The following is a 72,089-nucleotide window of genomic DNA, read 5'->3' as shown; positions in this document are numbered from 1 at the left end:
CTTATATCTATCTATCTATCTATACATGTTTATTTTATTTTTGTAAAATTAATATTAGCCAATAGGAGCACATTTCAATTTCTTACAAACACTTGTTATTACATATGTTTACCAGAGGGGGAGCCCTTCAAATTTTTACACACACTTGTTCTTTCATATGTTGACCAGAGGTGGAGCACTTAAAATATTTTCACACACTTGTTTTTTCATATGTTGACTAGAGCACTTTTAAAACAGACATACAGTCAATTTGAAAAATCCCTCCTTTTTGGGAGCACCCTAATTTTGATTGATTTCATCACCAGGGGTGAAAATGAGACATTCCCTATACAATGCAAGGGTTTTTCATATTGGGACCATGATTTTGGTCCTAACTTGTTCACTCGTCCTCAAGAAAGAACGGTACTTTTTCTTGTTTGATGTCTCAAGAAGGGCATGGATACAAGAACACACACACACACACGCACACACGCACACACACACACACACACACACACACACACACACACACACACACACACACACACACACACACACACACACACACACACACACACACACACACACACACACACACACACACACACACACAGCCTACAGTCGATAAGGATCCCGATGTGTCTGACAGTGAAGTCGACTGCTGAGTGTGAGGGAATTAGGGGGATTAGGGGGTTATAGAGTAGCGTGATAGCCTCCGGGATGACGAAGGGATTAGCCCGATTATCTCTCCTTCTCTCTTTTAGGCGGGCAGGCCTCGTCTGGAGCTGCCAGATGTGGCATCTGCAGACGGGAGGAAACAACCGAAGGAACATTGGGGGAGGAGGGAGATGACAGAATGCTGGAGTATGAAATGATGAAGAAAGGGTGGATGGAATGAGTCAGGGGTGTTTTTTTTTTTTCTTCATTACGAAAAGGGAAGATCAGGGAGAAAACTGGGAGGAAATTGTGTGGGAAGCGATAAGCAAGGTAATAATAGCGAAGAAAAGGGATGAGACTGAGGCAGAACTCCCTCCTTCCCTCCAGTACACATTGACTCCTTGCTCACCTTAATATGGGATTTCATTAAGATGGTGCTTAGAGAAGCTTTACATTTTCATTTGCACACATCTCCTCCTTACTACGGGCTTTGTATCATGTGTCATCTGCTGCTTGGACCAATCAAGTCTTATTCTGGGCCACGTTGTTAAGTAAATATGTACCGTATTTTTTTATTGACAATTTTAATCCTTTGATTTTTCTCCAAAATCGACAAAACACTTTCTAACCCGGTGCGTATAATGTACGGATGCATTCTGTTGCGCTTACTGCCCTCGAGGCAATTTTATTTGATACAGGGTGTCATGCAGGGGTGTCCAAAGTGCGGCCCGGGGGCCGTTTGGGGCCCGCAGCTAATTGTTTACCGGCCTGCCACACAATCTGCAAAAATTGCAGAATTGACAGTATTGCAAAAATAAAAATAAAAACATTTTAAAAAAAGGCATTTTTTTCCCTTTTGTCTTTATTTTCTTTTCTTTCCATTGCTCCAAAAATAAAAGAACAAAAAATCTGTTATAATGAATTATTACTTAAAAATTATCACTTAAAATGTTTTATGGGGAAAAAATATTGTTATATGTTGTGTGGTTGCCATATAAAAACATCACATTTTGACAAAAGAGCATATAAACAAACAAAATAATAGTTCAAACTTAAATCGACAGATAAAATGTTAAAAGTAAAAAAAAATAATAATAATAAAAATGCATCACTTTATGAGTGGGAACCTTTCGGATCTCAAATATATTTAGTAGGATTTTATTTAACTTTTCACTGTGATTACTCAAAAATATTAAATAATTAAAATCAATGGGGTACTGCATTATTGATCTTTGAGGACTTTAATTGCTAAATAAAGGAACTCTCCCGAAGGAATCAATAAAGTACTATATATCTATCTAAATACTACATATTTCAGTTTGACTAAAAAATACATAAAAATGAAACCTTATTTGTTTTACTTTATATCAACCACAGGGTGATATAGAGATTTACTGTAAGCATTAAATAAAAAATAATAATTTGACTTATTTTTAACATTTTAGTGACTGAGACCCCTCTATGCTCCCCAGGAGCCCTAAGGATAAAAAAAAAATCCATGTATTTTGTTATGGTTTGAAAATGAAAAATATCAAAATGGCCCCCGCAATGCTTAAATTTTTCCGTGTGTGGCCCTCTGTGGAAAAAGTTTGGATGCCCCTGGTGTAATGATAAGTGTTAGCAGTAGATGGCAGTAACACATAAGTGATACGTGTGGACTGCAGGTTTACGCCCCCTGTTCAATAAATGACGCTAGGAAGTACCCGTAAGAAAGCACCACCAAATATTTGATGTTTCATTGAGAATATAGAACATAACTCATCGTCCTCCAAAATCTGTCATTGTGTATTAGCACTACTTTGGTAGGCTACGGAGCCGCATCACTTAATGGAATGGGGAGGATTACAGCTACCATAGTCAGACGTACTGTGCTCAAATGTGTGCTTCATTCACTAATGATGTTACAAAAAAGATCAACTAGAATAATACATAATGTTGGATAAAGAGAACATACAAACACTTTATTTATTGAATCACAAATATTGTAATTCAACGATTTGGTGCATTGTACAAAGCAAACTGTAACCTGCTACCCAAGAATGTACAACAATTCTTCTCAACAAAAGTGGAGAAATATAACCTTAGAGGAACATCTAATGTAAAAAATTTGTATGTTCCTACAACACTTAAAACTTTTAGTATATTAGTATGTGGAATTAAATTAAGGAATGAATTAAGCAAAGAAATCAAACGAAGCACCAATATGATTCAGTTTAAGAGACTGTTCAAACTACAAGTGTTCACAATGTACACAGAACAAGAATTTTGATGAACATCTTTTTTTTTGTATTTTTATTTTTTAACTTTATTTGTTAAGATAAAGATTATTTATGTATCTAATATGTGTTTACTTACTAATTCAGATCATTTTTTATTTATTCATTTGTTCACTGTTATGTTACAGAGAACAAGGAAATAGGATACAATTGCTCTTAGAGATGTCCGATATTCCGATATTGTCCGACTCTTAATTACCGATACCGATATCAACCAATACCGATTTACACTGTCGTTGACTTAAATGATTTTATTGTGATGCCCCGCTGGATGCATTAAACAATGCAACAAGGTTTTCCAAAATAAATCAACTCAAGTTATGGGAGAAAAAAACATGGCACTCCCATATTTATTATTTAATTCACAAAGTGCAATATTATTTTTTTAACAACCCTCAAAACAGCAGCTTGGAATTTGGGACAAGCTGTCCCTGACAGAGCATGAGGAGGTTGAGGTGGGCGGGAATGGGGGTAGCAGGTTGAGGTGGGGGGGTAGAGGGTAGAGGGGGTTTATATTGTAGCGTTCCGGAAGAGTTAGTGCTGCATGGGGTTCCGGGTATTTGTTCTGTTGTGTTTATGTTGTGTTACGGTGCAGATGTTCTCCCAAAATGTGTTTGTCATTCTTGTTTGGTGTGGGTTCACAGTGTGGCGCATATTTGTAACAGTGTTAAAGTTGTGTATACGGCCATGTCACGCCAAATTTCTTCTCCCCTACAAACCCCCCCCCCCCCCCCCCCCCCCCCCATTTACTTCCGTGGTCATGATTAGTACAGACGTTTTGTTAACGCTATATTATAAAAATATAACGCTATATTATAAAATATAACGCTATATTATAAAAATACAGACGATTTGTTAGCGATATATTATAAAAAAAAAATAAAAAACAATTTACAAACACGAGCTATGGGATGACGCATTTACTTCCGGGGTCACGTTTCCTCTTATGTCATCCCATAGCTTGTGTTTGTAAATTGTTTTTTTTTTTTTTAATAATATAGCGTTAACAAAACGTCTGTATTTTTATAATATAGTGTTATATTTTTTATTATATAGCGTTAAAAAAACGTCTGTATCAATCATGACCCCGGAAATGTGTTTGTCATTCTTGTTTGGTGTGGGTTCACAGTGTTGCGCATATTTGTAACAGTGTTAAAGTTGTTTATACGGCCATGTCACGCCAAATTTCTTCCCCCCTACAAAGCCCCCCCCCCCCCCCCATTTACTTCCGTGGTCATGATTAATACAGACGTTTTGTTAACGCTATATTATAAAAATATAACGCTATATTAGAAAAATACAGACGTTTTGTTAACGCTATATTATAAAAAAAATTTTAAAACAATTTACAAACACAAGCTATGGGATGACGCATTTACTTCTGGGGTCACGTTTCCTCTTATGTCATCCCATAGCTTGTGTTTGTAAATTGTTTTTTAAATTTTTTTATAATATAGCATTAACAAAATGTCTGTATTTTTATAATATAGTGTTATATTTTTATTATATAGCGTTAACAAAACGTCTGTATTAATCATGACCCCGGAAGTAAATGGGGGGGGGGGGGGAGGAGGTTTTTGTAGGGAGAAGAAATTTGGCGTGACAGCCACCCTCAGTGTGACCTGTATGGCTGTTGACCAAGTATGTTTGCATACTTGGTCAACTGGGGCAGCAAGCAAAGGCAGTACCTTTAAGGTTTATTGGCGCTCAGTACTTCTCCCTACGTCCGTGTACACAGCAGCGTTTTAAAAAGTCACAAATTTGACCTTTTTTTAAAACCGATACCGATAATTTTTAAACCGATACCGATAATTTCCGATATTACATTTTAAAACATTTATCGGCCGATAATTTCGGCTGGCCTATATTATCGGACATCTCTAATTGCTATGGTATTAAACAGGGTAGGATTAAATAAGCTAAGGTTCTTCCTACTCCTTTTCGGACATGCTGTAATGAAACAACTGGAAATAATAAACTGGAACTGAACTGAACATAAGGGTATTATTATGATGATGAAACTCCTTCTTTTTCTCTATTCTCTTGTTGTAGGGCTTTCATCACCCGCCGTTGCTATTTCTAATATAAAGTAGCGAACAGTTCTAATTTATATCTGTAAGTAGATTTGCCACGTAAGTGCTAAAAACTACCAGTACAGCATGGCTGATGGCTAGAAGATGCTGTCTAAGTGAAGGCACTTACTGTAAATAAGACCCGCATCATAAAGAGACAGTCAAAAAGTGTTTTAAAGAAGGTCTGTAGAACAAAATCTTGTTGACCAAAGAAACCAACATTACATGTTGTGTACACCACAAGGAAGTCTTTTATCCATCCATCCATCCATCTTCTTCCGCTTATCCGAGGTCGGGTCGCGGGGGCAACAGCCTAAGCAGGGAAACCCAGACTTCCCTCTCCCCAGCCACTTCGTCTAGCTCTTCCCGGGAGATCCCGAGGCATTCCCAGGCCAGCCGGGAGACATAGTCTTCCCAACGTGTCCTGGGTCTTCCCCGTGGCCTCCTACCGGTTGGGCGTGCCCTAAACACCTCCCAAGGGAGGCGTTCGGGTGGCATCCTGACCAGATGCCCGAACCACCTCATCTGGCTCCTCTCGATGTGAAGGAGCAGCGGCTTTACTTTGAGTCCCTCCCGGATGGCAGAGCTTCTCACCCTATCTCTAAGGGAGAGCCCCGCCACACGGCGGAGGAAACTCATTTCGGCTGCTTGTACCCGGGATCTTATCCTTTCGGTCATGACCCAAAGCTCATGACCATAGGTGAGGATGGGAACGTAGATCGACCGGTAAATTGAGAGCTTCGCCTTCCGGCTCAGCTCCTTCTTCACCACAATGGATCGGTACAACGTCCGCATTACTGAAGACGCCGCACAGATCCGCCTGTCGATCTCACGATCCACTCTTCCCTCAATCGTGAACAAGACTCCTAGGTACTTGAACTCCTCCACTTGGGGCAGGGTCTCCTCCCCAACCCGGAGATGGCATTCCACCCTTTTCCGGGGGAGAACCATGGACTCGGACTTGGAGGTGCTGATTCTCATTCCGGTCGCTTCACACTCGGCTGCGAACCGATCCAGTGAGAGCTGAAGATCCCGGTCAGATGAAGCCATCAGGACCACATCATCTGCAAAAAGCAGAGACCTAATCCTGCGGTCACCAAACCCAAACCCCTCAACGCCTTGACTGCGCCTAGAAATTCTGTCCATAAAAGTTAAGTCTTTTAAATGTCGAAAAAAAAAATCCTATTCCGACCCCTTCAATGTGCCTTATAAACCGATACACCCTTTGAATGAAAATAGTAGTGCGCCTTATAATAGAGCGGCGTGGGTCAGATGGTAGAGCGGCCGTGCCAGCAATTTAAGGGTCCCTGGTTCAATTCCAGCTTCCGCTATTCTAATCATAGCAATTGTGTCTTGGGCAAGACACTCCCCCGCCTTGCTCCTAGTGGTACCTACAAGGGAGTCCTGCAAATGTGCAGGACTTACACTTAGATTTTCTTTTATTTTCATTAAAATTTAAACTTTACAGTACAGATAAGAACGGAATTTCGTTGCATTAACTCGTTGTAGTACAGGATAAAAGAGCAATAAGGTGCAGGTATAAATGAATAGATTAGTGTACGGATAAATATATTGCACTTTTGCATATGCATCTATGTTTATGGATGTATGTAATATTGTCTTTATATTCCAACAAGTTAATCTGTTTTGGGGGAGAATTGAGAGGATTATTATGATGCGTTCAATAGTCTTATGGCCTGAGAGAAGAAACTGTTAGAACCTGAAGGTTCGGCTCCAAATACTGCGGAACCTCTTTCAAGCAGTGAAAACAGTCCTTAATGTGGTTGGGAGGAGTCTCTACAGATTTTCTCAGCTCTGGTCAGGCAGTGGCTCTTTACGATTTCCCGGATAGGAGGAAGAGGAGTCCTGAGGATCTTTTCCGCAGTCCTCACCACTTTCTGCAGAGACTTCCAGTCTGAGGCACTGCAGTCTCCAGTCCAGACAGAGATGCAATTGGTCAGTAGGCTCCTGTCAGCTTCAAACACTGATGATTTCTATTAATCAGACAAGAAACAAGGAACCATGCAGAGACAGAGTTCAATTTAGCTCATGAGGAGAACGCATGGAGCTGCACACTTGGTCACAGTCTCGCCTTACGCTCTATGGTAAAGCTCCCGCGTCCCTCTATTTATTCAGGAGTTCCACAGTCAACATCAGTGAGGCTGCCTCTAAAAGGAGTGGTCGCATATATTATGCAAAGCAGGTCCAGTACGCACAATACGTGACGGAAAGTTGCTGAGGGCCTTGTGATTTCATTGTTTCTGCTTTGTCTGCGTGCTGTCATCTTATTTCCGTAGAGGTCCTTATAGTCCTTGGCTGTTAGCGGGCTAAAACAAAGATGACATCTGTGGCTGAGGCCACCTCTCAGACAAGAAGTTTTGTCGTTACACAAATATAAAAAATGCAGCTTGAGCACAATAACTAATAACTATAGCAACAGACTTTAAGCATACTAAAGTTTGTGTGATAATATATATATACAAACCCCGTTTCCACAATAGTTGGGAAATTGTGTTAGATGTAAATATAAACGTAATACAATGATTTGCATATCATTTTCAACCCATATTCAGTTGAATATGCTACAAAGACAACATATTTGAGTTCAAACTGACAAACTTTGTTTTTTTTTTTGCAAATAATCATTAACTTTAGAATTTGATACCAGCAACACGTGACAAAAAAGTTGGGAAAAGTGGCAATAAATACTGATAAAGCTAAAGAAGGCTCATCAAACACTTATATTGAAAATCCCACAGGTGTGCAGGCTTATTGGGACAAATGGATGCCATGATTGGGTATGAAAGCAGCTACCATGAAATGCTAAGTAATTCCCAAACAAGGATTGGGCGAGGGTCACCACTTTCTAAGCAAATTGTCGAACAAATTTGGAACAACATTTCTCAATGAGCTATTGCAAGGAATTTAGGGATTTTACCATCTACGGTCAGTAAAATCATCAAAAGGTTCCGAGAATCTGGAGAAATCTTGCATGTAAGCGATGCTATTACAGACATTTCATTCCTCAGGCGGTACTGCATCAAAAACCGACATCAGTGTGTAAAGGATATCAACACATGGGCTCAGGAACACTTCATAAAACCAGTGTCAGTAATTCCAGTTGGTCGCTACATCTGTAAGTGCAAGTTAAAACTCTACTATGCAAAGCCAAACCCATTCATCAACAACACCCTGAAACGCTGCCGGCTTGGCTGGGCCCGAGCTCACCCAAGATGGACTGATGCAAAGTGGAAAGGTGTTCTGTGGTCTGACAAGTCCACATTGCAAATTATATTTGGAAACAGAGGAAGTGGTGTCCTCCAGAACGAAGAGGAAAATAACCATTCGGATTGTTATAGGCGCAAAGTTCAAAAGCCAGCATCTGTGATGGTATGGGGGTGTATTAGTGCCCAAGGCATGGGTAACTTACACATCTGTGAAGGCACCATTAATGCTGAATGGTCCATACAGGTTTTGGAGCAACATATGTTGTCATCCAAGCAACGTTATCATGGACGCCCCTGCTTATTTCAGCAATACAATGCCAAGCCACTTGTTACAACAGCGTGGCTTCGTAGTACAAGAGTGCGGGTACTTTCCTGGCCCGCCTGCAGTCCAGACCTGAAGGGAAGCGTAAAACACGACAGCGGAGACCCTAGACTAATGAACGACTGAAGCTGTACATAAAACAAGAATGGGAAAAAATTCCGCTTTCAAAGCTTCAACAATTAGTTTCCTCAGTTCCCAAACGTTTATTGAGTGTTGTTAAAAGAAAAGGTGATGTAACACAGTGGTGAACATGCCCTTTCCCAACTACTTTGGCACATGTTGCAGCCATGAAATTCTAAGTTAATTATTATTTGCAAAAAAAAAAATAAAGTTTATGAGTTTGAAAATCAAATATCTTGTCTTTGTAGCGCATTCAACTCAATAAGGGTTGAAAAAAAGGATTTGCAAATCATTGTATTCCGTTTATATTTACATCTAACACAATTTCCTAACTCATATGGAAACGGGGTTTTTACATATATATATATATATATATATATATATATGTGTGTGTGTGATTATTTAACAGCTCTCTATAGTGCCTCTGTAGAATGTGGTGACCCACCTATTCTAGCAATGCATTTTGAAAAAAGAGATTCTGAATCTCAATTTGACTTTCCTGGGTAAATAATGATAAAAAAAAAAAGAAAAAAAAGAAAAACTCCGGTGCACCCTATGGTCTGAAAAATTTGCTATGAAACATTTACAGTTTGTTCACTGCAACCATCATGAAGTGCCAATACAGGTCAGGCTTAATAAAATATATTGTTGTTTGTTTTGTTTTAGTGCCTGTGTCAGCACTACTTCCTCCTTGTTTTTTCTTTTGTCCACTTTCTTTGTGCTTCCTCTGCCACACCACTCTCTGTTTGGTGGTTACAGTACACAATTCAACATCGCCGACCCCCCACTTCTGAACAATCAGAACCAAGTAAGCCGGTGGCTGGGAGGCTGTCACATTAGGCTTTACTTGTATATATTTAAAAAAAAAACAATTATTTAAAAAATTAAAAGGGGTTTAGAGATGTTTTGGTGATCCTTTATAGCAGGGGTCTCAAACATACCAATTGCGGCCCGCGAGGCGTTATTTTGCGGCCCGCACCTTAGTATGAAAATGTAATGTTGGTGCGGCCCGCAAGTTTTAAATGAATGCCACCTTACATCGTCATATTTGTATACCCTCGATTTTACCGGGAGACCCCCAATTTTCAGTGCCCCTAAGGAGTAATCATTCTCCCAAATTTCACTCAAATGGCGATAGTAAGGGGTCACCGTGGAGGCGCTGTCTTTAACGTCCTCTACAACCTGTACAAACAGCGTGCCGGCCCATTTACATGATGTATTTGACTTCTGTAGACGCAGTAAGAGACTGCAAGACGTAGTTGGTCAACAGCCATACAGGTTACACTGAGTGTGGCCGTATAAACAACTTTAACACTGTTACAAATATGTGCCACACGGTCAACCCACACCAAGCAAGAATGACAAACACATTTTGGGAGAATATCCGCACCGTAAAACAACATAAACACAACAGAACAAATACCCAGAATCCCATTTAGCCCTAACTCTTCCGGGACGCTACAATTTACATCCCCGCCCCCTATTGTAGCCCGGAAGAGTCGTGGCCCCCAGGTAAATTGAGTTTGAGACCCCTGCTTTATAGAATAGAATAAATAGAATAGAAAGTACTTTATTGATCCCTGGGGGAAATTGAGCAACACAGTTCACTAACAAGAAATAATAATAATAATAATAATACATGAATGATATAAATATATTCTACATATATTCTACATTTAAGTGCAGTCAAAAAGAAACATATGCATTATACAGTCTGATGGCTGTCAGTATGAAGGACCTCCTGTGTCGTTCCGTTTTACATTTTGGGAGTCTGAGTTTTCCACTGAATGTGCTCATTCTCTCCGCAAGGTCCGAGTGTAATGGCTAAGAGTTTTGCTAGACTTCTCCTGTCTGACACCACCGCCAGAGCTGGACTCTCTGTGTCATAGAGGAGAACCCGCCCTTATGTTTGTAATAAACTAAACCAAACCAGTCAAAACAAAAGTCTATAAGAACCCTTAAAAACTGTAACTTGTGTCTTCTTTCTATCTCTGCATTTTGTCACAGGCTGCACTGCAGACAACCTGACTATTTTAAGCCCCGTTGTTTTTCGTCGTGTCCCAGTCACACAACCCGAGCGGTGGCTTACACACCCTAAATATGTATGCCGACAAGGAAACTCAACCGTTACATCTCATACTAAAGCCACAAACACCAAACCCACAAGTAGAAGTCTTACTAAACCCAGAGCTCTCCTGCCGAGTGCACTTAAAACCATTTACTCTTTCAACACAGTCCTAGCAGCACAGCTTAACGTCTACACTTTGCACCTTCTCAACTTTTTATAATACTTTTCATGAAGGTGTTAAATGAAGTATCGTTTTTTTTTTCTTCCCCCCCCCCACCCCTGCTGTTTTAAAGAGATTGTTTAATTCCGGATGTCTGATGCAAGAACTCTGAACACCGCAAGCAGTTGTGGGTTACTGTCTACTAAAGTGGCTCACATCTACACAGGATGCAGCGACTGAGCTGCTTGACAGTTCTGTTGTGGTGAAGCACATAGATTGTTTCCATACAAGTAGTGCATGTGTGTGTGTGTGTGTGTGTGTGTGTGTGTGTGTGCATGAGCGAGACTGTGTGTAAACAAGATTTGGTTCTGGCCTCAAACCACGGCCAATGCAGTGTTGCTGTGAGCATCGCAAGCTGCGTACATGCATTTGTTTCCATGGGTTATTGGGTTAAGGTGGGTTGTCATGGCAACCCGGAGGCATTACATCCGACGAGTCCTTTCCTGTTCGTTCTCAATAGAAGAATAAACACAATGGAAACTGGACTAATCCCGACTACCGGCTAAAGTAAATCAGATTAAGATAATCTATGAATGGGAAATACTTTCCCAATGAAAACTTGAATAACAAAAACTGCGTTACTAGTGTCGTGAAACGTTTGCGTAATTTTTTTGGGGGGGAAAAAAGAAACTCATCCACACTGTGTCAGATCAATAACTAGTCATGTTCAAGGGGATGATAATCAACTACCGTATTTTTCGGATTATAAATCGCTCCGGAGTATACGTCCCACCGGCCGAAAATGCATAATAAAGAAGGAAAAAAAACATATATACAAACCCCGTTTCCATATGAGTTGGGAAATTGTGTGAGATGTAAATATAAACGGAATACAATGATTTGCAAATCATTTTCAACCCATATTCAGTTGAATATGCTACAAAGACAACATATTTGATGTTCAAACTGATAAACATTTCTTTTTTTGCAAATAATCATTAACTTTATAATTTGATGCCAGCAATATGTGACAAACAAGTTGGGAAAGGTGGCAATAAATACTGATAAAGTTGAGGAATGCTCATCAAACACTTATTTGGAACATCCCACAGGTGTGCAGGCTGATTGGGAACAGGTGGGTGCCATGATTGGGTATAAAATCAGCTTCCATGAAATGCTAAGTAATTCACAAACAAGGATGGGGCGAGGGTCACCAATTTGTAATCAAATTGTTGAACAATTTTAGAACAACATTTCTGGACGAGCTATTGCAAGGAATTTAGGGATTTTACCATCTACGGTCCATAAAATCATCAAAAGGTTCAGAGAATCTGGAGAAATCACTGCACGTAAGCGATGATACTACGGACCTTTGATCCCTCAGGCGGTACAGCATCAAAAACCGACATCAGTGTGTAAAGGATATCACCACATGGGCTCAGGAACACTTAGTAAAACCACTGTCAGTAACTTCAGTTGGTCGCTACATCCGTAAGTGCAACCTAAAACTCTACTATGTAAAGCGAAAGCCATTTATCAACAACACAAAGGAACACCGCCGGCTTCACTGGGCCCGAGCTCATCTAAGATGGACTGATGCAAAGTGGAAAAGTGTTCTATGGTCTGACGAGTCCACATTGGTGAATTGTAGATATAAATATACTCCTCCCCTCTTAACCACGCCCCCCACCCCAACCACGCCCCAAACTACGCCTCCACCCCACCCTCGGCCACAACCCCCACACCTCGAAACCGGAGGTCTCAAGGTTGGCAAGTATTTTCTTCATGACCTGAAATTAAATGATCCAGACAAACAGTAAGTCATCATAGTACGTCACATCTCATGCTCGCCTTCACAGTTAGCTGTTCTTTACAGCCGCTTCCGTTTGTCCAGAATTACCCATAGGAATGCGATACAAGCTAATAATATCTCTTCCCCCTTGATTGTGGTTGTTAACAATCAACGTCATCGGCATTAGTAGTATCACTACTTGAATGATCCGCGACAATGACCATGTAACAAACAACATTTTCTAATATGGCCAACAGCAACGCAGTGTGGGGAATGTAGAAAAAATCCAAACTCCTCTATTAGTATTGTGGCAGCGACACACGAAGAACGTGGGTGCGTTACTAACAATGCACTCAAGTATGTCATGGTCCGTTGCCCGGATCATGTTCTGTTTAGTTTTGGACTGTTCCTGTCTTGAGCACCCCTGGGTGCAGACTGGTTTCACCTGCCTCTGATTAGTGTTTGGCACACTCAACTGGTGCCGGGCACAAATCAGAGGGCTACTGTTTGCCACACTCAGTCCGGCTTCCTTATTTCTGCAACATGTTACATTGTTTTTTTATTCTAGTTCAGGTGCTAATCTTCGCCAGAGCTCCCATGCTATCGGCACGCTTTTCTGTATGTTTGTGTTTTGCATGATTTATTGACAAAAAATAATTTTCTTACCTAGAATAGAATAAAAAAATAGAATAGAATGGACTTTATTGTCATTATATTAGCATATATCGGGATTAAGGACTCCAACTTAAGGTGCGGTAGTGGGAACAAATATGGGGTAAAAATAAATAAGACAAGAATTAATAAAGGAAAAACTAACAATTGAAATGAACAGATGTGGAGAGGCGGAGCCGACGGTCAGACAGAGAGGCAGGGCATGCTGGAGCCCGATCCAAGATGGCGAGCGAGGGGCGAGGTGGGGCATGCCGGGAGCGAAGCCATAAACGAGATCAGGTGTGTGGATCGCGCACCTGTACACGATTAATGTATCTCCTCTCGCTGTATAAAAGGGGAGGAGGAGGAGAGAACGGGGCTGGTGATGGTGCGGAGCGAGAGCAACACAAACAATGAAGGAGCGAGACAATACAAGCAGCAGCGCGTGCAACCTGGAAGAGAGCAAGAGAAAGAGAGGCAGACGCAGACAACGGGGGAAGGCTAATAAGCAACACGCAAAATACTTTGCTAATTGTGAAATAAAGAAGTCTACACCTGCACAAAGGCATGTCTTTCCTTTGTGGTCCCTGGAACCCGCAAGACGACGGCTTGAGACCGTCACATTTGGCGCCCAACCTGGCTGGACCACCGGTGACGGGGGAGGACGATCCGCTGTGGGCTCTCGTAAGCGCACTGGCCTGCCTCGCAGCAAGCAGCCGACAACAATGCCGGCTCCTGCAGGTGCTCGCGGACAAGGTAAGGGGGACAGCGAGGGGCCCCTCAAAGAAAAAGAAGTTGAAGAAAATGATACAGAAGAAGATGAAGTTGAAGAAAGTGATACAGAAGAAGAAGTTCTAGAAAATGATACAGAAGAAGAAGAAGTTGAAGAGAATGATACAGAAGAAGAAGTTGAAGAAAATGATACAGAAGAAGAAAAAAATAAAGAAAATGATACTGAAGAAGAAGTTGTAGAAAATGATACAGAAGAAGAAGAAGTTGAAGAAAATGATTCAGAAAAAGAAGTTGAAGAAAATGATACAGAAGAAGTGCAAGAAAATGATACAGAAGTCGAAAAATTTCAATAAAATGATACAGAAGTTCAAGAAGTTCAAGAAAAAGACAAAGACGAAGAAAAAGACAAACTGGAAGAAGACAAAGACGAAATGGAGGAAGACAAAGATGAACTGGAAGAAGACAAAGACGAATTGGAAGAAGACAAAGACAAATTGGAAAAAGACAAAAACGAATTGGAAGAAGACAAAGACAAATTGGAAGAAGACAAAGACGAAATGGAAGAAGACAAAGACGTAATGGAAGAAAATGAAGAGGAAGAAAAAGAAGAACGAGGGAAAAATGAAGAGAATACCGGGGGCACAGGTGTCATTTCCCACCCCTTCAAGAAAAGGAGGGTGGAGTATACTCAGCCCGGCGGAAGGCCCGCTTGATTCTGGCAAAGGAGGACTGTGGGGAGGCGGAGCCGACAGTCCGACAGAGAGGCAGGGCACGCTGGAGCCCGACCCAAGATGGCGGCGGGGATGGCGAGCGAGCGGCGAGGCGGGCATGCCGCGAGCGAAGCCACAAACGAGATCAGGTGTGTTGATGGCGCACCTGTACACGATTAACGTATCTCCCCTCGCTGTATAAAAGGGGAGAAGGAGGAGAGAACTGGGCTGGTGATGGTGCGGAGCGAGAGCAACACAAACAACGAAGGAACGAGACAATACAAGCAGCAGCGCGTGCAACCTGGAAGAGAGCAAGAGCAAGAGGCAGACGCAGACAACGGGGGAAGGCTGATAAGCAACATGCCAAAGACTTTGCTTATTGTAAAATAAAGTATTCTACACCTGCTCAAAGGCATGTCTTTCCTTGGTGGTCCCTGGAACCCGCAAGATGGCGGCTTGAGACGGTCACAACCGACTACTATACTATAAAAATAATAACCAATCCTGTACGATATACAAAACACTATAGAAACACAAATTACTGTACAATATACAGAACAAAACAAGAGTACCGGAGTGATAAATGAAAATCAGTGTCAGACGTATTGCACAGTAGTGTATTAGGGATTAGGGTAGGATATTGCTTCGTTGGGTCTTCCGTCTGCATCCCGGGAGAACGACCCATCCATAAACATGCGACCCACCCAAAGTTAAATGTTTAAAAACATTCCTGGATGACTTTCTGACAATAAAAATATTTTTTTATTTTGCATGCGGATAATATTTTGTGATTATTCCAAATTGTGATACATTTGATTTAAGAAAAATAATAGTAATTTGACACCTCAAGATACACACACGTGCAAATAGGTTAAATGTCCCAGTTGCTCGACTGTGACCGACAGCACACTCAAATAAAGATGTTACAGTGGAAACTGTGCATGCTCAGACACACACACTGGGGTGGTGTAAGTATACATGATGTGCAAGATGACACATATCAAAATAGAATACTGGAGGTGTTGTTGTACGGGTGTTTATGTCTCTAGCTACATGCTTATTCTCCAAATGCTGCCTACACACTCCTAGCTAGCACTATCCATTTGTTTTATTGTGTTTATTTTTCAGGAGTTAAATGGAGTTTTAAAACACAAACATATTGTCATGATAATAGTGGGAACATATTCACCATTAATTATTTGCTTATTAACATGCAAATTAGTAACATATTGGCTATTAATTAAGTACTTTTAATGCCTTATTCTGCATGGCATTATTATACAACCATCCCTGACCCTAACCCCAACCTCAACCCTAACCAAATAACTCTAAATTAAGTCTTTGTTACCTAGAATATGTTCCCCATACTAAAGTGTTACCTTTGTAAATGTGTTAGCATTAGAGGTGGGAATTTTCAGTCACCTCACGATTCGATTACGATTCGGGAGCTATAATTCAATTATAAATTGATTATTGATGCATCTCTATCTCTTTTAAATTGATGCAGTATTACATTTATTTTCGTTTCGAAAAAAAGGTGTTTATCACTTGCAACATTTAAAAAAAACTTTGCATTTGTAATAAGAAATTCCCATCACATTTATTAAATTCATGAAAATATATGCAAAACTGGAACATACAGTATGTGCCCCATAATAAAAGAGACGGTTAGATATCTCGGTGAGGTGACTGACTCACTGCAGTCAGCCAAATTTTAGAACTGTCTGCATAATTTACAATACATAAATCGATTATCGACGTTAACTAATCGATTGTATAACCGTCCATGTCCAAGTTGCGATGCATCTAAAAAATCGATGATTTCCCCCACTTCCAGTTAGTGTATACACTAATGTTAAGGACACTAGCTTGATTGCATTACGATAACACGTCTAAATATGCATGAAAATCCTCCAACAGACATCACACATGGGACAGTTTAGGAAGTATAAATTGTTTTAGTTATATAGTAAAACTTACAAACCTTTCGAGCATAAGCGCTATAGACGAAGAAAACAGGATATACTTCCAGTTCAAAGCATGAAATGGGAAAAACATGTTCAAGCCGCAGCACCTGCAGTGAGCGAATTCATCCAAAAGATGGTGCCATAAATGTGTCTTGTGAAAAACTTTCAGACGGTAAACTCTCTAATAACTTAAAGTTCCTTGGGTGTATAAAATAAACTCACTACACCGGTATGTTTTAAGAATAGAATGGACTTTATTGTCATTATATTTGCGTATAACAAGATTAAAGACTCCAACTTAAGGTGCGGTAGTGGGAACAAATATGGGGTAAAATAAATAACACAAGAGGTAAAAGGAAAAAAACTAACAATTGAAATAAACAGACCACTATCCAATAAAAATAATAAGCAATCCTGTACAATGTACAAAACACTATAGAAACACAAAATACTGTGTAATATACAGAACAAGACAAGAGTATCATAGTAATAAATAACAATCAGTGTCGGACATATTGCACTCGAAGGGTAGTATTGCACAGTAGGGTATTAGGACAGGATATTGTATAGAGGTGGATAATATTATTATAAGTTGGAGTTCAACATGGTGACAGCTCTGGGAAAGAAGCTGTTTCTGAGCCTGTTTGTTCTGGCTCTGATGCACCTGTAGCGCCTGCCTGATGGTAGCAGGTCGAACAGGTGGAAGCCAGGGTGTGTGCTGTCTTTGGTGATGTTTTTTGCTTTCTTGAGGCAACGGGAGTTGTGTAAATCCTTCAGGGAGGGCAGGGGACAGCCGATGATTTTTTGTGCAAACTTTATGACCCTCTGAATCGCCTGTTTGCCGGCTTCAGTGCAGCTGGCGTACCGCACTGTTATGCAGTACGTCAGCAGGCTCTCGACAGCCGAGCGATAGAACGCTTTCATGGCGAGTTTACTAACAGTAATAATGGGCGGTTTAGCTCGGTTGGTAGAGCAGCCGTGCCAGCAACTTGAGGGTTTCAGGTTCGATATTCGCTTCCGCCATCCTTGTCACTGTCGTTGTGTCCTTGGGCAAGACACTTTACCCACCTGCTCCCAGTGCCACCCACACTGGTTCAAATGTAAACATTAGATTTTGGGTTTCACTATGTAAAGCGCTTTGAGTCACTAGAGAAAAAGCGCTATATAAATATAATTCCCTTCACTTCACTTTACGTTACTTTATAGTAGAAATGGCAACAGCGGAGGATGAATGTCACATAAGAAGATAGACAAAAATAAAAAACTTATCGACTACGGTGTCAACACAGGCTACAAAGGCGGACACGCACAAATATTCAGGATTTATGCAGATCCCAAATACAGATTAGCAGGTACCAGAAAGTAAAAAAAGTTGCTTTTGCATAGAATGATAACATTTCTTACCTTCAACATAATCATACTTGTATGTTGAAGCACAGTACAATACATCAAGCGATGCGGCTTCATAGTTTACCAAAGTCGTACTAAAACATTTTGATATATTTTTGAGCGCCGTCTGTAATGTTCTAAATTTTCAAAGGAACAATTTTGGTGTTGTTTACTTGAGTCATATTGCAGTCCCCATGTATCTCTTGTGTGTGACTGCCATCTACTGGTCACGCTTATCATTTCACCATGTATTAAAAAATGAAATTGCTTTGAGGTCGGTAAGAACAACCACAATTATTCCGTACATCAGGCGCACCGCTTTATAAGGCGCACTGTCGAGTTTTGAGAAAATGAAAGGATTTAAAATGCGCCTTATAGTCCGAAAAATACGGTATATAGTGTGTCGTATTTTGAGGACAACAATTAATGTGTTCCATTTTGGAATAAGGCTGTAACATAACAAAGTGTGGAAAACGTAAAGCACTGTGAATTATATCCGGATGCACTGCAAATGAAGCCGTACTGCACCAAATGTTCTGGATCCAAAAAATCGGATTATGAATATTTGTATCTTTAAGTTCTATTTCTAATGGCTAATTTTCCCCTTCTCCTGGGGGGACAGCGTGGCGCGTTTGGGAGAGTGGCCGTGCCAGCAACCTGAGGGTGCCTGGTTCGATCCCCACCTTCTACCAACCTAGCCACGTCCGTTGTGTCCTTGAGCAGGACACTTCACCCTAGCTGCTGATGGGTCACGGTTAGGGCCTTGCATGGCAGCTCCCGCCATCAGTGTGTGAATGGGTGAATGTGGAAATAGTGTCAAAGCGCTATGAGTACCTTGAAGGTACAAAAGCGCTATACAATTTTAACCTGTTATGATCGGCCGCCCGGATCATGTATTATTTTGGTTTTTGAGTCGTTTTGTGTTTTTTGATTGTTTTGGACCCTCCAGTTCCGAGTTGTGCACTTCCTTGTTTTATTATTGTTACCATGGTTTCGTATTTGTTCCACCTGCTCTTGCTTTTGAAGCGCACCTGGGTTTCATTGATTGCCTTAGTATTTAAGCCTGCCTTCTATCTCAGTTCTTTCTTGATTCGTTGTTTGCTCCTTGCAACAATCACGTTGGTATATCTTCGATGTAAATACTTGTGCTAAGTTACGTCTTAGCTTCTTGTGGGCTCGGCACGTCATTTTTGGACTTGGACTCCATTGCTACGTTTAGCGTTAGCTTCCTGTGCATAGGCACACACTTTCTTTTGTCTGTTTTTCTACCAGTGTTCTTTTATTTTTGTATTAAACCAAGCTCCTACCTGCAATTCCTGCCTGTCTGGTCCATGTGCATCTCGGGGTGACAAAACGCGCAACAACAATGCGTTTCCTACATAACAATAACCCATCTACCATGCTTAAAAAGTTCCAAGCGCATTTGTTATTTAATTTCAACCGAAATAACTGCCATGCATGCTCCAAGAGGCCTAAACGATCTTGACATCTGCTGTCTGCGGATAGATGTCGCGTACGGCGTGCTATATTTGTGCAGATGCACTTGTGTGTCCGTGTGCAGCGAGAGAGCAAATTGAGCACCACATCTAAACCATGTGACATTAAAACACAAAATTGTAGCGTGGACAAGACCACCCATAAACATTTTGGCTTCCAGCTGACTGAATTCGATGCTGTCTTCAACACTTACCACAGTGCTTTGAGAAGCCGCACGAGGAGCATATGTGCTCCCTCTGGTTCTGTCAAGAGTCTGCTGTGGACATTCTCATCCACTTCAGACAAAAAAAAGTTGCATTTTTAAATGAAAGGGTGTGCATTTCGATGCCACAATTGTACGTCTACGTTTTTATTTTGTGTGTTAATGACAAAGTAAGGAAAGTGAGCTGTCTTCTTCTTTGCCACAAAAAAAACATCAACATGCTTATAGTCGGATTAATTCCCTTCATCCTCTTATACAATATAACCATCATACCCAATAATGATTTATGAAAAATATGGAACCCAAAACCATCAGTTTTTGTATTTCGCACTTGTACTGTACATCCAAACATTGCGCCAACAAACTAGTCTGTTTGCCCATGTATCATTCCGGGGAATCAAGTGTCCAAAAAAATACCGTATTTTTCGGATTATAAATCGCTCCGGAGTATACGTTGCACCTGCCGAAAATGCATAATAAAGAAGGAAAAAAAAATATATACGTTGCACTGGAGTGTAAGTCGCATTTTTGGGTGGAAATTTTTTCGATAAAATCCAACACCAAGAATAAACATTTGGATAGGGTAGGATAGGATAGAATAGATCTTTATTGTCATTGCACAAGTACAACGAAATTTCCTTTTTGGCACAGTCCCGCTAAGAGTGAGAAAAGGGTGACATTGGGAGAGGGGGGAGTGACAAAAAATATCAGTCCAAGGCTAGACCCTCAGTAGGGGTCCAGACTGAGTCCAAGGAAAAAAAAAACTCACACAGCATGGCACACAATAAACATGGTACATATATCACACCAACTTGCAACAGAGGAAGGGGTGGGTTTGAGGAGACATCACTGCCGCTATATAGCGCTGCTCAGGCATCCACAGCCCCAGAGGAATTAAGCAGTGGTGAAGGCGTTGATTTGAGGCTGGGGGTCGTGTGTGCATATATACCCAATTAACTTGGGAGAGATGATGAAATGTTTTTATATGAACTGAGTCCGATCTCAAAGTTCGACCACTGGTGTTGTTGACAAAAAGGAAGGTCAAAAGCGTCCATCTTAGGGGAGTCCTCGGGAGAGTTTCTTCAGAACAGCCTGTTCCTAATTGTGTCAAGACCATTTGAGAGAGTCAAATCGTAGATTAAGAAGTTGTTTTTCTTCAAAAAGACAAAATAGTGACTCATCTTCTCTGTTTGTCCATGCTGGATTTCTTCAATTCCAATTCAAATTATTCCTTCTCCGCAAGCTTTTCCAAGATGAGATCAATTTTGCGATTCAACACGGAAATCGCCCCAGTCTGTGTTCCCACAGTCCGACCCAATCCTTCCATTGCGTTGAACAGCCGTTGGGCCCCTTGAGTGGCTGCCATTTGAAAGGCAATTTAAAATAAATAACAAATAGTGAAAAACAGGCTGAATAAGTGTACGTTATATGACGCATAAATAACCAACTGAGAAGGTGCCTGGTATGTTAACGTAACATATTATGGTAAGAGTCATTTAAATAACTATAACATATAGAACATGCTATACGTTTACCAAACAATCTGTCACTCCTAATCGCTAAATCCCATGAAATCTTATTCGTCTAGTTTCTTACTTTAACTAGCTAAATACAAAGGGTTGGAATTGGGGGTTAAATCACCATAAATGATTCCCGGGCGCGCCACCGCTGCTGCCCACTGCTCCCCTCACCTCCCAGGGGGTAAAAAAGGGGATGGTTCAAATGCAGTGGACAAATTTCACCACACCAAGTGTGTGTGTCACAATCATTGGTACTTTAATACAAAACAGTGTACATACCATGTTCACAATATTCATAAACCTTATTTCTATTAACAGAATGGATTAAATTGCTACAATATATATTGTTGAATAACAGGCAAGCAGCAGTAACAATGTTTGTGACACCATTATTGATTTTAATGACTGTGGCCACGGTGATTGTTGTGCGGCTTGGACTCTTTTTATGAGTCGCCATAAAATAACAGTCAGGGTATGGCCTGGATGATTTCCATGTATTCCAATCAGAATTTATTGCCCCATTACCAATGCTTTCCACTGGTTACTCTTGCTACATTAGCAATTATTTTCACATGGGTTACCATCATAACCCCAATAATCTGGTGATTTAAAGCCTTGGCAAGGAGCTAGGAAAGGGTGTTTTTTTTTTTTTTTTTTTCTACCACAGAGCAAAGCCGTCCTCTTTTAGACTGCTTTTAGATGAGCTTCACAAGAACAAATTACTTCTGGGTTTGGCCAAAGGAAAAAAAAAAATGGAGCAGCCACCAAACCAGCAAAAAATGTGGGTGGATGAAACAATTTGAGTTGCAGCAGCATGTGCAGAGGCCGAGAAAACAATTCTCAGGACTGTCTTTTGTGTGTCCACTCAGCGTAGGTGTGTGTCTTCTGTGTGTTTATGGAGATGGATGACTTCACGTGGTGGTAGGAGGGCTCAAAGACGAGCATCCATCAGCACATTATTGCTTTACTTGCAGCTAACAATGGGTAGAAGAAACGGTTTGGATGAACAATTGGCGAGATGATACGTTGGAGGTAAACAAGGGGGATGCCTCAACCTCCTAAAGCCCAAGCTGTTTGTTTACATGCTTTTTTTTTTTAATTTCTCTTTGCTATTAGGGCTTATCGGACCCTAATTAGAATAAAGTCACACCGCAGTGAGGTTATTTTTTGTCTTCTGAATTGCATGTTTTATTTTGAAAAGCAACTCCTCTTAGGTAACTACACTTAAGTAAAACAGAATCCATCCTATTTGGGTCCCATATCAACCTTAAGAAAGTCAGTGACTTCACTATAAAAGTGGGTGACATTGTTATCACCAGGAAGTATGAGATCACCTACCTAGGTTCCATTCTAGAGCCTAATCTTTCCTGTGATAAAATGGCAACCAAGGTAATCAAAAAGGTCAACCAAAGAATGAGATTCCTCGACAGAATCTCCTCTCTGGTCAACAAAAGCACCTTGAAGATTCTAGCGGGAACTCTCATTCGACCCTTTTTCGATTACGCTTGCACCTCCTGGTACCCCAGCACCTCCAAAACCCTCAAATCTAGAATCCAAATATCCCAGAACAAGCTAGCTCGATTACCTTTAGACCTCCACCCCAGATCACACCTCAATCCAACCCACTTCTTCAAAGTGGGTTGGCTCAGGGTGGAGGTTACAGAGTAAAACAACTTGCACTGAGCCTGGTCTATAAAATCCGCTACACCTGCCTGATACCGAAGTACATGTCAAACTCATTACTTAACATAAATGACCGCCATAACCACAACACCAGGGGGAGCTCCACAAAACACGTTAAACCCAGATTCCGAGATTACAAAGGTCTTAACTCATTCTCTTAATATGTCACATCAATGTGGAATGCACTCCCAACAGGTGTAAAAGTAAGTTCAATCTCTATATTCCTTCAAAACCGCTCTAAAACAATACCTCCAGGCAACTTCATCCCTTTACTAATACCCTCCTCCATTCACATCCCATCTCCCCAGATTATAAACAACCTAATGTAAATAATCAAATGTACTTCTAATGTATTTACTTGCTCTTATGCTATCTGAACTCACTATATTCTCTGCTGGCTGTACATATCCTACCAAGTAAGACCTACACTGTTTCAATGTCCATTTCTCTGATGATGCAATTGTTGATGACTGAAGTACTGATATCAACCAAAGCTCCTCTTCCCACCCCCCGGATTGTAAATAATGTAAATAATTCAATGTATATACTATGATGATTAACCTGTGTGAAGACTGTATAATGCTGATAGTATATATTTGTACCATGAATTGATTAACGTGGACCTCGACTTAAACAAGTTGAAAAACGTATTCGGGTGTTACCATTTAGTGGTGAATTGTACGGAATATGTACTGAACTGTGCAATCTACTAATAAAAGTATCAATCAATCTGTCAAAATTGTTTCAGATTATTTGCTTTCTTCTGGTGTCATCAGTCTGACGTCATTCCTGACCCTTGATTGTTTCCACCTGTTTCCCATTACCCTCATGTGTCATATAAACCCACGCCTCCCCTTGTCCTGTGCCAGATTGTCTCATGTTTTCGTGCCTGTCTCGCTGCCATGTCTATGTCCATGCCTTGTCTTGTCCCACGCTTATTTTCCTGGATCCTGAATTCCCACGCTGCTGTTTTGAGTTTGACTTTTTCTCCTCCTCAGTAGAGTTAATTTTGTTATTTATTTTTTTTTAACCGAAGTGGTGAGTAATTATTTTTTCCTACTAATATTTCTTTCCTCAATTTTTTTTTCGTGATTTTTTGTTTACCATTATTAGATTAAGATTCAGTGTAGAAATTTGCATAGTCTTTGTTTTCTTCCTCCTGTTGGAGCGTTTTATGTTAATAAGTTTCATAGCAGATACGGCGCAAATTATAGTTTGTCTTTGTTTTTGTATTTTCCTCCTTTTAGGAGTGATTCTCGGTTATTCCCTTTTTTACAACCTTTTTTCGACGACTGTTTTTGTTATTTGTAGATATTGTATTACTCTGACTCTAGAGGTGAAAGAGCTGTCAAAATAAAAGCCCTACTAAGTTTCCCTACTTTGCATCTGAGTTCATTCCTTTGTCCAAGCCTGACAAATAAAAACAAAAAATTATCTTTTCATAGGATGTACTTAGTCCATAGGTACACAAACGTGTACTTCATGTGTAGTGACTGGCTAATTATTATTTTTACACTTTTATTTCCAAATTCCATTGTATGTTATACTCTTCTGACACCACCAGATAGCAGTATAAGTGTCCATATGTCAGCATAAGAACCCAATTCAGTAGTGTACACAATTTCGGAATTAAGAGCTAATAGGTGCTGTCCACGCATGTGGCCACTAACACCTTTAGAGGTTAAAGCTTAAAAGCCCCCTCTAATACTGACAACATTGGCACTCTTTTTATAATTCTGGACTTAAAACTTGTGTCTACATCTAAAAGTTCCCCATAAATAGACACGGTAGTTAATATGAGCTTGTTTTCTAACAAGTGCTATTTAGATCTTTTCGCTCCAAAATGTAGACATGAGCCTGCTGACGTCACCCACAGAAGAATGGAGGGACTTTCATGCAGTATATGGTTGTACTGTATTTTTCGGACTATGAGGCACACTTAAAATCCTTTCATTTTCTCAAAAGTCGACAGTGCGCCTTATAACCCAGTGCGCCTAATACACAGCATAATTCTCGTTGTGCTTACCGACCTCAAAGCTATTTTATTTGGTACATGGTGTAACAAGTGTGGCTAGTAGATTGCAGTCACACACAAGAGCTATTCCAGTAAACGATAGCAAAACTTTAAATGTTCCATTGAGAATATCGAACATTGCACACGGCGCTCAAAAATCTGTCAAAATGTTTTAGTATGCCTTCGGTAAACTATGAAGCTGCACCGCCGAATGGATTTATCGGCGCATTAGACATACTAGGAATGTTATGCCGCATGTATAAGGTCCGCAAAATGGCACCGATGACGTTTTGTTTCGCAATATCATGCAAAACCAACTTTTCTTACCTTGTGGTACCTGTTGATCTGTATTTAGGATCTGCATAAGTACAGAAAATGTGCGCGCATCCGCCATTGCAGTCCGTGCTTTCAACGTAGTCGATAAACTTCTTTTTTTCCCCTATCTTCTTGTTATGGGACATTCATCTTCCGCTGTTGCCATTTCTAATGTAAAGTAGTGTAAAGTTCTTATTTATATCTGTCAGTAGACTAGCTATCAAAGCGCTAAAGACTGTTGTTGGTTTACATAATTCACCCACGGAACTTTAGTGTTTTGAAGAATTTGTAAAAGGGAGAACAGTTGAGTCAAAAACTACGGATTGATATTCAGTAACGTATTTTCCGGATTATAAGCAGCTACTTTTTCCCCCTATGCTTTGCACCCTGTGGCTTGAATACGGTGCGGCTGATTTAAGGATTTTCCTTCATGTCACGTGGGGGGGGGGGTTCGCAGCTTACTGCGGGGTTTGTTCTCCCGGGATGCAGACGGAACACTCCAGACATTTATTTGTCGAAAGTCAAACAAGTAACAAAAACTGAAAACAAGTCAAAGGAAAAATGTGCCGATCGCACTCGAAGCTAAGGCTAACCCTTAGCATAGGCAAGAAGACAAGGAATACTTACGTAACTATAGCATAAGCAAACAATGAAGCCAGGCCGTTTGACCGGCAGCCTTAAATAATGCCTCTGATTAGTTCTCGGGAAACAGGTGAGCGTCCCGAACACCAATCAGAGGCAGGTGAAAATAAAAAGTAACCATGGTAGCTAAAACAAACTCAAGGGTGCACAAAACAGGAACTAAGGGGGTCCAAAACTAACAGAATATAACAAAAACATGATCCGGGGCCACAGATCATGACAGTCCACAGCATTTCCTTTTATCTAGTGCCTTTAACCAGAAGAATAAGTGCCTTTCCGTCGACTAGTCGGCCATAACTGTTTTATTTGTATGGATTTTTCATTCCTCACTTAAAGCCATATTTGTATTTTTTACAATTTAACTAATACAATTAATTCTTACTAAAACCGGCCCGTATGTAATGGCTGTAGAAGTGCTTTTCAACCACATTCGTACATGCTACCATGATGTAATCAAGCTAGCGTCATTAGCATTTTACAGGTGTCTGTTTTAGTAAAATTAACTGACAATGGTATTCGTTTTGTATTGTTTCAGCTTTGTGAATTCACCAAAACGTCACCATGGCTTTATTGAGTCTGTTTAACTGATTGGAGAGCTAGCTTCCACAGCTAGTGGGTCTATGATGATGACTTCTGTTTTGTTTGATCAGCTGTTTTACTGCCGTGCTACAGGCACTGTTTGGGAGCAAGTAAGGTATGTAAATAAACATTTACAAAATATTTCTGTGTAAATACCTTTTTAAACAATGCATACATATGCAGATTATAGTCCAATGCGGCTAATCCATGGAAAAAAAAGAAAATCTTAAATTTAGTGGTTATGGCGTTTATACTGATGTGCTCTATAGCCAGGAAAATATTGTATATTACGTGTTGTACAGGTTGTCTGTATTTTTTTGCCGGTGTGGTTCTTCCTTTGCTTAGAGCAGGCACATCAGTGGCTTCATTATGGAGCTTATTAGTATTCCTATCCTAAGTCTAGATCCGTTTCATGCTCACAGCAAGGGACACATGCTTTACTGGCACTCGAAAAGTAGAGAAAAATAGGTAAACTGCTAGTATTTTATTGTGTCCCCTGTTCTTCAAATGTTTTACTGCAGGAAATGTACCTTGAATTGTGCTTAAGAAAATGCTGAAAGAACATGGATGGATATTTCACTTGTATTCAAGACAAATTTACATTTCCAGCAGCTTTAATGGGTGGGAACACACAGGGTAATGCAAGGTTTAAAAAAAACGACAGGCATTAAAAATGTCATAATTGTCAAGATGTGGACTATGGTGTGGTCTGTTTTCCCGTGGTGCCAAGCGTTTGGACCGGACACGATGTGAAGGTAATGACATACTTTAATCTTAACTCCAAAAAAGGAAGAAACGAAAGGCGCTCACAGATGAGGTACAAAAACTTGGCTATGAAACAAAACTATTACTACAACATTAACTATGGACATAAAACAAAACTTGCAAACTATGGCATGAATAACAAAACTTACCGGGAACGAGAAATGAGTATGGATCATCAGCATGGAGCAAGGGTGTGTAGAGGTTGTGTAGAAGGTGATGTCGCCAGGCTGACTGCCTGGCAACTACAGGCTTAAATAGGTGCAGTGATGACAGGTGCATGAGTCCAGACAAATCAGGTGCGTGAGTCGTGAACACACAACAGGTGAAAACTGATGGGTTGGCACGGTGACAAAACAAACAGCCCAATGAATCCAAAACAAAACAGAACGTGACAACAAAACATGACAATAATTAGCTTAAAGGTAAACTGAACTCTTTTGGAATGTTGCCTATTGTCCACAATCATCATGAAAGACATGACGACGGGTGGATGAAAAAAAAAAAACTGTCTAAAATTAAATAAGTCTGCTTACAGCTTAGCCAAAGGGAGCTCCACTATTCTGCCCATAAAATCCATTAAATAGTCATCTAAAAAGTGCCAACAATACCCCATTTACATTTTGTGACTTGAATATTAACCAAGTATTAATAATATTTTTATTATAAGTGCTAACGCAGACCAACTATTTTTAGCAGCGCAGTGATCACTTCCGTGTCTCCCTATGTTCACATCATCAACTGGTCTGCCATTTCCTTGCTTCCCTGCTCCCTGTAAGTTTATTCTACATCATAAATCATGCCTCCCACATGAAAAGTAGATGGCTGAGGATACTTTGACAGCCATTTAAGACCTGGAACTGGAGAAAACGACACAAAAAGCACTTGTTCTCCCACATTCAGCACCCTGTTTCTCCACGGGGATTTTTCAGATTTTCTTCATGTCAGTGGGAATATGTGAACTAGCAGTCCCAATCATAATGGACAGCAGACATTGTACAGTAAGTGATGTGGTAGCATGTTTGCTAGCTCTCAAGTCTTCAGCAAACAGAAATAAGTGATGAAGAAAAACAAAGAAAATTTTGTGATGCGTTTTTGAAATGATTTCGCCTTGTGTGCTCAATATGATCTAAATAGGTCAACATAAAATGTTAATGTAAATGTGCCCGTCATTGTATTACATATATACACACATCATGTATATAAACCCTAATGCTCCATTGTAAGCAGAAATTTGATCAAATGTATTTAATATTTAGAATGCATTAAAAAAATCCAATCGTCGTAAAGTTCTTACGATAATTGTGAACAATGGGCAAAATTCCCCAAAAAGTGCTTTCCCCCTTTAAGAATATACCAATGGCAGGCAGACACTGAAGATAAGGAAACACAGGCTATGGTATCTGTTGTGATCTCCAAAAATAATCCAAATGCAGATCAGTAAAAAAATCTATGTTTAATAACAAAAAGCCACTGGAGAAAATAAATCTGTAACAACGAAAAATCAGCTCCAGGAAAACCAGGTCAAAAGTCTGTCCACCACCTGAGGAAATACAAAAAACAGGAATCAAAAAGGGTTCAGGGCAAAGGTCAGAGTAAGTGAGCTCAGGCAACGGACAAACTGGCACTGGCTGGGTGGAGATCCAGGGTTTAAGTCAGGTGGTCGATTAAATGCAGGTGGGCTTGGATGACTGGCAGCACACCTGCAACTGATGACGGGGGAGGGGACTTACAGACACGAGAGGGGATAAAAGGCAGGCGAACCGCCCTCATTTTTTCTTACAATGTTAAAGGCCTACTGAAACCCACTACTACCGACCACGCAGTCTGATAGTTTATATATCAATGATGAAATATTAACATTGCAACACATGCCAATACGGCCGCTTTAGTTTACTAAATTACAATTTTAAATTTCCCGCGGAGTTTCCTGTTGAAAATGTCGCGGAATGATGACGCGCGTTTGTGACGTTATTGGTCGGAGGGGACATATTAGCCCAGCACCACTTGCGGCTAAAAGTCGTCTCTTTTCATCGCATAATTACACAGTATTTTGGACATCTGTGTTGGTGAATCTTTTGCAATTTGTTCAATTAATAATAGAGAAGTCAAAGTAGAAAGATGAAGGTGGGAAGCTTTAGCCTTTAGCCACACAAACACACGGTGTGTCCTTGTTTAAAATTCCCGGAGGTGAAGCTTTACTATGGATCAGAGCGGTCAAGCGAACACGGATCCCGACCACTTGTCAACCGGCAGGTTTCGGTGAGAAAATTGAGGTAAAAAGTCGCCTCTTACCGGAGATCAGCGGAGCTTGCGCCGTCCATGCAGCTGCCGTGACTTCCCTCAGACACTGGCGTCAACACACCCGTGGACACACCCCTCTGACTATCAGGTACTATTTAACTCACTAAAACACTAGCAACACAATAGAAAGTTAAGGGGTTTCCCTGAATTATCCTATTAAATGTGAGTAAAACATCTGAATCGCTCCCAATGCAATCGCCTTTTTATTTTTATTTTACTTTTTTAATTTATTTTATTTTTTTCTAGTCCTTCGCTATCAATATCCTCAGCCACAAAACTTTAATTTTCACTCGAATTAATGGGGAAATTGTTGTTTTCTCGGTCCAAATAGCTCTTGCTGTTGGAGGCTCCCATTATAAACAATGTGAGGATGTGAGGAGCCCTCACACCGGTGACATCATCATCTGCTACTTCAGGTAAAGGCAAGGCTTTTTTATTAGCGACCAAAAGTTGCAAACTTTATCGTCGATGTTCTTTACTAAATCCTTTCAGCAAAAATATGGTAATATCGCAAAATGATCAAGTATGACACATAGAATGGACCTGCTATCCCCGTTTAAATAAGAAAATCTCATTTCAGTAGGCCTTTAAGCTTTTGTTTATTTTGGGTTAAAGCATTAGACACCTTTTTACCTGCACCCTGCCTCCCGCTGTTTCCGACATGTACAACGGAATTAGGTACCGGCTGCCACCTACTGATATATAAGAGTATTACACAGTTACTCTGCCGAGCTCTAGACAGCACCAACACTCAACAAAAACACATAATTTGCAGACTATAATTGTTGATTTGCAAAAAATAATTTTAACCCAAGTAGGTGAAATTAGATAATCTCCCACGGCAAACACAAGTCTGCCACGGCACAGTGGTTGACAAACACTGCTCTGGATGCTGTGGGCCATTTAACTAACTACAAACCCTGTTTCCATATGAGTTGGGAAATTGTGTTAGATGTAAATATAAACGGAATACAATGATTTGCAAATCGTTTTCAATCCATATTCAATTGAATATGCTACAAAGACAACATATTTGATGTTCAAACTGTTACATTTTTTTTTTTTTTTTCAAATATTCATTAACTTCAGAATTGGATGCCAGCAACATGTGACAAAGAAGTTGGGAAAGATGGCAATAAATACTGATAAAGTTGAGAAATTCTCATCAAACACTTATTTGGAACATCCCACAGGTGTGCAGGCTAATTGGGAACAGGTGTGTGCCATGATTGGGTATAAAAGCAGCTTCCATGAAATGCTAAGTAATTCACAAACAAGGATGGGGGGAGGGTCACCACTTTGTAAGCAAATTGTCGAACAGTTTTAGAACAACATTTCTCATTGAGCTATTGCAAGGAATTTAGGGATTTTATCATCTCTCTCATCGAAAATGTGTGGCGCATTATGAAGCGTAAAATACGACAGCGAAGACCCCGACTGAAGCTCTACATATAACAAGAATGGGAAAGAATTCCACTTTCAAAGCTTCAACAATTAGTTTCCTCAGTTCCCAAACGTTTATTGAGTGATGTTAAAAGAAAAGGTGATGTTACACAGTGGTGAACATGCCCTTTCCCAACTACTTTGGCACGTGTTGCAGCCATCTAAGTTAATTATTATTTGTTTGAACATCAAATATCTTGTTTTTGTGGTGCATTCAATTGAATATGGGTTGAAAAATACTTGCGAATCATTGTATTCCGTTTATATTTACATCTAACACAATTTCCCATCTCATATGGAAACAGGGTTTGTAAATGAAGATAAATACAAATGCTAAAACGGGGATTTTCCGATAGAATTACAGTCTAGTCTGGTGATGTTGATTTAACTACTATCAAACACGGCTCACTCAACCCTAAGGAATCTTTTTCTGGTCCATGGAAGGCATAAATATGTCCCTTGCTTGCGGTTTTTGTAAAGATAACTTCTATTTTCAAAATCCGGGGTCCTTCTGAAGGAGTCTGGTGTCTCTCAGTTGTGGGGATTTACAAGTCGAGGGACTTTTTTCCCTCTTAATTTGTCTTCTTATGTGGGGAGTGTGCGCAAACCAAACCAAAACACACACAACCACACACGCACACACACACACACACATTCTCGTTAACATGTAATCTGAGGGCACGGCGGAATTAAGACTCACACGTGCAACTACCGACTCACAAAGTCACAGACATAAACAAATATGCGCATGTACAAAAATGGCAAGCGAAGCACACATTCGTGCACGCAGTGTGGTCCATGGCTTGGCTCTGAAGTCTGTAATGAAGCTTTAGTCAAGGTCTACCAAGGAGGCTGGAGCAGTCAGCCAAGACGGCTTGTGGTCTCATTCAGACAGCCATTTCGCCTTAGTGGGTTTGGCTGGGCCTGAGTGTTCAGTCAGTGGGTGGGATGGTCCAGTGATCTAATGCGGCGAAGCAGAGGGTGGAGGTTTGAGGAAAGCTTGGTCAGATGTGGTTATTGTGGGACGCCATGAAGGACCGGCATTTAGTTTTCCGCCGCAGAAGGGCAAAGGTGGCCGTTTCTGTCCTCTCCTCTCGTCTTCTGACTCGCTGAAAGCCCAGGGTTCACACGACACTGAGAAAACCTTTCATGAGGGAAACTTCACCTATTCCGTGTTTACGCACCTCTTTGACAGTAACGCTGAGTTTGTTTGGGCAGCAAAGTGACGCTTTAGCTTCCCAAGTACTAAAAAAATAAATACAAGTAAAACTGTAGGAATGAAACCCACACAGTGTGGGAATTACTGTGGAAACTTGATTTACAAACTAGTTCTTGAAAAGGGTTTGGGAATAAAAAAAGTGTGTATGTGGGTTCCCTCCAGGTACTCCGGCTTCCTCCCACTTCCAAAGACATGCACCTGGGGATAGGTTGCTTGGCAACACTAAAATTGGCCTTAGTGTGTGAATGTGAGTGTGAATGTTGTCTATCTGTGTTGGCCCTGCGATGAGGTGGCAACTTGTCCAGGGTGTACCCTGCCTTTCGCCCGATTGTAGCTGAGATTGGCGCCAGCGCCCCCCGCGACCCCGAAAGGGAATAAGCAGTAGAAAATGGATGGATGGATGGATGGATGGATGGATATATTAAAGCAGTGGTTCTCAAATGGGGGTACTTGAAGGTATGCCAAGGGGTATGTGAGATTAAAAAAAAATATATTTTAGAAATAGCAACAATTCAATCATTCCTTTATAAATATTGTCATGACCCGCATGATTTATGTTTGGTAGTTTTTGTATGTTAGTCTGTTTCCTGGGTGCACTCTCTTTCCCTGTTTACTGTCGGGTTCCATGGGCACTAATTCTCCTCACCTGTCTTAGTTTTGCAATTAGTGTTCCCACCAGGTGTTTTGGTTCATCACCTCCCTTTATAGTGTGCTGTCACCCAGCAATAGTTGCTGGGTCAATGTTTGCTATAGAAAACAGTTACGTTTCTCCTGTTTTGCTCTCCTTGCATCTAGTGTCCTTTGTACAGTCTAGCCTTCCTCGTTTTTTCACCCTTGGTGACATTTTGGTTTTGCTTAGCTCCACGCTGGCTAGCGTCCTCAGTTTGTATTTTTTATGTCATGACCCGTTACCCCGGTCATGGCATGATTTATGTTTGGTAGTTTTTCCATGTTAATCTGTTTCCTGGGTGCACCCTCTTTCCCTGTTTACTGTCGGTTTCCATGGGCACTAATTGCAAAACTAAGACAGGTGAGGAGAATTAGTGCCCATGGAAACCGACAGTAAACAGGGAAAGAGGGTGCACCCAGGAAACAGACTAACATAGAAAAACTACCAAACATAAATCATGCATGACCGGGGTAACGGGTCATGACAAATATATTTATTGAATAATACTTCAAGAAAATATGAATGTAAGTTCATAAACTGTGAAAAGAAAGGCAACAATGCAATATTCAGTGTTGACAGCTAGATTTTTTGTGGATATGTTCCATAAATATTGATGTAAAATGTTTCTTTTTTTGTGAAAAATTGTTTAGATTTAAGTTCATGAATCCAGATGGATCTCTATTACAATCCCCAAAAAGGGCACTTTAAGTTGTCATGCCCATGGGATAAGGTTTTGTTTTTGTCATGTTTGGTTTTATTTTTTCGACTCTCAGTTCCTGTTCATGCACTTTCTAGTTTTCTTTGTTACCATGCCAACTCATTCATTTTCACCTTGCCCTCATGTCACGCCCCTGTCCTTGTCTCACACCTGTTTGTAATCATCATAGCTACTATTTAAACCTGTAGTTGCCCGGTGGTCAGCCTGGTGACTTTATATATCCATTTTCTTACTCCCTTGTCTCAGTCGCAGTAAGTTTTTGTTATTCATGTCAGAGTGCAAGTGTTTTGTTTCATGTTTATAGTTTATAGCCTTTGTGCTAGTCTTTTGTTTTCTAGTCAAGTTTGTTCTCCGCCCTTGTGCGTGCCTTTTGTTTGCTTCATTTGTTTATAATTTGTTAGTTTAAAAAAAATATGTACTCACATTCACGTTTCGCTCGTGCCAATTTTCCTTTGTGTTGGAAAAACAATCCACGCCCAAGTCCAAGTCTTGACATATGTGTAAAAATCTGTTTTTATAATTGAATCACTTGATTATTTTTCAGCAAGTTTTCAGTTATTTTTATATCTTTTTTCCAAATAGTTCAAGAAAGACCACTACCAATGAGCAATATTTTGCAATGTTATACAATTTAATAAATCAGGAACTGATGACAAAGTCATCAGTTTTCTTTATCTCTTTTTTTCAACCCAAAATTATTTGCTCTGATTATTGGGTACTTTAAATAAAAAATGTTCACAGGGGGTACATCACCGAAAAAAAGTTGAGAACCAGTGTATTAAAGCAAATGTTTCAATATGAATCAATGCGAACATGAATGTTGGCTTAATAGATTTCATTGTAAAAAAAAAAAGAACTATACATCGAGCAAACAACCTCACAATGCAACAGTGTATTAAAAAAAGATAAAATATTATCATTAAAAAGATAATAAAAATAAAAACCAGAACAGCCTAATAGCTAGGACTGGTATGCATATCTATAAAAAGGCTTTTTTTTTAAAAAATAATGTTTTTTAAGCCCTTTTTAAAAGCATCCACAGTCTGCGGTGTCCTCAGGTGGTCAGGGAGAGCGTTCCACAGACTGGGAGCAGCGGAGCAGAAAGCCCGGTCTCCCATAGTTTCTAACTTTGTCCTTGGAGGTTGGAGGAGGTTAGCCTGTTTGGAGTGGAGGTGTCTGGTGGAGGATTTGGGGGTGAGTGGTTCTTTGAGGTAGAGGGGGGCATTTCCATGTAGGCACTGGTGGGTTAGTAGGGAGACTTTGTATTCAATTCTGAGTGGAACAGGAAGCCAGTGAAGGGATGTGACCAAATCCAGCCTTCACCAAAATCCATATTTTTGTTAACGTTTGTACACTTTAAAAACAATATAAAGCACTATGCATTATACCAAACAACCATAACAAAGGGTGATGGAGCGACTGTCTATTTAATAACAAAGTCAAAACAATAACAACAAGCTAAACTGTCATCCTATACAGCCGCCCTGCCGATACGCACACACATTGCATCTAGACCAGTGGTGCACTCAGCTTGAAATCAGAAAACTCCCTAACTTTTTTAGCAAAAAACAGGTTGCTGAAATTATTAGGAATCCATCCATCCATCCATTTTCTACCGCTTCTCCCTTTTGTGGGGCTGCAGGGAGTGCTGGAGCCTATCTCAGCTGCATTCGGGCGGTCGGCGGGGTATACTCTGGACAACTCTGAACAACAGGGCCAACACAGACAGACACACAACATTCACACTCACATTCACACACTAAAAATAAAATCCACTTTACATTATTTTCGTGCAGTGGAAGGGAAGAGAGAAGGCAGTGTCGACAACGCTGTGGATACTTCCTGAATGTTTCAAACCACATATCGCTTTATCATGGCTTTCTTTGAACTCATATTGTGCTACCAAAACTATAAGAATGTTCAAAAAGGGTTAAAACCCACAAAAAAGCACACACATTGGCATATGCTGACTTAATGAACGCCAAAGATTGATCAGCCCACCCACAATGGATGTGCTGATCATTCGTTCATTTAGACTAGGTTCGAACATCAAAGCATATTTTTATTTGGTCTGTGGCTCGTAAATCGAAAGGTTTGTGAATGAAGGGTTCATAAATCAAGGTTCCACTGTATATTATTTTCCAAAATCGCCTACCTATAAAGTTCAAGATGATGCATATGAGCAAATAAAACATCTTTGGTCAGAAGATGTTATAAACCAAAACACAGATACTCGCTGGAGCACTGCTGTCCAAAATGGAAACTTCTTTAAAGATTGATTGATTGAAACTTTCATTAGTAGATTGCACAGTTCAGTACATATTCCGTACAATTGACCACTAAATGGTAACAACCAAATAAGTTTTTCAACTTGTTTAAAGGCCTACTGAAAGCCACTACTACCGACCACGCAGTCTGATAGTTTATATATCAATGATGAAATATTAACATTGCAACACATGCCAATACGGCCTTTTTGGTTTACTAAATTGCAATTTAAAATTTTGCGCGGACGTATCATGCTAAAACGTTGCGGTATGATGACGAGTGCGCGTGGCGTCACGCATTGTAGAGGACATTTTGTTCCAGCACCGTTCACGGCTATAGGTCGTCTCTTGTCATCGCATAATTCCACAGTATTCTGGACATCTGTGTTGCTGAATCTTTTGCAATTTGTTTAATGAATAATGGAGACGTCAAAGAAGAAAGCTGTTTGTGGGAAACGGTGTATTGCGGCCGCCTTTAGCAACACAAACACAGACAGTGTTTCATTGTTTACATTCCCGAAAGATGGAACAGAGCGGTCAAGCGAACACGGTTGGATTGGACCACACACACAAAGTACAGTGTATTATGTGTATTAATATATATTTTTTTACCATTCTGTATTCTGAAGGCGATCTATGTCGTGTGCTACTCCAGCATTAATATGCGTCCTCCTGACCGTCAAAGTCAGCGTCGGGTTCCAAGCGGTATGGCTCTATCCTTTGTTGCGGTTGGGCCTGGCCGAGTGGTCCTGCCACCCCCACAGCTGCCACGGCGCCTCTCACAGCATCTTCCCTATCTGAATAAGTCCCTCGCTGCCATCTAGCAATTTTTTTTTCTTTAGTCCTTCACTCTCACTTTCCTCATCCACAAATCTTTCATCCTCGCTCAAATTAATGGGGAAATTGTCGCTTTCTCGGTCGGAATCGTTCTAGCTGCTGGTGGCCATGATTGTAAACAATGTTCAGATGTGAGGAGCTCCACAACCCGTGACGTCACGCTCATATCGTCTGCTACTTCCGGTACAGGCAAGGCTTTTTTATTCGCGACCAAAAGTTGCGAACTTTATCGTCGACGTTCTCTACTAAATCCTTTCAGCAAAAATATGGCAATATCGCGAAATGATCAAGTATGACTCATTGAATGGACCTGCTATTCCCGTTTGAATAAGAAAATCTCATTTCAGTAGGCCTTTAAGTCGGGGTCCACGTTAATCAATTCATGGTAGATGCACATGTTAGCACAGCAGCAAAAACTTAAAAAAATACAAAAAACTTCTACAACTAATTCCAACATGTTTTGTCTAGTTGGAAGTGACATTCTTGTAGGCTAAAATGTGAACATTTCTACTGCCAAAAATGACGTTTTAAACACTTAAGAGTTGTGCTGCTTTGCCAGGCTCTCTGTAATTGGTTCAACGGGGTCAAATATCCATCCATCCATTATCTACCGCTTATTCCCATTGGGGTCTCAAGGGGCGCTGGTGCCTATCTCTAATTATGTTGGATTGCTGGGAAGGTTATCGGCTGCAACCTCCCGACTCGCCAAGACCTGAATGCCTCCAGGACTTGAGGGCGCTCAGGCCGGATAGCAGCCGACCCTTGAACACAAACTATTTGACCCTCTCTTTTCAGGAAAGAGACTAAAATCCATTCGCACCAAAATCTCCCGCCAGTTTTTTTCAGGCTCATAAACAAATTCTTCTTCGCTTGCGGCCATTATGTTTTGTATTCAACAAATAGTTTTCATATTAAACCAACAGACACACTGAAAAGGTCTTTTTTTTTTGTTTGTGGTACGGCGCCATCTTTTAGACGAGTTCGCTCACTGCGGGTGCAACTGGTTAAAAATGTACTTCCTTCTTTGTTCCTTAAACCGGAAGTAAAACAGTGCATACTTCATTCATCACTCAAAACGTTTATAAGTTTTACAATATACAAACCCTGTTACCATATGAGTTGGGAAATTGTGTTAGATGTAAATATAAACGGAATACAATGATTTGCAAATCCTTTTCAACCCATATTCAATTAAATGCACTAAAAAGACAAGATTTTTGATGTTCAAACGCATAAACTTCATTGTGTTTTTGCAAATAATAATTAACTTAGAATTTTTATGGCTGCAACATGTGCCAAAGTAGTTGGGAAAGGGCATGTTCACCACTGTGTTACATCACCTTTTCTTTTAACAACACTCAATACACATTTGGGAACTGAGGAAACTAACTGTTGAAGCTTTAAAAGTAGAATTCTTTCCCATTTTTGTTTTATGTAGAGCTTCAGTCGTTCAACAGTCCGGGGTGTCGGCTGTCGTATTTTACGCCTCATATTGGGCCACACATTTTCGATGGGAGACAGGTCTGGACTGCAGGTGGGCCAGGAAAGTACCCGCACTTTTTTTTTACGAACCCCCGCTGTTGTAACACTTGTCTTGCTGAAATAAGCAGGGGCGTCCATGATAACATTGCTTGGACGACAACATAGTCAGGACTCAGGATGGACCGCTCGCCTGTGTATCGGTTGGGCACATCTCTGCGCTGCTGATCCGCCTCCGCTTGGGATGGTTTCCTGCTGGCTCCACTATGGGCGGGACTCTCGCTACTATATTGGATCCACTTTAAACTGGACTTTCACGATTATGTTAGATCCACTATGGATTGGACTTTCACAATATCATGTTAGACCCGCTCGACATCCATTGCTTTCGGTACCCTGGGGGGGGTCCTCTCCAAGGTTTCAATCAATCAATCAATGTTTACTTATATAGCCCTAAATCACTAGTGTCTCAAAGGGCTGCACAAACCACTACGACATCCTCGGTAGGCCCACATAAGGGCAAGGAAAACTCACAATGATGACTATGAGAACCTTGGAGAGGAGGAAAGCAATGGCTGTCGAGCGGGTCTAACATGATACTGTGAAATTTCAATCCATAATGGATCCAACACAGTCGCAAGAGTCCAGTCCAAAGCGGATCCAACACAGCAGCGAGAGTCCCGTTCACAGCGGAGCCAGCAGGAAACCATCCCAAGCGGAAGCGGATCAGCAGCGCAGAGATGTCCCCAGCCGATACACAGGCGAGCAGTACATGGCCACCGGATCGGACCGGACCCCCTCCACAAGGGAGAGTGGGACATAAGAGTCATCATTGTCACTGTCACCGACGTCCCACTGCGGTGAGTTTTTCCTTGCCCTTATGTGGGCTCTACCGAGGATGTCGTTGTGGTTTGTGCAGCCCTTTGAGACACTTGTGATTTAGGGCTATATAAATAAACATTGATTGATTGATTTACTGATCATTTTCATCAGGGTCCATGTACACAGTAACATTCCGAAAGATGATCGGATTAAATAATTGGTGTCCATACACACGTGGCTAGCGGCAAACAAAATGATTCTTATTCTAATTTTCATTTGTCCTCTGGAAGAAGTCTCTCTAACAAGCCAAAAGTACTTCTCTGCAAACAGTAAACAATGTACTATAAATAAATGCAATGGTGATCTAAATAAATGTGATTAGAAATAAACTGAACTGTTGTGATTTACTAAAAGGAGATGACGGCAGACTAACACCAGGTGGCAGTACAGTCAAAAGATTTAGTTTTATATAAAGTAAATATATGTATATAAGAATATAAACAATACTAATGAATAAACTAAGGAAATGAAGTGTGACAAAAACTGAAGTGTGTATGGTGTAAGGCTATGTGTGTAGATTAGCTGAGGTGTGTCTTACCAAAAGGAAGTCCGTGGGAAAACGTGTCCAAGCGGGAGGTCGAGAATCCAAAAGGCAGTCCGGGAGGCAAGGGGAAAACAACAGGGGATCCAGGAGAATCACTGAGAGTGCTTCGGGAAGACAACACGAAACATCAGAACCAACGGAACACGGAAGTCGCAGGAGAAGAGCGAGTACGCAGGATGAAAGCCAGATACAGAATGCTTACACATGAACAGAAGACTATAATCCGGCGAGCGATGGCAGGTTTTCCGAGCCTATGAAGGCAGCTCCGTCATTACTGTCAGGTGTGACGATTGCCGATGATTGATTGCAGCTGGCGGCTGCTGCAGGGCGGGGACGCGTCTGGTTTCGTTCCTGGATGTGTCCGCCCGTGGGCGTGTGCCTAGATGCGCACAGATGGATGAGCGGCGCTGGCAGGAGTCTGAACCGTAACATTAACAAAGTAAGATAATTGTTTCTTCTTCACTAAAATATTCAAGTAAAAGTAAAACCTATATTGCATTAAAATCCATCCAATAAATTATTTAAGATTAGATTAGATTAGATTAGATAGATTAGATAGTACTTTATTTATTCCGCCAGGAGAGTTCCTTCAGGAAAATTAAAATTTTCAGCACAATCCCATTCAAGATCAGACAAACATTACAGGGAGACAGAACAGGATCGCTGACGTGTCTGCCGGCTTCCAGCGGCCCTTACAAAAAAAGAGGGGGGGAGATGGGAGAAAAAAATAGAAGATTAAAATAAAATAAAAAAATCGGTCTTAGCCTGGGCCCTGGAGAGGGGGTGCAGACTGAGGCCAAGAGGGAAAAAAACAACAATAAAAAAACTCATAGCCATAGAACACATGTAAGAGGGAAACATCAAAGAACACAGAGGACATTAAAGACATTAAAGCAGCAGATACAACCAGACACTTCTACATACAGCAATGAATAAAAAGTAAAAGAAACATATCCACTGTGGTGGCCTCTGCGATGTTCCACGCCATTGTCCGCTGGGGAGGAGGGGGGATGGCCAGAGACAGGAGCAGACCCAACAAAGCAACAAAGACAGCCGACTCCACTCTCGGCCAATGTCCAGTCCGCATGGATGAGCGAGGATACGTCCAAGGTGACTGAGGTGTCCGACACCTGCTCACCCAGCCAAGACACCGCGAAGCTTCTCCGTCCCGGCGCTCAGTGCTAGCTCCGCAGCCCTGTCCCCTCATCCGCATCTCCTCCAGTCCCTCCAAACCGACTCCGGTGTGGCAGACACCCAGCAGCTGGTCTCCATGGCCAAAAGGCTCCCAGGAGGCAGATCCAGAAGTCCACAAAAAAAGCACCACAGAGGTCACGAAAGTGCCACCCCTTGTCACACAGTCCCAAAGGGTCCTGGACCAAAAGGCAAAAAAATATAATAACACATGAAAACAAGAAGGGAAACACAAAAGGATGACACAAGAGCACAGAGCTCCTGCCAACAGCAGCCACTACAGCAGCGCCATCTTGGAAAAAGATTATAAGTTAACAAAATAAGTTAATGTAACCGAGTAAATGTAGCGCCCATGTTACCACCCATCTCTGGAGATGATTAGGCAAAGAGGTTTGTGTTCACTCATGTTTTTCTGTTGTATCAACAGCATGCTTTGGGGGAAATATACCTCTGATTTACAGTATGTGATTCATCTATTTACAACAGTTCCAAATAACCTGTCATCATGCTAGATGGTAAATTCTAGCAACCTTGCCTATGTCATGATGTCTTGTTGTAATAACTAGCCTGTCACTGCTGGTTCTTACTTTGTTCCTCCGATACATCAGACACGATGACATTTTGGCCCCGGCTGCATTGTCAATTACGTCTGTCACACAATAAATACTACCAGGGCAATTTCCTTTTGTTGTGTCTCATTTTTGCTAAAATTGCTCGGTCTGTCTTCTAATTCCGATGTTGCTCTGCCCCCATTTTCTCTCTGTCTGTCCGTGCGGATGGCTGAAAAACATGGCTGTTTGCTTTTTATGAGACTATAATTGTGCATTTCCAAATGGAAGTGAGTCAGACAAGGATGGAGAGCAAGGATGGGACTGAGAGCGAGACGTGTGTTCCGAGCAGAACTGATGACAACCTCGGGTGATGTCTAAAACGTCAACATTTCATGCAACTTGGACAGCTCTGTGGAGGGGGGCGTGGCCTGCGGGCCTGCAGCGAAGAGGGGTGTGCCAGGACCGGCTTTGAAATCAGCAACAGGTGCGTGGATGGCCCACCTGGGCCTGGTTATCTAATCACCTGTTGCTCTGTTAAAAGGCAGCAGCCGGGAGGAGAGAGGTGCTGGAGCTAATGGGAGAGCGAGATTGAGTGGGAAAGAGACTGAAAGACAATTGCTGAAAAGCAGCCGGGGACAATTCATCCAAATAAAACACTATTTTAACCCTGAAACGGCCTCTCATGTCGGTGCTTGGTGTTTTGAAGAACCCCCACGAGGGCAACCTCCACAAGCTCCATTTCAAAAAGAGGTAAAACAAAAGTAGTGAACAGAAGGATAAAATGATAAATAAATACTGTGACATCATCAAACATGGCTGTTTGTTTTTTATTAGACTATAAGTGTGCATTTCCAATTGGAAGTGAGTCAGACAAGGATGGAGAGCAAGGATGGGACTGAGAGCAAGACGTGTGTTCCGAGCAGAACTGATGACAACCTCGGGTGAAGTCTAAAATGTCAACATTTTATGCAACTTGTACAGCACTTCTACGAGGCTGCATATCAATGTTGAATGTTAAATGTCTTTCATTTTATAGCACGGCTGTTTCATTAAAGTATTGCTTTGATTTACGAGTGCCGCGGCTTACAAGTTTTCGGGGATAACTTTTCATTTGATTTGTGTCACGAAGTGGTGGTGACGAACCCCAAGATGCAGATATGACAGGCTTCGTGCATGAAAACATGGTTTTAATGTTCAAAAATAGGCAAGGAAAACAGAAACCAGGAAACAGCAAACAGGGACAGAAGTCGGGACCCAGGGAATAGCTCACAGCCTACAAAGAAAGTCAGTCCACAGCATACAACAAACAATACTCCAGCCCTGACTGGAGGGCAAGGCAGGTTTAAATAATGCCTCTGATTTGTGCTCGGGCAGCAGGTGAGCGGGCTGACACTAATCAGAGGCAGGTGGAAATAAGTAACCATGGTAACTAAAACAATCAAGGTTGCACAAAAAACAGGAACCAAAGGAGTCTTAGACAGAAGATAACCAAAAACATGATCCAGATCATAGATCATCACAATTTGCATTATTTCTTCTGGGAAATTTGATCAGTTTTCATGTATTCGGTCTTTGAACTCATTTAAATGGATTACTAACAAAAACGAGGTACCACTCGTGTTGTGCGATACAGACGGTATATGTGAATTAGTGAGGTGAATTATATTTATTTAGCGCTTTTTTTCTAGTGACTCAAAGCGCTTTACATAGTGAAACCCATTATCTAAGTTACATTTAAACCAGTGTGAGTGTCACTGGGAGCAGGTGGGTAAACTGTCTTGCCCAAGGACACAACGGCAGTGACTAGGAAGGCGGAAGTGGGGATCAAACCTGCAACCCTCAAGTTGCTGGCACGGCCGCTCTACCAACCGAGCTATACCGCCCCATAATATATATATATATATATATATATATATATATATATATATATATATATATATATATATATATATATATATATATATGTATATTGGTAATCCTCAAACTATGGTCTGGGCTCCAATTAGTGGTAAGCCAAAGAATCACTTGATTAAAGTACTTTGTTTATTTTTTCAAGGTTCAAACTAGTTTTGGACCAATATTTTCGTCCCAGTACCGGTACCAAAATGTATTTTGATACTTTTTCGGTATTTTTGATATTTTTCTAAACAAAGGTGACTACAACAAATTGCACTATTGGCTTTATTTTAACAAAAAAAATCTTAGGGTACATTCATCATATGTTTCTTGTGGCAAGTTTGTCCTTAAATAAAATAGTGAACATGCAAGACAGCTTGTCTTTTATTAGTAAGTAAGTAAACAAAGGCGCCTAATTTATCAGCTGACATGTGCAGTAACATATTGTGTCATTTATCATTCTATTATTTTGTCAACATTATTAAGGACAAGTGGAACAAAATTAATTATTAATTTAGTAGTTCATGTACTTTTCAAATCTGCTTACTTCCTGTTTCAACATGTTTTATCTACACTTCTGTTAAAATGTAATAATCACTGATTCTTCTGTTGTTTATATGCTTTACATTAGTTTTGGATGATACCACAAATTTAGGCGTCAATCCGATACCAAGTAGTTACAGGATCATACAATGGTCATATTCAAAGTCTTCATGTGTCCAGCGACATATTTCCTGAGTTTATAAACATAATATAAATTTAACAAAAACAAAAAATGATTTTGTGATGCTAAAAAATAGCGATTTAATTATAGTAGTATCGACTAGATATGACCCTATCATTACAATAGATCAGGGGTAGGGAACCTATGGCTCTAGAGCCAGATGTGGCTCTTTTGATGACTGCATCTGGCTCTCAGGCAAATCTTAGCTGACATTGCTTAACGCGATAATTATGAATCATTTCGCTGGTAATCACAGTGCTAAAAATAATGTGCAAAATATAAAACATTCTCATCCATTTCCTACCGCACCTGTTCAAGAAGTCACATTAATGGTAAGAAGTATTTTATGTCACGATGGGGGGTGTTGCAGCTTGCTGCGGGGTCGTTCTCCCAGGAAGGCAGACGGACTACTCGGGACATGGCATTTAGGTAAAAACATGATTTAATTTTAACTAAAAAACTATACAAACAAAAATCGCTCACAGCGGAGGCACAACTTGGGCTAAAGAACAGAGCTAACGCATAAACAGACTAAGAACATAAATCAAACAAAACTTACTTGGCATGGCATGAAGCACGAAACTATGGCAAGGCATGAAACAAGTCAGCACAGGGCGACTGACTGGCAAAGACGAGCTTAAATATTGCCTCTGATTAGTGCTCGTGAAGCAGGTGAGCGAGCATTTTGTCCACCAGAGACAGGTGGACAAAATGAGTAACCAAGGAAACCAGACAAGGGAGTGGAAAAAAACAGGAACTTAAAAAGTCCCAAGGACAAACAGCACATGGCCAAACAAAAACATGATCAACAGACATGACATTTTATTTATTATTGGTTAGCTTCAGAATAACAATGTTATTAAAAAGAATAAGAGATTTATTATACTCTAAAAATGTTGGTCTTACTTAAAAATGCACGCATATAGTTGTATTCAGCGTTAAAAATATTATATGGCTCTCACGGAAATACATTTTGAAATATTTGGCTTTCATGGCTCTTTTAGCCAAAAAGGTTCCCGACCCCTGCAATAGATGTTAGGTGTAGATCCACCAATGGCGTTTGTTTACATTCATGATTGGCGTCATTAGCGGTGATGATACTTTTTAGAGGGCAGGCGAGGCGGTATAGTACCAAATATGATTCATTAGGATCGCGGTACTATACCAATACCGGTATACCTTACTGTATTTTAATATTGGTCTTTATGGTAGTACTTGGGGAGCCAAGTGTTTTCAGAGGAAATGATAAATGGGTTATACTTGTATAGCGCTTTTCTGCCAACAAATAGAATAGAATAGAATAGAATAGAATAGAATAGAATAGAAAGTACTTTATTGATCCCTGGGTTAAATTCAGCACCACAGTTCGCTCACAATAAACAATAATAATAATAATAAATAATACATAACATATATATAATATATGAATAACATAAATATATTCTACATATATTCTACATTTAAATGCAGTCAAAGAACATATGTATTATACAGTCTGATGGCTGTCGGTATGAAGGACCTCCTGTGTCGTTCCGTGTTACATTTTGGGAGTCTGAGCCTTCCACTGAACGTTCTCATTCTCTCCGCAAAGTCCGAGTGTAGTGGGTTGGAGGTGTTGTCCATAATGGCTAGAAGTTTTGCTAGACTTCTCCTCTCTGACACCACCGCCAGAGAGTCTAGCTCCACTCCCCCCACGTTACTGGCCTTCTCTACCAACTTGTCCAATTTGTTTGTGTGCCTCGCTCTGCAAATTACTACTCACCCCTAAATCCTCCACACGACACCTCTGCTCCAAACAGGCTAACCTCTTCCAACTTCCAAGGACAAAGCTACGAACTATGGGAGACCGGGCTTTCCGCTCCGCTGCACCCAGTCTGTGGAACGCTCTCCCTGACCACCTGAGGGCACCACAGACTGTGGATGCTTATTTTAAAAAAAGACTTAAAACCCTTCCTTTATATATATAAAAAAAGCCTTTTCATAGATACATGCATATTAGTTCTAGCTATTAGGCTGTTCTAGTTTTTATCTTTATTTATTTTTATTATCTTATTATTATTTATTTTTTTTAATACACTGTTGTCACAGTTATTTGGTGTTGAACCCCAAGATGCAGAGATGGAGGCAGGCATGGAATGTGAAAACATGATTTAATTAAATACTGAGACAAAACCAAAACCAAAAGGGTACTAACACAAAGTGGCGGATAACAAACTAAGGGTCTTTAGCATAGAAGCTAGCAAGAAACAAAAAAGGGCCTAGCGTGGAAGCTAGCGGGTAGCAAACAGGAAAACAGAAGTGGTTACTTGTAGAGTGAAAACAAAACAGAAGCAGGGAACAAAAGACATTAAGTTACAAACAAACAAATGTAGCTTACCGCTACGCTGCAATAAAACGACACGATAGCAACGACAGGAGCGACATGTGGCAACGACAATACAAATAACAATACAATGATCCAGCAACTGACACAAGACAAAGAGGGTACAAATAGGAGTGGGCTGATTGGCAACGGGTGTGACCAGGTGCCAATCAGCCGCCGCTGATGAGGAACACAGCACTCAGGGAACAAGACAGGAAGCTGACAAAATAAGAGCACTAGACAGGAACTAAAGACAGGAGATACTAAACACTGAGGAAACAGACAAATGCAGAAGAAAACTAAAACATAGACAAACTGTCAGGGGGAAAAACTGTAGCACTTTGAGGTTGTTTGCTCAAGTGCTTTTTACAAATAAAATATATGGTTATTATTATTATTAGTGGGATAGGCGAAAGTTAAGTCGGTAGTATATAAATTAATAAATGTTTCAATGTGGCCCGGTATCAAATGTGTCACGGACCGGTACCGGTCCCCGGACTGGTGGTTGGGGACCACTGCCAAGTAATACAAAGACGGATGCAATATACGGTATATCGCGTTTTATATTTTAGGCCACATCACCCATTCCTAGGTGCCACTATGTATAATTTAACAGCTGTGCATAGAGACTTAATTATAAAGCAGCAGGTACTTTTACATTCAAAAGGCCAAGAATGAGAGGTGAAGTCAAGAGTACCAAGAAATGATACCTTTCATGAAAAAAAAAATGGTTTTCAAGGGGTGAATGTTGTATAATTCACTCTCTGGAGTCTGGCAGGAGCAGCCCAACGTTAAGTGGCTTCTTGAGTTTATCCAGTGAGGTCAGAGGGAAAATAAAAACATCACACAAGGGCTACAATTACAGCCCCTTCGAACATGACAACCATCTGTTTTTGTGCTTTTGACAGAGAGCCCGCTCTTAATGGTCGGTTCAGCTGCAAGACAAACAAACAGTCGCGGGGTTAGTGTAACCTCTGTCTACGACTGCCAGTCAGAACTCGCCGGTGAAGACAGCCAAGGAAGCCGAGCTCTGCTGCAGAGTGAGGCAGCGGCAGAAGTAGCTGTGGTTTCAGTGGAAGGCTAAATTACAGCACGGAGCAAAGTTGTGGTTTGTATGCAGCAAACTCACACACTCACTTTAGTTTCTCTTCTCTCTGACACACACACAATCGAGCTGCTGTGTGCCGTGCTAGTTTGTGAGAACTGTGTGTAAGTCAGCGGCCTCCCAGGAAAAAGGAAAGTTGTTAAAAATGACGCCTTTATGTAAAGTGTATACTGTGGTTTGCTTTAGTAATCTGTTAAAAATGGTCCAAATGACAGAATCGTACGCGAAAAAGAGCACTTTTCTGCATAGGATTTGTTGCACTCCAAGCAATGTTTGCAAGTTGTACAATACAACTAAAACAATACATAAATGTGGCATGACTGCATCATGTTAGCATGTTAGCATCATGTTAGCATCATTTTAGCATGTTAGCATCATGTTAGCATGTAGCTCAACCATCCTGGTCCCGTGCCAAAAAAAAAAACATGTTCAGTGTTGTGAAAATGAGAATTGTTGTCAAGCACTCGCACTTTTTCAAATGCATGTTAACTTTTTATTGTTGTTAAATTGATGATGATGAATTTACTAACCCTTTACATGTTTGATAGTAGTGTTTTCATGCATAATTTCACAAAATAGATACTGTCATATGTTTGATAGTAGTGTTTTCATGCATATTTTTGTAAAATAGATACCGTCACATGTTTGATATTAGTGTTTTAATCCATATTTTGTTCAATATAACCAAAACAACTCATACTTACTAAACCGTCACATGTTTGATAGTAGTGTTTTCATGCATATTTCTTCGCAAAAGAATTACCGTCACATGTTTGATAGTAGTGTTTTCATGCATATTTTGTACAATATGACCAAAACAATTCATATGTACTAAACCGACACGTTTGATGATAGTGTTTTCATGCTTATTTTTGAAAATAAATACTGTCACATGTTTGATAGTAGTGTTTTCATGCATATTTCTTCGCAAAAGAATTACCGTCACATGTTTGATAGTAGTGTTTTCATGCATATTTTGTACAATATGACCAAAACAATTCATATGTACTAAACCGACACGTTTGATGATAGTGTTTTCATGCTTATTTTTGAAAATAAATACTGTCACATGTTTGATAGTAGTGTTTTCATGCATATTTTGTACAATATAATCAAAACAATTCATACTTACTAGACTGTCACATGTTTGATAGTAGTGTTTTCATGCATATGTTGTACAGTATAACCAAAATAATTCATACTTACAAAACCAGTACATGTTTGATAGTAGTGTTTTCATGCATATTTTCACAAAAAAATACCGTCACCTTTTTGATAGTAGTGTTTTCATGCATATTTTTTACTATATAACCAAAACAATTCATACTTACCAAACTGTCACATAATTGATAGTAGTGTTTTCATGCATATTTTCGTAAAATAGATGCATGTTTGATAGTAGTGTTTTAATCCATATTTTGTTCAATATAACCAAAACAATTCATACCTACTAAACCGTCACGATTGATAGTAGTGTTTTCATGCATATTTTTTCGCAAAAGAAATACCGTCACATGTTTGATAGTAGTGTTTTCATGCATATTTTGTACAATATGACCAAAACAATTCATATGTACTAAACCGACACGTTTGATGATAGTGTTTTCATGCACATTTTTGAAAATAAATACTGTAACATAATTGATAATAGTGTTTTCATGCATATTTTGTACAATATAATCAAAACAATTCATACTTACTAGACTGTCACATGTTTGATAGTAGTGTTTTCATGCATATGTTGTACAGTATAACCAAAATAATTCATAGTTACAAAGCCGGTACATGTTTGATAGTAGTTTTTTCATGCATATTTTCACAAAAAATACCATCACATGTTTGATAGTAGTGTTTTCATGCATATGTTGTACAGTATAACCAAAATAATTCATACTTACAAAACCAGTACATGTTTGATAGTAGTGTTTTCATGCATATTTTCATAAAAAAATACCGTCACCATTTTGATAGTAGTGTTTTCATGCATATTTTGTAATATATAACCAAAACAATTCATACTTACCAAACCGTCACATGTTTGATAGTAGTGTTTTCATGCATATTTTCGTAAAATAAATACATGTTTGATAGTAGTGTTTTAATCCATATTTTGTTCAATATAACCAAAACAATTCATACCTACTAAACCGTCACGTTTGATAGTAGTGTTTTCATGCATATTTTTTCGCAAAAGAAATACCGTCACATGTTTGATAGTAGTGTTTTCATGCGTATTTTGTACGATATGACCAAAACAATTCATAAGTACTAAACCGACACGTTTGATGACAGAGTTTTCATGCATATTTTTGAAAATAAATACTGTCACATGTTTGATAGTAGTGTTTTCATGCATATTTTGTTCAATATATCCAAAACAATTCATACTTACCAAACCGTCACATAATTGATAGTAGTGTTTTCATGCATATGTTGTACATTATAACCAAAATAATTCATACTTACAAAACCAGTACATGTTTGATAGTAGTGTTTTCATGCATATTTTCACAAAAAAATACCGTCACCTTTTTGATAGTAGTGTTTTCATGCATATTTTTTACTATATAACCAAAACAATTCATACTTACCAAACCGTCACATAATTGATAGTAGTGTTTTCATGCATATTTTCATAAAATAGATACATGTTTGATAGTAGTGTTTTAATCCATATTTTGTTCAATATATCCAAAACAATTCATTCCTACTAAACCGTCACATAATTGATAGTAGTGTTTTCATGCATATGTTGTACATTATAACCAAAATAATTCATACTTACAAAACCAGTACATGTTTGATAGTAGTGTTTTCATGCATATTTTCACAAAAAAATACCGTCACCTTTTTGATAGTAGTGTTTTCATGCATATTTTTTACTATATAACCAAAACAATTCATACTTACCAAACTGTCACATAATTGATAGTAGTGTTTTCATGCATATTTTTGTAAAATAGATGCATGTTTGATAGTAGTGTTTTAATCCATATTTTGTTCAATATAACCAAAACAATTCATACCTACTAAACCGTCACGATTGATAGTAGTGTTTTCATGCATATTTTTTCGCAAAAGAAATACCGTCACATGTTTGATAGTAGTGTTTTCATGCATATTTTGTACAATATGACCAAAACAATTCATATGTACTAAACCGACACGTTTGATGATAGTGTTTTCATGCACATTTTTGAAAATAAATACTGTAACATAATTGATAATAGTGTTTTCATGCATATTTTGTACAATATAATCAAAACAATTCATACTTACTAGACTGTCACATGTTTGATAGTAGTGTTTTCATGCATATGTTGTACAGTATAACCAAAATAATTCATAGTTACAAAGCCGGTACATGTTTGATAGTAGTTTTTTCATGCATATTTTCACAAAAAATACCGTCACATGTTTGATAGTAGTGTTTTCATGCATATGTTGTACAGTATAACCAAAATAATTCATACTTACAAAACCAGTACATGTTTGATAGTAGTGTTTTCATGCATATTTTCATAAAAAAATACCGTCACCATTTTGATAGTAGTGTTTTCATGCATATTTTGTAATATATAACCAAAACAATTCATACTTACCAAACCGTCACATGTTTGATAGTAGTGTTTTCATGCATATTTTCGTAAAATAAATACATGTTTGATAGTAGTGTTTTAATCCATATTTTGTTCAATATAACCAAAACAATTCATACCTACTAAACCGTCACGTTTGATAGTAGTGTTTTCATGCATATTTTTTCGCAAAAGAAATACCGTCACATGTTTGATAGTAGTGTTTTCATGCGTATTTTGTACGATATGACCAAAACAATTCATAAGTACTAAACCGACACGTTTGATGACAGTGTTTTCATGCATATTTTTGAAAATAAATACTGTCACATGTTTGATAGTAGTGTTTTCATGCATATTTTGTTCAATATAATCAAAACAATTCATACTTACTAGACTGTCACATGTTTGATAGTAGTGTTTTCATGCATATGTTGTACAGTATAACCAAAATAATTCATAGTTACAAAGCCGGTACATGTTTGATAGTAGTTTTTTCATGCATATTTTCCATATCCATAACTCAACGTTGCTCAAACGATAATGTCACACAACACACCAAATAAATATGTAAAGCTCACTGTATTAATTTATTCCTTATCTACGAATCCCTCAAATTATTTTTTTCAGTGTTCAAATCAAACAGTTAGGCGAATACGGCATCCAAAATGCCCGGCTCCGTCTCTTCGAAGTCGTTAATATACGAGTCAGTGTCGCTGCTGCTCTATTCCCGTGTTCTACTGTGGGACTGATCGCCTTAAGTTTAAACACTGCGTCGTAAGCGTGTCTCTTTACATAAAGACACAGAAACGGCACGCCTCCCGCAGTCATATATCCCAGCATGCACCACGCGCTTCTTCTTCTACGAGGGAAAATAAGGTAGAGAACTGCTTACCCTAGTTGCGAGACCTCTTGTGACATGTTTAATTCGGACACTGAAGAAAAAGAATTCGAGGGATTCGTGGATGAAGACTAACTTAATAAAGTGAGGTTTACATGTTTGTTTTGTGTGTTGCGTTGTGTGAAATTAACGTTTGAGCAACGTTGAGTTATTGATATATTTTTATTGCTTTGCACTATTTCGAGACGTCGTTAATGGAGTCAGTGTCGCTGCTGTTGTCTAGCAGTTCAGTGACAATTCAATATAACCAAAACAATTCATACTTACCAAACCGTCACATAATTGATAGTAGTGTTTTCATGCATATGTTGTACATTATAACCAAAATAATTCATACTTACAAAACCAGTACATGTTTGATAGTAGTGTTTTCATGCATATTTTCACAAAAAAATACCGTCACCTTTTGATAGTAGTGTTTTCATGCATATTTTTTACTATATAACCAAAACAATTCATACTTACCAAACCGTCACATAATTGATAGTAGTGTTTTCATGCATATTTTCATAAAATAGATACATGTTTGATAGTAGTGTTTTAATCCATATTTTGTTCAATATATCCAAAACAATTCATACCTACTAAACCGTCACATAATTGATAGTAGTGTTTTCATGCATATGTTGTACATTATAACCAAAATAATTCATACTTACAAAACCAGTACATGTTTGATAGTAGTGTTTTCATGCATATTTTCACAAAAAAATACCGTCACCTTTTTGATAGTAGTGTTTTCATGCATATTTTTTACTATATGACCAAAACAATTCATATGTACTAAACCGACACGTTTGATGATAGTGTTTTCATGCTTATTTTTTAAAATAAATACTGTCACATGTTTGATAGTAGTGTTTTCATGCATATTTTGTACAATATAATCAAAACAATTCATACTTACTAGACTGTCACATGTTTGATAGTAGTGTTTTCATGCATATGTTGTACAGTATAACCAAAATAATTCATACTTACAAAACCAGTACATGTTTGATAGTAGTGTTTTCATGCATATTTTTTAATATATAACCAAAACAATTCATACTTACCAAACTGTCACATAATTGATAGTAGTGTTTTCATGCATATTTTCGTAAAATAGATGCATGTTTGATAGTAGTGTTTTAATCCATATTTTGTTCAATATAACCAAAACAATTCATACCTACTAAACCGTCACGATTGATAGTAGTGTTTTCATGCATATTTTTTCGCAAAAGAATTACCGTCACATGTTTGATAGTAGTGTTTTCATGCATATTTTGTACAATATGACCAAAACAATTCATATGTACTAAACCGACACGTTTGATGATAGTGTTTTCATGCTTATTTTTGAAAATAAATACTGTCACATGTTTGATAGTAGTGTTTTCATGCATATTTTGTACAATATAATCAAAACAATTCATACTTACTAGACTGTCACATGTTTGATAGTAGTGTTTTCATGCATATGTTGTACAGTATAACCAAAATAATTCATACTTACAAAACCAGTACATGTTTGATAGTAGTGTTTTCATGCATATTTTTTACTATATAACCAAAACAATTCATACTTACCAAACTGTCACATAATTGATAGTAGTGTTTTCATGCATATTTTCGTAAAATAGATGCATGTTTGATAGTAGTGTTTTAATCCATATTTTGTTCAATATAACCAAAACAATTCATACCTACTAAACCGTCACGATTGATAGTAGTGTTTTCATGCATATTTTTTCGCAAAAGAAATACCGTCACATGTTTGATAGTAGTGTTTTCATGCATATTTTGTACAATATGACCAAAACAATTCATATGTACTAAACCGACACGTTTGATGATAGTGTTTTCATGCACATTTTTGAAAATAAATACTGTAACATAATTGATAATAGTGTTTTCATGCATATTTTGTACAATATAATCAAAACAATTCATACTTACTAGACTGTCACATGTTTGATAGTAGTGTTTTCATGCATATGTTGTACAGTATAACCAAAATAATTCATAGTTACAAAGCCGGTACATGTTTGATAGTAGTTTTTTCATGCATATTTTCACAAAAAAATACCGTCACATGTTTGATAGTAGTGTTTTCATGCACATGTTGTACAGTATAACCAAAATAATTCATACTTACAAAACCAGTACATGTTTGATAGTAGTGTTTTCATGCATATTTTCATAAAAAAATACCGTCACCATTTTGATAGTAGTGTTTTCATGCATATTTTGTAATATATAACCAAAACAATTCATACTTACCAAACCGTCACATGTTTGATAGTAGTGTTTTCATGCATATTTTCGTAAAATAAATACATGTTTGATAGTAGTGTTTTAATCCATATTTTGTTCAATATAACCAAAACAATTCATACCTACTAAACCGTCACGTTTGATAGTAGTGTTTTCATGCATATTTTTTCGCAAAAGAAATACCGTCACATGTTTGATAGTAGTGTTTTCATGCGTATTTTGTACGATATGACCAAAACAATTCATAAGTACTAAACCGACACGTTTGATGACAGTGTTTTCATGCATATTTTTGAAAATAAATACTGTCACATGTTTGATAGTAGTGTTTTCATGCATATTTTGTTCAATATAACCAAAACAATTCATACTTACCAAACCGTCACATAATTGATAGTAGTGTTTTCATGCATATGTTGTACATTATAACCAAAATAATTCATACTTACAAAACCAGTACATGTTTGATAGTAGTGTTTTCATGCATATTTTCACAAAAAAATACCGTCACCTTTTTGATAGTAGTGTTTTCATGCATATTTTTTACTATATAACCAAAACAATTCATACTTACCAAACCGTCACATAATTGATAGTAGTGTTTTCATGCATATTTTCATAAAATAGATACATGTTTGATAGTAGTGTTTTAATCCATATTTTGTTCAATATATCCAAAACAATTCATACCTACTAAACCGTCACATAATTGATAGTAGTGTTTTCATGCATATGTTGTACATTATAACCAAAATAATTCATACTTACAAAACCAGTACATGTTTGATAGTAGTGTTTTCATGCATATTTTCACAAAAAAATACCGTCACCTTTTTGATAGTAGTGTTTTCATGCATATTTTTTACTATATAACCAAAACAATTTATACTTACCAAACTGTCACATAATTGATAGTAGTGTTTTCATGCATATTTTCGTAAAATAGATGCATGTTTGATAGTAGTGTTTTAATCCATATTTTGTTCAATATAACCAAAACAATTCATACCTACTAAACCGTCACGATTGATAGTAGTGTTTTCATGCATATTTTTTCGCAAAAGAAATACCGTCACATGTTTGATAGTAGTGTTTTCATGCATATTTTGTACAATATGACCAAAACAATTCATATGTACTAAACCGACACGTTTGATGATAGTGTTTTCATGCACATTTTTGAAAATAAATACTGTAACATAATTGATAATAGTGTTTTCATGCATATTTTGTACAATATAATCAAAACAATTCATACTTACTAGACTGTCACATGTTTGATAGTAGTGTTTTCATGCATATGTTGTACAGTATAACCAAAATAATTCATAGTTACAAAGCCGGTACATGTTTGATAGTAGTTTTTTTATGCATATTTTCACAAAAAATACCGTCACATGTTTGATAGTAGTGTTTTCATGCATATGTTGTACAGTATAACCAAAATAATTCATACTTACAAAACCAGTACATGTTTGATAGTAGTGTTTTCATGCATATTTTCATAAAAAAATACCGTCACCATTTTGATAGTAGTGTTTTCATGCATATTTTGTAATATATAACCAAAACAATTCATACTTACCAAACCGTCACATGTTTGATAGTAGTGTTTTCATGCATATTTTCGTAAAATAAATACATGTTTGATAGTAGTGTTTTAATCCATATTTTGTTCAATATAACCAAAACAATTCATACCTACTAAACCGTCACGTTTGATAGTAGTGTTTTCATGCATATTTTTTCGCAAAAGAAATACCGTCACATGTTTGATAGTAGTGTTTTCATGCGTATTTTGTACGATATGACCAAAACAATTCATAAGTACTAAACCGACACGTTTGATGACAGTGTTTTCATGCATATTTTTGAAAATAAATACTGTCACATGTTTGATAGTAGTGTTTTCATGCATATTTTGTTCAATATAACCAAAACAATTCATACTTACCAAACCGTCACATAATTGATAGTAGTGTTTTCATGCATATGTTGTACATTATAACCAAAATAATTCATACTTACAAAACCAGTACATGTTTGATAGTAGTGTTTTCATGCATATTTTCACAAAAAAATACCGTCACCTTTTTGATAGTAGTGTTTTCATGCATATTTTTTACTATATAACCAAAACAATTCATACTTACCAAACCGTCACATAATTGATAGTAGTGTTTTCATGCATATTTTCATAAAATAGATACATGTTTGATAGTAGTGTTTTAATCCATATTTTGTTCAATATATCCAAAACAATTCATACCTACTAAACCGTCACATAATTGATAGTAGTGTTTTCATGCATATGTTGTACATTATAACCAAAATAATTCATACTTACAAAACCAGTACATGTTTGATAGTAGTGTTTTCATGCATATTTTCACAAAAAAATACCGTCACCTTTTTGATAGTAGTGTTTTCATGCATATTTTTTACTATATGACCAAAACAATTCATATGTACTAAACCGACACGTTTGATGATAGTGTTTTCATGCTTATTTTTGAAAATAAATACTGTCACATGTTTGATAGTAGTGTTTTCATGCATATTTTGTACAATATAATCAAAACAATTCATACTTACTAGACTGTCACATGTTTGATAGTAGTGTTTTCATGCATATGTTGTACAGTATAACCAAAATAATTCATACTTACAAAACCAGTACATGTTTGATAGTAGTGTTGTCATGCATATTTTTTACTATATAACCAAAACAATTCATACTTACCAAACTGTCACATAATTGATAGTAGTGTTTTCATGCATATTTTCGTAAAATAGATGCATGTTTGATAGTAGTGTTTTAATCCATATTTTGTTCAATATAACCAAAACAATTCATACCTACTAAACCGTCACGATTGATAGTAGTGTTTTCATGCATATTTTTTCGCAAAAGAAATACCGTCACATGTTTGATAGTAGTGTTTTCATGCATATTTTGTACAATATGACCAAAACAATTCATATGTACTAAACCGACACGTTTGATGATAGTGTTTTCATGCACATTTTTGAAAATAAATACTGTAACATAATTGATAATAGTGTTTTCATGCATATTTTGTACAATATAATCAAAACAATTCATACTTACTAGACTGTCACATGTTTGATAGTAGTGTTTTCATGCATATGTTGTACAGTATAACCAAAATAATTCATAGTTACAAAGCCGGTACATGTTTGATAGTAGTTTTTTCATGCATATTTTCACAAAAAAATACCGTCACATGTTTGATAGTAGTGTTTTCATGCATATGTTGTACAGTATAACCAAAATAATTCATACTTACAAAACCAGTACATGTTTGATAGTAGTGTTTTCATGCATATTTTCATAAAAAAATACCGTCACCATTTTGATAGTAGTGTTTTCATGCATATTTTGTAATATATAACCAAAACAATTCATACTTACCAAACCGTCACATGTTTGATAGTAGTGTTTTCATGCATATTTTCGTAAAATAAATACATGTTTGATAGTAGTGTTTTAATCCATATTTTGTTCAATATAACCAAAACAATTCATACCTACTAAACCGTCACGTTTGATAGTAGTGTTTTCATGCATATTTTTTCGCAAAAGAAATACCGTCACATGTTTGATAGTAGTGTTTTCATGCGTATTTTGTACGATATGACCAAAACAATTCATATGTACTAAACCGACACGTTTGATGACAGTGTTTTCATGCATATTTTTGAAAATAAATACTGTCACATGTTTGATAGTAGTGTTTTATTTATAATTTGTACAATATAATCAAAACAATTCATACTTACTAGACTGTCACATGTTTGATAGTAGTGTTTTCATGCATATTTTGAACAGTATAACCAAAATAATTCATACTTACCAAACCAGCACATGTTTGATAGTAGTGTTTTCATGAATATTTTCACAAAAAAATACCATCACATGTTTGATGGTAGTGTTTTCATGCATACTTTGTACAATATGACCAAAACCATTCATACGTACTAAACCGACACGTTTGATGATAGTGTTTTCATGCATATTTTTGAAAATAAATACTTTCACATGTTTGATAATAGTGTTTTCATGCATATTTTGTACAATATAATCAAACAATTCATACTTACTAAACGTCACATGTTTGATAGTAGTGTTTTCATGCATATTTTTTCACAAAAGAAATACCGTCACATGTTTGATAGTAGTGTTTTCATGCATATTTTGTACAATATGACCAAAACAATTCATACGTACTAAACCGACACGTTTGACGATAATGTTTTCATGCATATTTTTGAAAATAAATACTGTCACATGTTTGATAGTGTTTTCATGCATATTTTGTACAATATGATCAAAACAATTCCTACTTACTAGACTGTCACATGTTTGATAGTAGTGTTTTCATGCATATGTTGTACAGTATAACAAAAATAATTGATATTTACAAAACCAGTACATGTTTGATAGTAGTGTTTTTATACATATTTTCACCCCAAAATACCATCACATGTTTGATAGTAGTGTTTTCATGCATATTTTTTCGCAAAAGAAATACCGTCACATGTTTGATAGTAGTGTTTTCATGCATATTTTGTACAATATGACCAAAATAATTCATACATACTTGTCATGTCTGATCATGATTTTGTATGGCCATACTACCCTGAGCATCCCTGACCTCGTTAGTTCTCGAAGCTAAGCAGTGTTGGTCCTGGTTAGCACTTGAATGGGAGACTACCTAGGAATACCAGGTGCTGTTTGACCTTTGGACTCTTTAAGTTCCTGTTTTTTTCACTCCCTTGTTTTGTTTCCATGGTTACCCATTGGTTTCACCTGTTGCTCATTTGGACTCACGCACCTGTGTAATCAAGTCACTGTTACTTAAGTGTGTCTTTTTCTATTGGTCGGCCTGGTGTCATTGTGATCTTTTCTTGCTCTGTGCTGACTTTATTCCTACCTTGTCATAGTTTCCTGCTTCATGCCATGCCAAGTAAGTTTTGTTTGATTCATGTTCATAGTCTGTTTACGCCTTAGTTTTGTTCCTTAGCGTGCTCTGCTGTGAGTGCTTTTGTATGTAACTTTTTGTAGTTAAAATTAAATCATGGTTTTACCAAAACGCCATGTCCTGAGTAGTCCGTCTGCCTTCCTGGGAGAACGACCTCGCAGTAAGCTGGGACCCCCCCATCTTGACAATACTAAACCGACACGTTTGATGATAGTATTTTCATGCATGTTTTTTTAAATAAATACGGCCACATGATTGTTAGTATCAATCAATCAATGATTATTTATATAGCCCTAAATCACTAGTGTCTCAAAGGGCTGCACAAACCACAACACAAACCACAGCACAAACCACAACGACATCCTCAGTAGAGCCCACATAAGGGCAAGGAAAACTCTTACCCAGTGGGACGTCGGTGACAGTGACAATGATGACTATGAGAAAACCTTGGAGAGGACCGCATATGTACTGGAGCCTGAATGGAAAACGCTCTATAGCCCACAGACTTTTTTTGGGCTCTGGGAATCACTAATAACCCGGAGTCCTTTGAACGCAGATTTCTTGCCGGGACATATGGTACAATACAATCGGCAAGATGGGCTGGAGCTAGCTCGGTAGTATTTTATACGTAAGTAGTAAAACCTTAAAGTCACATCTTAAGTGCACAGGAAGCCAGTGCAGGTGAGCCAGTACAGGCGTAATGTGATCAAACTTTCTTGTTCTTGTCAAAAGTCTAGCAGCCGCATTTTGTACCAACTGTCATCTTTTAATGCTAGACATGGGGAGACCTGAAAATAATACGTTACAGTAATTGAGACGAAGAGTAAAAAACGCATGGATAATGATCTCAGTGTCGTTAGTGGACAAAATGGAGCGAATTTTAGCGATATTACGGAGATGAAAGAAGGCCGTTTTAGTAACAAACGAGAGAGTTGGGTCAAGATAATACCCAGATTCTATACCGGGTCGCCTCGTTTAATTGGTTCTCAAATGTTAAAGTTGTATTATTAAATAGAAGTTGGTGTCTAGCAGGACCGATAATCCACATTTCCGTTTTTTTGGCGTTGAGTTGCAAAACGTTAGCGGACATCCATTGTTTAATTTCATTAAGACACGCCTCCAGCTGACTGCAATCCGGCGTGGTGGTCAGCTTTAGGGGCATGTAGAGTTGGGTGTCATCAGCATAACAGTGAATAATAACAGCATGTTTGATAGTAGTGTTTTCATGCATATTTTGCACAATATGACCAAGCCAATTCATCCTTACTAAACCGTCACATGTTTGATAGTAGTGTTTTCATGCATAATTTCGCAAAATAAATACCGTCTTGTTTGATAGTAGTGTTTTCATGCATATTTTGTACACTATTACCAAAACAATTCATACTTACTGAACCGTCAGATGTTTATAGTAGTGTTTTCATGCATATGTTGTACAGTATAACCAAAACAATTCATAGTTACTAAACGTCACATGTTTGAAAGTAATGTTTTCATGCATATTTTGTACAATAAAACTGAAACAATTCTTACTCACTAAACCGTCACATGTTTGATTGTAGTGTTTTCATGCATATTTTTGCAAATTGAATACGGTAATGTTTGATTGTAGTGTTTTCATGCATATTTTGTACAATATGACCAAAACAATTGATTCGTACTAAAACGTCACATGTTTGATAGCAGTGTTTTTGTGCTTGTTTTCGCAAAATAAATACAGTACTATCACATCTTTGATATTAGTGTTTTCATGCATATTTTGTACAATAATACCAAAACAATTCATACTTACTAAACGTCACTTGTTTGATAGTAGTGATTCCATGGAATTTTTGCAAAATAAATACGTTGCGTATGAAAGTAGTGTTTTCATGCATATTTTGTACAATATAACCGAAACAATTCATTCTCACTAAACCGTCACATGTTTGATAGTAGTGTTTTCATGCATTTTTTGCAAATTGAATACCGTCATGTTTGATTGTAGTGTTTTCATGCATATTTTGTACAATACATCCAAAACCATTCATACTTACTAAACGTCACATGTTTGATAGCAGTGTTTTCATGCTTAGTTTCGCAAAATACATATTATCACATGTTTGATATTAGTGTTTTCATGCTTAGTTTCGCAAAATAAATATTATCACATGTTTGATATTAGTGTTTTCATGCATATTTTGTACAATATAACAAACAATTCATACTTACTAAATGTCACTTGTTTGATAGTTGTTTCCATGCAATTTTTGCAAAACAAATACCTTCACATGTTTAAAAGTAGTGTTTTCATGCATATTTTTGCAAATTGAATACTGTCACGTTTGATTGTAGTGTTTTCATGCATATTTTGTACAATATGACCAAAACAATTGATACGTATTAAAACGTCACATGTTTGTTAGCAGTGTTTTCATGCTTATTTTCGCAAAATAAATACTTTCACATGTTTGATATTAGTGTTTTCATGCATATTTTGTACAATACAACCAAAACAATTCATACTTACTAAACGTCACTTGTTTGATAGTAGTGAATCAATGCAATTTTTGCAAAAGAAATACGTCACGTTTGAAAGTAGTGTTTTCATGCATCTTTTGTACAATCAAACCAAAACAATTCATTCTCACTAAACCGTCACATGTTTAATAGTAGTGTTTTCATGCAATTTTTTGCAAATTGAATACCGTCACGTTTGATTGTAGTGTTTTCATGCATATTTTGTACAATATGACCAAAACAATTGATACGTACTAAAACGTAACATGTTTGATAGCAGTGTTTTCATACTTATTTTCGCAAAATAAATTCCGGCACATGTTTGATAGTGTTTTCATGCATAAAGTATTTTTGCAAAAGAAATGCTGTCACATGTTAAATAGTAATGTTTCCATGCATATTTTGTAGAATATAACCAAAACAATTCATACTTACTAAACCGTTACATGTTTGATGTTAGTGTTTGCATGCATATTTTATACAATATAACCAAAACAAGTCATACTTACTAAACCGTCTCATGTTTGATAGCATTTTGAAAGCCTGCTTGCTTTGTTTTGGCAAAACTATACATATAGCTAATGCTGTATTTATATCTACATCCGTCATACGTCATATATATACTGAACAGGCCAAAAGTTTGGATGCACCTTCTCCTCATTCAATGTGTTTTCTTTATTTTCATGACTATTTACATTGTAGATTGTCACTGAAGGTATCAAAATTATGAATGAACACGTGGAGTTATGTACCATATTTTCCGCACTATTAGGCGCACCAGATTATGAGGCACACCTTCAATGAATGATATATTTTAATATTTTGTTCATATACTGTATAAGGCGCACCGCATTATAAGGCGCATATAATAGATGCTACAGTAGAGGCTGGGGTTACATTATGCATCCATTAGATGGAGCTGCGCTAAAGGGAATGTCAACAAAACAGGTTATTAATAGATTACAAGCCAGCGTTCTGACAACTCCGTTCACTCCCAAAGTGAATGAACAGCTGTTTTATGATTTTTCCCTGATTCAATAGACACATAAACAGTCTGATACTGTTACGGTAAATCAAACGTTAGTGCAATCACAATATAGTAACATTCGAAATAGTGCAAAGCAAATATATCCATAACTCAACGTTGCTCAAACGATAATGTCACACAACACACCAAATAAATATGTAAAGCTCACTGTATTAATTTATTCCTTATCTACGAATCCCTCAAATTATTTTTTTCAGTGTTCAAATCAAACAGTTAGGCGAATACGGCATCCAAAATGCCCGGCTCCGTCTCTTCGAAGTCGTTAATATACGAGTCAGTGTCGCTGCTGCTCTATTCCCGTGTTCTACTGTGGGACTGATCGCCTTGAGTTTAAACTCTGCGTCGTAAGCGTGTCTCTTTACATAAAGACACAGAAACGGCACGCCTCCCGCAGTCATATATCCCAGCATGCACCACGCGCTTCTTCTTCTACGAGGGAAAATAAGGTAGAGAACTGCTTACCGTAGTTGCGAGACCTCTTGTGACATGTTTAATTCGGACACTGAAGAAGAAGAATTCGAGGGATTCGTGGATGAGGAATAACTTAATAAAGTGAGCTTTACATGTTTGTTTTGTGTGTTGCGTTGTGTGAAATTAACGTTTGAGCAACGTTGAGTTATTGATATATTTTTATTGCTTTGCACTATTTCGAGACGTCGTTAATGGAGTCAGTGTTGCTGCTGTTGTCTAGCAGTTCAGTGACAATTCCTGCTTTCCTGAAATCATGTCTCTCAATAGGAGCCATTTTGGGGTCTTTACATAAACACACAAATGGAAATGAAACGGCAAGGCCTGGCGCAGTCATATATCCCAGCATGCACCGCGCACTTCTTCTCCTACGGGGGAAAATGAAATCGGCGGCTGCTTACCGTAGTTGTGAGACCTGTTGTGACTCAATATTGATCCATATATTAGGCGCCCTGGATTATAAGGCGCAATGACAGCTTTTGAGAAAATGTTAGGTTTTTAGGTGCGCCTTATAGTGCGGAAAATACGGAAAAGGTGAAATAACAGATAACAAGTTTTATATTCCAGTTTCTTCAAAATAGCCACCTTTTGCTATGATTACTGCTTTGCACACTCTTGGCATTCTCTCAATGAGCTTCAAGAACACCTGTGAAGTGAAAACCATTTCAGGTGACTACCACTTGAAGCTCAACGAGAGAATGCCAAAAGTGTGCAAAAAAGTTTAGACCCACCTTCTCATTCATTGGGTATTCTTTATATTCACGACTATTTACATTGTAGACAGTCACTGAATATGTATGTATATACCCACTTAATTTTTGGAAAAATTATATTTCGTACATACTGTATATTGGCCGTACAAGTCTACAAGCAGTAGGTGTATACATTGAATCAGGATACATTTACACAGGTGCTTGTGTTCATTCACAGATTTAATAAATGGTAAATGGGTTGTACTTGTATAGCGCTTTTCTACCTTCAAGGTACTCAAAGCGCTTTGACACTACTACCACATTCACCCATTCACACACACTGATGGAGGGAGCTGCCATGCAAGGCGTTAACCAGCACCCATCAGGAGCAAGGGCGAAGTGTCTTGCTCAAGGACACAACAGACTTGACGAGGTTTGTACTCGGTGGGGATTGAACCAGGGACCCTCGGGTTGCGCATGGCCACTCTCCCAACTGCGCCACGCCGTCCCATAAAAGACAGTGTCTGTAACAAAACACACAGTATAGTAACTTACCGAAGATGTCATTGAAAACACTGTTTTCATGCTCCTCCTTCCCTCTGAAGCTGTCTTCTTCGGCATGCGACCGTTCAGACTTTCGCGACCCATTGGTGGTATATTTCTGTTCAGTGCGGCAGCTGTTTCCTTATTCCTTCTTCGGCTTTGGGACTGCATCTTGTGCATTTTGTCGTTTCGTCTCCATAACGAGGGTGAGTCCATAATGCACGCAAGGGCTGACTCAAGGATTGTGTAAATGCGTTTTATTTAATGTTTACAATTTCATTTGTCCACAGTCCCCCGTCGGGCTATTTCATTGAGCTGATGTGACGAGGCTTAATTTATTGGCGGCATGTAAAATGCTTAAATTCCTAAAAATCCATAAATCCATCCATCTCCATCTTCTTCCGCTTATCCGAGGTCGGGTCGCGGGGGCAACAGCCTAAGCAGGGAAACCCAGACTTCCCTTTCCCCAGCCACTTCTTCTAGCTCTTCCCGGGGGATCCCGAGGCGTTCCCAGGCCAGCCGAGAGACATAGTCTTCCCAACGTGTCCTGGGTCTTCCCTGTGGCCTCCTACCGGTTGGACGTGCCCTAAACACCTCCCTAGGGAGGCGTTCGGGTGGCATCCTGACCAGATGCCCGAACCACCTCATCTGGCTCCTCTCGATGTGGAGGAGCAGCGGCTTTACTTTGAGTTCCTCCCGGATGGCAGAGCTTCTCACCCTATCTCTAAGGGAGAGCCCCGCCACACGGCGGAGGAAACTCATTTCGGCCACTTGTACCCGTGATCTTATCCTTTCAGTCATGACCCAAAGCTCATGACCATAGGTGAGGATGGGAACGTAGATCGACCGGTAAATTGAGAGCTTTGCCTTCCGGCTCAGCTCCTTCTTCACCACAACGGATCGGTACAACGTCCGCATTACTGAAGACGCCGCACCGATCCGCCTGTCGATTTCACGATCCACTCTTCCCTCACTCATGAACAAGACTCCTAGGTACTTGAACTCCTCCACTTGGGGCAGGGGCTCCTCCCCAACCCGGAGATGGCACTCCACCCTTTTCTGGGCGAGAACCATGGACTCGGACTTAGAGGTGCTGATTTTCATTCCGATCGCTTCACACTCGGCTGCGAACCGATCCAGTGAGAGCTGAAGATCCCGGTCAGATGAAGCCATCAGGACCACATCATCTGCAAAAAGCAGAGACCTAATCCTGCGGTCACCCAACCGGAACCCCTCAACGCCTTGACTGCGCCTAGAAATTCTGTCCATAAAAGTTATGAACAGAATCGGTGACAAAGGACAGCCTTGGCGGAGTCCAACCCTCACTGGAAATGTGTTCGACTTACTGCCGGCAATGCGGACCAATCCATAAATGTATTGTTTAGTTGTTTAAAGCGCGGAAATAAAATAACATCTTATCACCCGGAAATAACGGTACATTTTATGCACGATGTTTGGACGTATCACATTCGAGACAATATACATAAACGGGGTCAAGAGTGGGGGTTTTAAAAACTCAAGATACCACTGTTTTAACTTGTGATAATGAGTAATTTCAGTCATTGATAATTAAAATAGTATAACCGATAAGAATGCTATAAAATTAAGGTATTTAGTATTTCTATATAAAAAAAGAACTGAAATTTAAAAAGGGCAGTTGTGTAATATTTTACTAAGTTGTACCATTTAAGTGTCAGTTGACCTTTCGTTGCTCTACTTCATGAATAGCCTGGAGAGTGCCTATTGCAGGGGATGTCCCACAGGTGTGTCCAAAACAAAGGAAGCAACCTGCAAACCCTCTCCTCATTATGAAGGCATTCGTCTTTTCAAATGATCCATCCCAACCCAGCAAGAAAATGTAAGCTGATGGGATCTTTTTATATGGCGCTTAAAAAATAATCTTGTCCGGTGAGACTTTAAATATTGCATCACTCTGTGCTCTGCACCATTCGGGCCCAAGGGGCTAATCAGTTCACCTGAGCCACATTTCCATTCAAAGAGACATCTTGTTTGCAACAACATAGTTGTGGTGTACCTGCAGCTCTGTTGCAAAAGCACATTCGGGACCATCAAACTGTAAAATCCAAAAAAACAAATAAAGACTACAAACTAAACAAAGAATGATGACTTAATGATTGGTACTTGGAACTGTGGAATAAATATTTCCTCTGTGATTCCAATCATTTTATTATATTTTTTGAAGTACAAAAACCTTTTTATTTGTCAATTACTGATCAAATACAGGGCGCAACCATGAGCCTCTCTTCTCCTTTTAGGGCAAACCTACCCTCTAACACAGGGGTGTCAAACTCAAATACAGAGTGGGCCAAAATTCTAAACTGAACAAAGCCGCGGGCCAAAGTTGAAAAACTTAACCTTTTAATAGGGACCCAAACAAGTTTTGCATTGAATATTGAACAAGCAAGGCTTATATAACTTTATAGTGAGATGCAAGATCGAGTTTTGTTGGTAGCAGGGGTGTATATTGTAGCGTCCCAGAAGAGTTAGTGCTGCAAGGGATTCTGGGTATTTGTTCTGTTGTGTTTATGTTGTGTTACGGTGCGGATGTTATTCTTGTTTGGTGTGGGTTCACAGTGTGGTGTAAAAGTGTTAAAGTTGTTTATACGGCCACCCTCAGTGTGACCTGTATGGCTGTTGACCAAGTATGCCTTGCATTCACTTGTGTGTGTTTAGAAGCCGCATATATTACGTGACTGGGCTGGCACGCTGTTTGTGTGCAGGAAAAGCGGACGTGACAACAGGCTGTAGAGATTGCTAAAAGCAGTACCTTTGAGGCACGCCCCCAATATTGTTGTCCGGGTGGAAATTCGGGAGAATGGTTGCCCTGGGAGATTTTTTGGCGGGGGGGCAATGAAATTCGGGATTCTCCTGGAAAAATCGGGAGGGTTGTCAATTATGAGAATTAGCATTGAATGCGGTGATACAGCGGCACTGCCAATGTATAATACCGGCGGGCCAGCTCTGTTAATTTATTATTGCCTCAAGGGCCAAATGAAATTACACGGGGCCAGAGTTTGACACCCATGCTCTAACGACTTGATCTACTAAGATTGTGTACCAAATCTATACCTAACAGTGTAAAATTGTTTGAACTATTAGTGGGCATGTTGTGGGCCATACTTGAGACCTCCGATTTCGGGAGGTGGGGGGTGGGGGGGGGTAGTTGGGTTGGGGCGGAGGCGTGGTCGGGGGTGTGGTTGGGGCGGGGGGGGGGTGCGTGGTTAAGACGGGAGGAGTATATCTACATCTACAATTCACCAATGTATATATGTATATATGTATGTATATATGTATTTTATTATTTATATAAATAAAATAAATAGTTGAATTTCAGACGGCACCCCTAAATAAATGGTAAATGGGTTGTACTTGTATAGCGCTTTCTACCTTCAAGGTACTCAAAGCGCTTCGACACTACTTCCACATTTTACCCATTCACACACACATTCACACACTGATGGAGGGAGCTGCCATGCAAGGTGCTAACCAACACCCATCAGGAGCAAGGGTGAAGTGTCTTGCTCAGGACACAACGGACGTGACGAGGTTGATACACAGTAATAAAAACACAGTTGTTCTGCTAACTGTACTCGGCTTGCTGGTTACCAAAAAAAACAACACCACTTACCTTTCACTATTTGAGTAACCTTTGTTCTGCCATTTGCGTACTGGCGAGAGTCACTTGCCGTCAGGTGCGCAACACCACGTAAATCGTTGGCCAATCAAAAAGCAACCCCATAATGCTATAGCCAACATTCACCAGGAGATGACAACATAGATCACTCTATTACAGACGGCGTCGCCATGGCTGTAACTTCCTCGGTTTTCTGAAGTGTTCCTGAGCCCATGTGGTGATATCCTTCAGAGATTGATGTCAGTTTTTGATACAGAGAGATCGAAGGTCACTGTCATCCAATGTTGGTTTCCGGCCATGCCGCTTACGTGGAGTGATTTCTCCAGATTCTCTGAACCTTTTGATGATATTATGGACCGTTGATGTTGAAATCCCTAAATTTCCTGCAATTGCACTTTGAGAAACGCTGTTCTTAAACTCTTTGACTATTTGCTCACGCAGTTGTGGACAAAGGGGTGTACCTCGCCCCATCCTTTCTTGTGAAAGACTGAGCAACTTTTGGGAAGCTGTTTTTATACCCAATCATGGCAACCACCTGTTCCCAATTAGCCTGCACACCTGTGGGATGTTACAAATAATTGTTTGATGAGCATTCCTCAACTTTATCAGTATTTATTGCCACCTTTCCCAACTTCTTTCTCACGTGTTGCTGGCGTCAAATTCTAAAGTTGATGATTATGTTGAAAAAAAAAAATGTTTATCAGTTTGAACATCAAATATGTTGTCTTTGTAGTATATTCAACTGAATATGGGTTGAAAAGGATTTGCAAATTTGTATTCCTTTTATATTTACATCTAGCACAATTTCCCAACTCATATGGAAACGGGGTTTGTATTTGTAGTTATCGCCAAGAGACATTCTTTTTTAGCTTTCGGGCACTAGTTCCGCAATATCAGAGTGCTCTTGTTATGTAGAAATAAACATAACACAGAACATCCAATTACAGACTGATAGAAAGCCGACGCGACTCCCACACACCTGCTGCTCGTCCTCCTCCACAGCCCCTTGTGTTAATGGACGGGAGTCTAATTACTACCCTCACACCGAGACTGCACTTGTCTCGCAGGACACAAATGCATGCGTGTGCCTGGGAGTGGCGGGGTTATCGCGACAGTCAGCTCCAACGCGCTGCTCATTAGCGCACTTCCTTTCTTTTCATTTTGCCGTTGGGGCATCATTTGTGCACGGACACCGCTAGTACACCGTTAAACGCCACACTATTTTTATTAAAGGCCTACTGAAACCCGCTACTTCCGACCACGCAGTTTTATAGTTTAAACATCAATGATGAAATATTAACATTGCAACACATGCCAATACGGCCAGTTTAGTTTACTAAATTACAATTTTAAATTTCCTGCAGAGTTTCTTGTTGAAAACGTCGCGTGATGTCTCGGGTTGTAGCGGACATATTAGCCCAGCACCAGACACGGCTAAAAGTCGTCTCTTTTCATCGCATAATTACACAGTATTTTGGACATCTTTTGAAATGTGTTCAATTAATAATGGAGACTATAAATACTAAATTGGCCCTAGTGTGTGAATCTTGTCTGTCGATCTGTGTTGGCCCTGCGATGAGGTGGCGACTTGTCCAGGGTGTACCCCGCCTTCCGCCCGATTGTAGCTGAGATAGGCGCCAGCGCCCCCCGCAACCCCGAAAGGGAACAAGCGGTAGAAAATGGATGGAAAATGGATGGACTATAAATAAGAAGGCTGTTGGTGGAAAGCGGTGGATTGCAGCTGCCTTTAGCACCGAGACACAGCCGGTGTTTGTTTGTTGTGAAGCTTTAACACAGAGCGGTCAAGCGAATATGTTTCTCTACGTCAACCAGCAAGTTTTAATGGATTAGATTTATAGCGCGCTTTTCTATTGTTAGATACTCAAAGCGCTCACAGTGAAGTGGGAACCCATCATTCATTCACACCTGGTGGTGGTAAGCTACATCAGTAGCCACAGCTGCCCTGGGGTAAACTGACGGAAGCGTGGCTGCCAGTTTGCGCCTACGGCCCCTCCGACCACCACCAATCATTCAATCATCATTCATTCACCAGTGTGAGCGGCACCGGGGGCAAGGGTGAAGTGTCCTGCCCAAGGACACAATAGCAGCGATTTGGATGTCAATAGGTGGGAAGCGAACCTGCAACCCTCAGGTTTCTGGCACGGCCGCTCTACCCACTATGCCATGCCGCCCCATGCCTTTAGCACCGAGACACAGCCGGTGTTTCTTTGTTGTGAAGCTTTAACACAGAGCGGTCAAGCGAACATGTTTCTCTACGTCAACCAGCAAGTTTTTGGATGGGAAAATTGTGATATTAAGTCAGCTCTTACCGGAGACTTCAGTGGATTATGGTATAATAATTATAATAATGGATTAGATTTATAGCGCGCTTTTCTATTGTTAGATACTCAAAGCGCTCACAGTGAAGTGGGAACCCATCATTCATTCACACCTGGTGGTGGTAAGCTACATCAGTAGCCACAGCTGCCCTGGGGTAAACTGACGGAAGCGTGGCTGCCAGTTTGCGCCTACGGCCCCTCCGACCACCACCTATCATTCAATCATCATTCATTCACCAGTGTGAGCGGCACCGGGGGCAAGGGTGAAGTATCCTGCCCAAGGACACAACAGCAGCGATTTGGATCTCAATAGGTGGGAAGCGAACCTGCAACCCTCAGGTTTCTGGCACGGCCGCTCTTCCCACTAGGCCATGCCGCCCCATGCAGGAGGTATCTCCTCCTGTTGCTGTCAAAAAGGCATCTGTGATCTTGGCTCCTCCATTGGCTTCTCTCTAAGACTCTGGCGTTCACCGCGGCCATCCGACTTTCAGGTATGATTTTAGAATCTCACTAAAACACTATTAAAACAATAACCAGATAAGGGATTTTTCAGTATTATCCTAGTAAATGTGTCTAATTACATCTGAAACGCTTCCACTGCCGCCGCCCAGAGCCGTTGCTTCTTTTTTTTTTTTGTGCCTCACTCTAACTTTCCTCATCCACAAATCTTTCATCCTCGCTCAAATTAATGGGGAAATTGTCGCTTTCTCGGTCCGAATAGCTCTTGCTGCTGGAGGCTCACATTATAAACAATGTGAGGATGTGAGGAACCATATAACCTGTGACGTCTCGCCCACTTTGTCTGCTATTTCCGGTAAAGGCAAAGCTTTTCTATTAGCGACCAAAAGTTGCGAACTTTATCATCTGTTCTCTACTATATCCCGTTAGCAAAAATATGGCAATATCACGAAATTATCAAGTATGACACATAGAATGGACCTGTTATCCCCGTTTAAATAAGAAAATCTCATGTCTGTAGGCCTTTAAGCTCGGTCGATCAAACAGCGTTGAACATACTGTCAGCTTTTTTTTTTTTTTTTTTTGCTGCTCTCACAAACGAAACTTGAGAGAAAGTCACAGATGACTGTGAGACAAAACCACACATGCGCTTCCTCACTCAGCTACCAGAAGTTGGAACCAGGGACAACAATCTCACGGTGCACATTTCAAGGTGGACTCTTTGGTGCATACTTGCCAACCCTTCCGGATTTTCCGGGAGACTCCCAAAATTCAGCACCTCTCCCGGAAGAGATTTCCTCCCGAAAGTCTAGCGAAATTCAGCTGGAGCTGGAGGCCACGCCCCCTCCAGCTCAAACATGCACAGTTCGAAGCTTGAAAAGGAGGATTGTTGGCGGATTTGACGGCATTTAAAGTCATTTTTAAAAATGACTGCTATTCCTCCTCCTTTTCGACCGGACAACCGCGGAGAATGAAAGTAAGAAGACAGAAGTTCATTAAGAGGGGCGGACTCACCGGCTGTCAGCCATGTTTCCGTCACACAGAGGAAGTCAAGTCCACCGCCCATGGGAAGTGAAGAAATCCATCAGGATAAATGGTTTGTTTATCAAAGATC

The 72,089-nt window shown here is 39.2% G+C and overlaps 1 long non-coding RNA gene across 1 annotated transcript; it reads right to left on the bottom strand.

Moving 5' to 3' along the window:
• Nucleotides 1–27,170: 27,170 nt before the first annotated feature.
• LOC133543045 (uncharacterized) lies at nt 27,171–40,035 on the bottom strand. The gene is made up of 3 exons (XR_009804288.1): nt 39,902–40,035; nt 39,694–39,803; nt 27,171–28,879 (listed from the first exon to the last, which is right to left on the bottom strand). It is a non-coding gene; the product is annotated as an uncharacterized LOC133543045 (long non-coding RNA).
• Nucleotides 40,036–72,089: the final 32,054 nt, after the last annotated feature.

The sequence above is a fragment of the Nerophis ophidion genome, linkage group LG25, assembly GCF_033978795.1.
Source record: "Nerophis ophidion isolate RoL-2023_Sa linkage group LG25, RoL_Noph_v1.0, whole genome shotgun sequence".
Taxonomy (NCBI): domain Eukaryota; kingdom Metazoa; phylum Chordata; class Actinopteri; order Syngnathiformes; family Syngnathidae; genus Nerophis; species Nerophis ophidion.
The sequence above is the reverse complement of the archived record's forward strand: the minus strand, read 5'-3'. Positions and strand labels throughout refer to the sequence as shown.